Source organism: Astatotilapia calliptera, chromosome 22 (genome assembly GCF_964374335.1).
Source record: "Astatotilapia calliptera chromosome 22, fAstCal68.1, whole genome shotgun sequence".
Classification (NCBI taxonomy): Eukaryota; Metazoa; Chordata; class Actinopteri; order Cichliformes; family Cichlidae; genus Astatotilapia; species Astatotilapia calliptera.
The window spans coordinates 32,415,720-32,487,808 of NC_137442.1; the positions used below are offsets into that span (position 1 = coordinate 32,415,720).

The 72,089-nt window shown below is 41.1% G+C and overlaps 3 protein-coding genes and 1 long non-coding RNA gene across 4 annotated transcripts; 1 reads left to right on the plus strand and 3 right to left on the minus strand.

The window, feature by feature from the left end:
• Positions 1–22,183: 22,183 nt before the first annotated feature.
• Positions 22,184–41,448, minus strand: lpcat1 (lysophosphatidylcholine acyltransferase 1). Its single transcript, XM_026156907.2, has 14 exons — positions 41,183–41,448; positions 35,314–35,453; positions 33,515–33,729; positions 33,139–33,251; positions 32,946–33,006; positions 28,845–28,903; positions 27,715–27,749; positions 27,272–27,326; positions 27,073–27,155; positions 26,875–27,000; positions 26,357–26,510; positions 23,951–24,049; positions 23,261–23,399; positions 22,184–22,738 (listed from the first exon to the last, which is right to left on the minus strand). Exons 1-14 carry the CDS (start codon positions 41,267–41,269, stop codon positions 22,605–22,607), a joined length of 1,500 nt encoding a protein of 499 aa, XP_026012692.1. The 5' UTR covers positions 41,270–41,448; the 3' UTR covers positions 22,184–22,604.
• Positions 41,449–45,741: 4,293 nt separating this feature from the next.
• LOC145423480 (uncharacterized) lies at positions 45,742–47,622 on the minus strand. The gene is made up of 2 exons (XR_013904538.1): positions 47,287–47,622; positions 45,742–46,222 (listed from the first exon to the last, which is right to left on the minus strand). It is a non-coding gene; the product is annotated as an uncharacterized LOC145423480 (long non-coding RNA).
• ndufs6 (NADH:ubiquinone oxidoreductase subunit S6) lies at positions 47,446–50,629 on the plus strand. The gene is made up of 4 exons (XM_026157027.2): positions 47,446–47,839; positions 48,146–48,199; positions 48,881–49,003; positions 50,495–50,629. Exons 1-4 carry the CDS (start codon positions 47,696–47,698, stop codon positions 50,561–50,563), a joined length of 390 nt encoding a protein of 129 aa, XP_026012812.1. The 5' UTR covers positions 47,446–47,695; the 3' UTR covers positions 50,564–50,629.
• A 6,518-nt stretch (positions 50,630–57,147) lies between these two features.
• On the minus strand, positions 57,148–61,221 carry irx4b (iroquois homeobox 4b). The gene is made up of 6 exons (XM_026156351.2): positions 60,773–61,221; positions 60,265–60,450; positions 59,952–60,064; positions 59,483–59,639; positions 59,147–59,300; positions 57,148–59,032 (listed from the first exon to the last, which is right to left on the minus strand). The coding sequence occupies exons 1-6, from the start codon at positions 60,815–60,817 to the stop codon at positions 58,446–58,448; spliced, it is 1,242 nt and encodes a 413-aa protein (XP_026012136.2). The 5' UTR covers positions 60,818–61,221; the 3' UTR covers positions 57,148–58,445.
• Between the last annotated feature and the right edge of the window lie 10,868 nt (positions 61,222–72,089).

The following is a 72,089-nucleotide window of genomic DNA, read 5'->3' on the forward strand; positions in this document are numbered from 1 at the left end:
ATTTTGAGTCACTTATGTCGTCAATGCTTTGCTTAGACATGAAGAACTCAAAATCAAGCTGAACTAGAAGAGGATCGCATCTTTAGTTAAATGCACATTGCAAAAAGTGTTTATATAATCTTATTATAAGATGCTGCATTGAGGTAGCTGTGAGTATGTGCAGGAGTGTGTTTGTGATAGTGAGAGAGAGAGTTGTGTTTATGCCCGTATGAGTACATCGTGTTACTTTGGTGAGATGAATCACAGCTGTGAGTGTGACTCATCTCGTCTCCCAAGTCACACAGCAACATGAAAGACACCTAATGTTCTCTGACCGAGACAGTACACACACAGTGCACATTCATTGTTGGTCACAAGTTGTTCTCATCATCGTGTTTTTTTTTATCACATTTGGCTTTTAGTTTAGTTATTGTCTGATGTATGATTTATTTTTTATTATTTTTTTGCATTTTATTGTCGGACTGACACACTCATCATCCGACAATCTGCTCTTGATAAAATATAATATAATATTTTGTTTTGTTTTTTTGTTTTGTTTTGTTTTGGTGGCTCTGTTATAATGGTTACACTGACCACTGCACTACATGCACTACAATACCTCTTGTATTATAAGTTATAACCATAAATGAACTTTTTTTCTTTAAAAAAAATAATAAAAGCAACTACAGGAATGCATATTGTGTGTTATGTTTGAAGAATATCTCCCTTTCTTCCTTTCTTCCTGTGGCAAAATCATTAACACATCATGCCTGCATGTAACATCCGTGCCATCACAGGGACTATTTTCTCCCCCAGTTGTCAACATGCTCCTTACACCTTGAGCTCATGTTTGAGTGGCTGATTTGAGCATGCTAGGTTTATTAGCAAGTGCATGTATGTGCATAATGGGATAGAAAAGTGTGAGCTGCGCCAGCATTTCCTGTGAAGATGGTAGGCTGATACGCTCCACTGGCGGCAGAGCTCGGAGTGTGAGTCACACTGTTGTTACAGAGAGAACCATACAACCGAGGACTGGGTTGCAGGCCCATCCATCCCAGCGCTGTATCTCTACTTGTGAGTCTACAGATTTGATATGATAGTGTAGCATCTCATCTGCTATGGAGTACAAAGCTGGAATTTCTTTTGAATAGGGTGTTGGCAGAGCTTGGATCAAAGCAGCTTGCTTGGCATGAGAAGTAAATTTAATCAATTCTAATTTTATATTTCATCATAATTCTCCACAAGTAATAGTAAAAAGAAATTCAGCATAAAAACAAGTAAAGTAACCATTATACAGAATAGTTCTTTTCAAAATCATAAATATTGTATTACCAGATCACAATTATCGGTTCATTAATGTGTCTCATCACTTAGATGATGCAGATGGAGATCGTTTTTGTTACATGCTGCTCGGCAGCACATCTGTAATAACACTGCATATTTTACTAATAGATTTATATTTTAAACCCAGAAAATCAGAAAGCTGTTTCTTTTACACAAATCATTTTAGATATATTTTTAAATGGGTCTAAAACATGTTCAGTGTCGTACACAGAAATAAACACCAGGCTAGTTGCTCTGCAGGCCACTTACAAGCACAGAATAATGCTATTACTCTACATGTGGCATAATAGCACGTGGATGCTATTATGATAGCATCCACGTGCTACAGTAATATAATATTACCATGCTGATATTTTCAGGTATGGACATTTTAGCACCTTGAATTAGTGTGTTAGAATTCGCCCAGCTTTGCTAATTGTTCCGTTGATTATAGAATAAAACACGCTGAATTTTAAATGTGCTAAACAAAAACTTAAGAAATCCCTAAAGTTGTAACAGTTTGTCCTGGGGCGATGATGAGTGTGTGCATCATGTTGGGTCGGTGTCCTTTTAGAAATTAGTGAGGCACAAAAGTAAACATGGAGCTAGATTTGAAAGGTTTTCTTTAAAGGTCCAGTCAATCATATTTTGAGGATGTTTAAGAGAAAAAAGACTTAATTAGACACAGAATAGTGTGTAATTATTTCTTACAATAAACTGATGGATTCTCATGAAATTCCTATTAATGTATTAAAAATCTACACGAGCAGGCACCGGGTAGTGGAATATGTGGCTAGAGACCAGCCACATGTATAGCACACTAAAGGCAGAGGAGAAGAGAAGTGGTAGGCATTCATGTGTCATCGACAGACATTTAAATTCGTGCTTGCACCTCCAGACTCAAGACGTGAAGCATGATACCTGTTTAATCATTAGAGAAGGGGTTCCCTGCACCAAAGAAATGAAAACGCAAAGGAAAGAGACAGCGCCACCAGCATCTTAATAAAATGTAATCCTCTACCTCCTTACCTCAAAAGCCTGATCTGCTAAACTGAAGTCAGGGTTTTAATACAAAAAACATGCATAAACATGCTCATTATTCCTGATATTGTCACAACTGGACATCAGACTTCATCAGGAAGCCAGTGGGGATTTGGCAAATGGCACTAGAGGCCAACTTCAATCCTATAGCACAAATCACCATCAAGTGTGGGATCTACCAAGGAGATGCTGTGTCCCAACTGCTGTTCTGGATCAGTCTGAACCCACTCAGTGAGATCATTGACAAGACTGTCTATGGAATGGAGCAGGTGAGCGGCTCCAGCAGATCCCAGAACAAATAACTCTGAGAACTCTGTCCAGAAGAGCACAGTCCAAGTCGTAGAGGACACGGGGTTGAAAGACTGCCCTCGGGGGTGAGAGACCATCAGTGCAGTGAATATAGAAAAGCATGGCCTTGCCTCACTATTACCTATACAGCACTGACCTTACAGACAGACTCCAGAAAGATGTGACCAATGTGAAAAACATAGAGCTGAGGGTGGGGAATGGCATTCATGTGAATTTCAGCGGAGGGGGAAAAGACAGCAATGCAGCAGCAGATAGAGTCTCACTTCCACTTTCATTTGTCATTACATGCCCTCAGGCTGAAATTAACATTTGCTTCTAAAAGTACCAAACATGCACAGGGCTCCATTACAAATGAAGCAACAGCAGGCAATCACATTGCCAATGAACCCATCAAAATTTTCGAAATGGTTACGGTTGACCACGCTCGTGTCTCACCCATCAGGACATAAAGAGATGTTATTTCCCTTCGCAACCACAACTCAATCTAAGCATTTGCAGTGGCCACATTCTTATCTGAGCAGCGCAATATACAGCCCATCATCACCATGAAATATTCAGCTGCAGCCCACTGTGTGCTGTATTCCTGCAGGAAGCTGACAGATTGCCCAGTATTATGAAGAAAGTCATGTCAGTCAAATTTTTCTCTTCACTTCATTTCTCTATTTTAGTGAAAGGAAAGTTTTGCTTTCTGGCAATATAGTACAGTGTGTACCAGTTTAGACAGAACTAGCCCTCACATGCACTCTCTGTACTTTTGAGATGTCCTCTTCCACCCCCAATCACTCAACCTCAGCTCAGAGGCTCTGAAGATGCAACGAGGTCTGCCGGGCAGTCCAACACCCCGTTTCATCAGCCAAAAGTCTTCATTACCAGAGGCCGACCTGCGAAAGAAAATCCACAGAGAATATGAGGCAAAGGAAAGAAAACAAAGATGAGTAGAGGTATAGTCTCCAATTAGACACTTAATTTACAAGATTCTGAGTGGAAATTGCAACAATTAAATCACAGAATACTGAATCAGCTCAGAGCAAATGAACCAAAAAGCCAATGCTTAATAAGAAACCTGATAAATTCAATGAAAACAACCAAATTTAGAGAACATTAATGATCATTTGTCACATTGGGAGGTCTTAGGCTAACCCACTGTGGTTATTTCTGAAAGTGACGTTGCTATGGTGCTGAGGTAATTAAGTTTCCTTATTAGAAACGCTTCAGGTAGTATTGAAAAGAAAAGAGAATGAGACCTTCTTATATTTATAAAGTTAACTGATGAATCTGAATAATTGAAGCTCAGTCAATCATTTTCTGAAACACTTCAGTGTTTTCTCTTCAGAAAAACTAAAGAATGTTTTTCTGAACAATTTCAGCTGATCACATGTGCTATTAAAAAAAAGAAGTATTTTTAGGGTAGGCACAATTTGTATGGTTAAAGACCTAATTGTTCATTATTGCAATAATGCCAAAAACACATGAGCTTCTTATATTTTAATTACTCTCATGTTTGGCTAATGTTGCTTTATTATTAAAGATTGCTTGCAGTCTTACATCACAGCCCTCTGAACACTCTGAAACAACTTTGAGTGCTGGCAGGAGGTCAACAGGAGCTTCTGCTGGAAGAGAACTAAACTTTGAACTACAAAGTTATATCAAGACTAGTTTTCAGTTGAAGCAGCGGGGATGTGAAATTCCAAACCAGTCAACCAGGAATTCTTTGCTGCTGAGTTTAGACACTTTGAAAGAGTTTGAAAACATGGCTTGAGGCTACTATTGTAACTGTTGTGCAAGTAGGCGCTAACTCAAACTTCAGTTCACACTTAGGTTTATAGTTCACACTTTAATTCTGAACAAAGTTTGCAGTCCTCAGAATGACTACACTAGAACATCCTGACCACCTGCACACAGAGCCTTTAAGCCCTGTATGGTGGAAGGTGGGGCCTCCATGGATCCATCTTTTTTGTTCAGCACATCCTACAGTTGCTCGATTGGGTTAAAAGATAGAGGGAAAAAATGAAAATAGCAAACAAATCAGTGCATTTCATTTTTTGGATCAGGATTAGTTGCCCCCTGCTGAAAGAATGTAGGCTTAATGGTCTTTAATTTGACATGAAGTCATGTTCCACTTCGATCAATACTCTGCTGGTCGAAGCCTGCCCTCAGCTCCGGCCTTGAGCAGTACTAGTATTCTATTCAGATCAGTTCAGTTTTATTTATACAGCAGCAAATCACAGCAACGGGTCCTTTAAGGTGCTTTATATTGTATTAATAAATACACAGAAAACCCAACAATCATATGACCCCCTATGAGCAAGCACTTTGGCAACAGTGGGAAGAAAAAACTTCCTTTTAAGAGGAAGAAACCTCCAACAGAACCAGGCTGGAGGACTCTAGTACACAAGTAGTACAGAAAACGACTCTGAGGACCATGTAAGGGTTAAGAGTTTGCTGTGTTTGTTCACAGATTTTCTGTAGAGCTTAAGGTTTCACGCCTGGTAATAAGAATCCCCGAAACAGACAATTTATGCAAAAGTAACAGTTTACACAGACACGAGGTGTTTACTACTTTCATTTTAACAGAACTCATAAGACCGCAGAGGCACCGGAACAGAAACAAATACGTACAAATCCAAAGCTTGTGGTCTTAAAAACACCCAAACGTCACATGAAATCTTATATTTATAATGTTGTAATATTAATACACCTGCACGCCCACTTTGATTGGAGCAACTACTCACTGCTTCCCTGGTGGCTGCTGCAAGTCCTTCATGCAAAAGCAGGAAACAACTGAGTGAAGAACGAGGACTGCAGAGCAGACAAGCTGAGGGGAGCAAAAAAAAAAAAAATTAAAGCACTTCATCACAGGATAACTTCAGGAATACATTAAACATTAGATATTGGTGATATATAACTCTGTTAGGTGATTTTGGGCTGGATCTTAATTTCAGTTTTACTAACTTGCGAGAAAGAAAGAAAAAAAAGTCTATCTTTCTTGCCCAACAATTTCATTTACCGTGTTGATCCACCTTGGTTAAGTATTTATGAGGGGAGGGTGACAATAAGGTGGCTAAATTCAAAGCTGCAGGTGTGCAAAGGCGGATCTTAATAAAGAGGTAAGTAGCATGTTGAATTATTATACTAGCTTAAGAATAATGTGCTGTGAAATAAGTGGGAATGTGTGGCGCACGCTGTCATAACAGCGCATCTCAATGAGAATTAAATCTGAGTTTAAATGTAAATGTGTATGTTTAAAGGAGGGGGCAGCATATGAGATTACCCGACTTAGTGAGGCAACTGTCATAGCTGATAAGAGTGATGAATGGCAAATAAGGATTTTTGTGTTTAGAAGGTATCGTGGTTGGACAGTGTTTTCTTAAAGATTATCTCTTTTTTCCCTTCCCTACAATGTCAATTTAAAGGCAATTGACAGGAGAGTCCAAACACGTCGCTCGAGCTAATCAAAAGTTTGCATTGTGAAAAAATGACCCCCCCCCCCCCCACACACACACACACACACACACACAGAGCCGCCTTTGTCTGAAACCCATCAGGAGATTTGGCACAGTCAAACACCTCTGCGTATTTGCAGTCACCACTGGTTTGTTGAGCATTAAAAATGTTAATTGGAATTTTGAAAAAAAAAAAGGAAAGAAAGAAATAAATATATCGCATTGCCATCCCACCTCCTCCAGTCACAGGCTGTCAAAATGCAATATTCCAAATTAGATTGTATTTGGATAATCTTTTGAACTGTAATAGGTTTCCAGCCTGCAGGCATATTACTATTGGCACATCATTATTAAACAAAAGTGACACCGAACCATCACTTTGCAGGCGGCGCCAGATAAACGCTCGACACCATGCAAATAATATTAGTTCTGCTTCCAGAGTCACTGGCTTATCTCTGGGATGCTATATTGGGTTCATATCCCTGTCGGCTGGCGAGGGCCTTCTGACGGAAGTGTCTAAATTTATGAGTAGCCCGTATGTGTGAGGTGCATGTATGAATAGGCTGCTGTGTGCGTGCGTGCCCGTTTGTGTAACGTGTGTATCCCACACTAAGGCTTTTATATGTAAATACTCTGTGTGTGTGTGTGTGTGTGTGTGTGTGTGTGTGTGTGTGTGTGTGTGTGTGTGTGTGTGTGTGTGTGTGTGCAGCTCCATTCATATGTAAATAGGCAGTGTATGCATGCCTGTATGTGCAGCGGCGACCCATATCATGGCGTAATGAGATCCGCCACTGTTGGTTACCCTCAGACAGTGGTAATTATGGCTGCAGTGAAAAGGAGTGATGCTGAAGGCAGGATGGACGCTTACACACTAACAGATTGAACCACACACAGGGCCTCTGTTCACACACTGACAGCCCGGCTCCAGGCAAAATGACGACCCGTCCCGTTTGGCACCGGGATGGCAATATGACTCGGTTAACCACGTATGATAAATTAGACGTGCGTCCGCTTTCTAATCAGCTTTCCAAAACCTCCATACCTGGTCGAATATTCAATTCCAGTGAGACAGAGGACATTCGCAGACATGTCGTGTCAGTAAAGCGTGGATAAGAGGAGACAGCGTGACGCAAAGAGCTGCCAATAAAAGACAAACAAGCAATACAAAAAAGAGAAAAGGCATTTGTCTTTCATCTGAACTCGTTCAGTTTGAAAGTGCGTCCAGGAACGCCAAATTGAACATTACACCTTTCTAACGGCGAGTGAAGTGCTCTATAGGTTTGGTGAAATGGGCCAAAAAAAGCGCATTCTTTGTTGTAATGGGTGAAAACCTGGTTTGTAAAACAATGAACGGAGCATTCCACAAAAAACATCATCGTTTCCATGGAGCTATTATACTCTACAATAAAATGTTAAAAATAATAACAGCAAGAGAGCGCAAACCTGCTCCGAGCAGCTCTCTGGGCAGCATTTACTTTTAAGGGAACAGCATTATATTTTGAATATATTCATGTTGGTTTCTTTCACATCATGACGGACGTTTACTTTGATTACACAAACATTATGTAGAAGTACGTCGTGGACAATATGTGTAGATTTCTAAACAAATGGCCGTGAATAACTTGAGCTTATTATTTAATATCATACTGGAGGAAATTTCTGACTGACTGAGCAGCTCATTCTCTTTCCCTTGACAGTACTTTGTTAAAAGATGAAACACGTTTTGGGGTCAACTTGAAAGAAAGGCGGATTTGAAAAGTGAGGTCAGAGGTCAAATGTGACACGATATTTGCAAACTATAATGCAGCATTTAGAATCCCCATATACCAGAATCATTTCCTAAATGCTGCAGATATAAACAAAGGCAACATAAATGTAAGCATAATTTTAAAGTAAAAGACATTTTATGAAATTTGACCTTATTTGACCTTAATAATGCGATATTTAGAATCCCCTTATATCTATATGTTGTCAATACAAACAAGACAATACAAATTGATATCATTGCGTTGGTGTTGTTCTTGGATCACCAAGAATGTTGGTTCAGGTTCAACACTGCAAGTGACCAACCACAATATAGTGATGTCATAGTTTCGTGACATGGAAGCACCATCACACCCTGGTCGACTGCAATGGTGATCATGGAAAAATATTACTATGTTGATCCAAAAACAACAACAAAACAAGGATATCAGGTAGACCATCACCACATATAGTTTCATGCTTTCCATTTTAGAATTTGACTGGTTTGGGAACACTTTAGAATTAGATAGTTCAGATGGGAATTAACTTGGGTGGTGACTATCGTTTTTAAAGGCAATTTACAGGCTATATATTTCCCCTATGCTATATACTACTGCCAACAATCATCAACACACTGTTCAGATTTATGATTTGTCCAGCTTCTAAAAAAAAGAACTCCAGTAAAAACCTAATTCTTAACTAAAGGTTTATTTAATTCAGGATAGCATTAATGCAGGCAAGCTAGAAAGCCAAGCTCAGCAGCAATTCTTGCAGATCAGCTGATCTTTATACCAGATCACATCAGCTCATGCACATGGCTCAGCTGATGTCCTTTCACACATTCAATTGGTAAATGTCATATAGGGTATGCCATTTAAGCTGCTTTAGCATGCTTGCAGTTGCTGCACATCTGCAAACTGCTGACTTAAAGTCTGTTTGCTCTGCTCTGTCTTGGGTGTTTTCATGGTGGGCTCCCTGCTTCTTTCCTGCATGCACATGGAAGGAGCAGGCAGTCCCACATGGAATCATGCTGCTAGATATAAACTACATCTTCTTTTGACCACAGTGGGCCTGACTGAAAGAGCTTTTTTTCCAGTTCTCACAACAGCATTATGCTGTAAAAACTTTCAGCAAAAACTCCATAACTCACTTTGTAACATAAAACTATCAATCACTGGTCTTTTCACAAAGAAAGATTTCCATCTTGCTGTTCTACAAATATAGATGCACATCCATCCAGTGTCATAAAAACCACAGGAAAGGTTTCTGTGTTGTGCTGTAACACTGCAAAGGAAATCCAAAACAAAAGATATATATATATATATATATATATATATATATATATATATATATATATATATATATATATATATTAAAAAGTTGTTAAAACTTAACTAACAAACAGCACAAAAAGGAGTTAAAAGAGCATGAACAGCTCTAACAGACATTACATACTGCAACCTCCTTTAGGTAAAGGAGTACACATGTAGTATATGGGTATATTTTACACAGCCAGCATTCTTCTCCTAACCGCACAGACGTGATAGAGCAGATGTTGAATATTGCTGATGCTCAGATCTGTTAATGACTGCAGCTGTGGCCATTCAAAATGCATATGCCCCTGGTCTTTGTGTGGGAGAGGCAGAGATGGGGGGGGGTCTTTCCCTGACGCCATGGTTAAAAGTAAATTTGCCTTTCTATTATAACTGTTTATGCTGTGCAGATAAAATCCCAGTTAAAGCAAAATGATTATTTACTGGATACATTTTTAATAATGAAATCAACAATTGGAGATTAAATGTGATGGGTCATCAAAGCTTATAGGAAATAAACCTGAAAACACTTTTCAGTGCAGTCAGCAGTAATGGAAAGAACTCATGATTGATGGTAACACTATAGAGAAAAAGGCGTGCTTCTCAAACAGCCTCACTCAAAGCTCCACAATGTCCCATCTTCCATTTGTAACATTTGTCATCACTGTAAATGTCCTTGTCCTACTCTTTCTCCTCCATAGAGCCCCGGCTCCGTGCTCCGATGCTGCTGACAGGCTGTTCTACCTGATAGGTGCTACATCCTGTTTACACATTGACAATCACGCTAGGCGAGCCCTGATTTATTCTCTTGGTACTTGCCTTGAACCTTTCAGCCACAGTCTCGCTCTCGTTGCATCTCTCCATCTCGTAATGCTTGTGTTTTGTCCCCGCTTGTCTAAATGCCTAATGGACTCCATACAGACATGCGGTGTCTTTTATGGCGAGGGTCCCTCGATCAAGTGCACGTTTCCATGGCTTATATATGCAACAAAGAGGGGGAAACATAAAGGATGTGGCAATATTCTATGGATGCAACCCATCGGCCATCAATATGTAGCACTCAGAGTAGCACAGGCACATTATCCATTTTCTACAGCTTTTTACTTCCACACTTCTTTAAATGGCAGATATATAAAAGGCTTTTTTCCCTCCAAATTGCAAAAGCTTGTCAATACAGCTAGCTTAGCGGTCTGGAATCGAAAATAGATCTAATCACTGTAATGTAATGTAAACCGAAAATGAAAAAGCAACGCAAAGTTCTTTAAAAAGCAGCACTGCCTGTGGTGCTCGCTTCTTGGCATGATGTGAATGTAACAGAATCACTGTGACTCAAACAGCAGGGTGCCTGTTCCTTTTTCTAAGAAATACATTTTATTCTTTTTTTAGCAGTTTGCTTCTGACATTTGACGTGTTAAAAACACACACACACACTCTCACACACCTTTGGATATAACATAGAGGATGGATGTTCAAAAGTGAGAAATTTGGACCATGAAAACATGAAAAGTGACTCAGAAGAATTTGCTGCATGCATCACTACTTCAACACCTACATCACTTTGTTTTTTTGGGAGCAGCCACTGCATGAAGCCCTCACGAGGCAGAAGAGGAGAGTACGAACTGTGGATGCCAAACAGGCCAAACGAGGAGAGGAGTGTTAAACCTCCACAGGCAGCCCACAGATATCGCGCCGCTCCTTACACCCAACCGGCGTGAGTGGATCGAACTGGCAGCCAATCAAATAAAGCTGCAATGCTGCCTACTTTTATTAAATCCACAGTGCACCATTGACAAAACAATAGATAAAGAGAAATATGACACAAGGAGCGGAGGCATCCCAGCTCTGCAGCAGGCATAAGGTGTTTACACTGGAGATGCTGATTCACTATTTTCAATCAGCAGTAACTATCGAGTGATAGTTTTATTACATTCATAGTCCCCAGAAGACACTGTGCGCTCTATATTGTACAAGTAATTGTTTGATATCTTCTATGTATTTCAACAGCTGCTGTCTGTCTCAGAAGACACTCCCAATTAGCTTGCAGTGTATGCTTTACTTAAGGGAAACCTATGCAAAGAGGTTTCTCCATATTATTAAGCACACCCACTTCTTGTGCAAGAGAGAGAGAAAGATCTTCAGAAGATGAAAAGCGTGGAAAAGATCAGTGTCTCACAAGAGGCATGAAAGCTGAAGAGAAGATAACGGGGCCGTGAAAACATTTGCGAGATAAATTTGGTGAGATAAAGGCTAATTAAGGAAAATCAACAGATGATAGTCCTGTGCACAGATGTGAGTTCATTTATCATCCCGGGTGCCAAGATAAAGCAGGAATAATGCAGCTTCACGAGGTTCACTCATTACACAAATGTTGCACCATGAGACTGGTTCGCTCACAGATTTGTAACCATGTATGACTTTTAATAAATGAAAGCCACCTTGGATTTCTGTTGAACGCCTCTGTCTCTGACCTACTAAAGAAAGTTTCCATCAAGCAAATTAATCGACAGCTTTAAGAAAAGAAGAGAAAAGAAAAGCAGCAACTTGTTGTTTGAGACTGCTGGTCTCAATCTCAACAACCTCTTCATGCACAATCCTCTAAAGCCTGGTAGCCACTGCTAACCAAAGCTTACAAAGATGTTTTCAGTATTGTGATGCTGTGCTTGGTGTTCCAGGTGAATGGACTTTGACTTGGTAAGTGAGCATAGACTGTATATGTATGCAGCCAACCTGCATACATATACATACATATGCTATTTTGACTCCTAATTTTAAAGCCTTAATGCTAATCTCACAATGTTGGCTTTTTAAAGCTGTAATTGGAAGAAGAGGGTGACGTGCTATCAGCTAATAATGCTAACAAGTTTGGTCATGCACTAGCATTCATTTACAGGCATAAACTTGCTCATTTGTGCTAATTAGCAGGTGTGATCACCAAAACTTGAGCACAGACTTCACAAACATGGGCTGTAAGTCACAATATTTGTCAGGTACATTCACAGAGATGCTCTAAAAGATACCAACGACTTATTCCTAGTGTTGAGAATCTTGAGCAGTGGGAAAGCTGAGCAGATGGTGAGGCTACTGTCACCTGTGTCATTAAACAAATAAACTTTAGTTTTTGGAACAAAGACAGAATAAAACATGGATGCAACCTCAGGGATGGAAACATGAAGCCAATCCAGAAGTACCTGGAATCTGCATTCTATGTGAAGGTCACCAGATGGCGATAGCTACAGTTAACTTCTATTAGTCCAGTAGAAGGAAGATGGCTTCCGTTTTGACCTCTTTAAACACCTTCCAGGTGAGGTTTTGTGCTCATTTTACGTCATAGTGATTAAAAAACTTGAGTCTGTTTTGTAAATCTTGGTTATGCCATATTTCAGAATAGAAGATTATCTGTGGTATGAAACCACAAGGTCTTGAATAATCAGGCCTCATCATATCTTAATGACCTTAAAGTACCATATCGCCCCAATACAGCATTCAGCTCTCAGACTGCAGGCTGACGTATGGCTCCAAAGGAATTTAAAAGCAGAACAAGAAGCAGAGTCTTCAGGTTTCAGGTCCCTCTTTTAGAACCAGCTTCCAGCTTCCAGAGACAGACACTACCTCTACTTTTAAGATTAGGCTCAAAACTTTTCTTTGTGATCAGGTGAGCCTGAATCTTCCCTTAGTTACGCTGCAGTAGGTGAGGGATCCTGGGAGATTCCAATGATGGATTGAGTATTTCCTCTTCTTCACGCTCTTTTTCACTCTCTGCATTTAATTAATTAATAATTATTATTAATCTCTGGCTCTCTTCCACAGGATGTTTTTGTCCTGTCTTCCTCCCCACTCCTCCCAACTGGTCGTGGCAGATGGACTGAGCCTGGTTCTGCTGGAGGTTTCTTCCTGTTTAAAGGGATTTTTTCCTTCCGACTGTCGCCAAATCGTTTGGTCATAGGGGCTTGCATTATTGTTATTGGGGTTTTCTCAGTTTGCTTTTTATTATTGTAGCATCTTTACTTTACAACATAAAGCACATTGAGGCAACTACTGTCACAGTAATTGCCTCAATATGTTGCCTTTTTTTTCTGCAGTTAAGGCTTCAAAATACTCTACCAGTCAAAAGTCTGGACACACCTTTTCATTTAATGGCTTTTCTTTATTTTCATGACTATTTACATTGTAGACGCTCACTGAAGGCATCAAAACTATGAATGAACACATATGGAATTATTTTGTAAACAAAGTGTGAAATAACTCAAAACATGTTTAATATTTTAGATTCCTCAAAATAGCCCCTTCGCTTTGATTACTGCTTTGCACACTCTTGACGTTCTCTCCATGAGCTTCATGAGGGAGTCATCTGAAATGGTTTTCTTGAAGGATTTCCCAGAGATGCTGAGCACTTGTTGGCCCCTTTGCCATCACTCTGCGCTCCATCTCATTCCAAACCATCTCAACTGGGTTTAGGTCAGGTGACTGTGGAGGCCATCTGGTGCAGCACTCCATCACTCTCCTTCTTGGTTAAATAGACCTTACTCAGCCTGGAGGTGTGTTTGGGGTCATTGTCCTGTTGAAAGATAAGTGGTGGTCCAACTCAGCGCAAACTGGATGGGATGGCATGGATGCTGTGGTAGCCATGCTGCTTCAGTGAGCCTTCAATTTTGAATAAATCCCACAACACTGTCAGCAGCAAAGCACCCCCACACCATCACACCTCCTCCTCCATGCTTCATGGTGGGAACCTTTCATGTAGAGACCATCCATTCACCTTTTCTGCATCGCACAAAGACACTGCAGTTGGAACCAAAGATCTCAAAGTTGGACTCATCAGACCAAAACACAGATTTCCACTGGTCTAATGTGTTTCTTGACTCAAACAAACTCTTCTGCTTCTTTTCCTTAGTCGTGGTTTCTTAGCAGCTATTTGACCATAAAGGCCTGATTCGCACAGTCTCCTCTGAACAGTTGACATACAGACTACATCTTGAAGGCCAAGGGTTTGCAACACATATTTATATTTATTTATGAAGTTAGTTATTCATACAATAGACGTCAAGCACTCATATAAAATGAAGTGTAGGAATAGAGAGATGTTAATAGATAAATAAAGATAAATATATAGCTAATATAAAGATATAGGTATAAATATAAACATAAATATAAAAGGAGACAACTATATGTCATGGCATATAAAAGTAACAGAGTGCAGCGAGGTGTGTTTAATCCTGTTCTGCATGTGTGGATCTGACCCAAGTGGATTAATTCCATCAGACAGTGAGGTTGAAGAAATCTGTTGCTGAATCTGCTCTTCAGATTGTCGAGTGTGTTACGGAAGGGGTGGGAATCGTGAGTCATTGCCCATGAACATTTGATAGTTGATGTCTTCAGTAAAAATAGTAGTAAAAATAAAGAAAAACCATTAAATGAGAAGGTGCATCCAAAAATTTGTGTTGTAGGTCTTCAGAAACCAGTGGGCGAGGCCCATCTTTTATACTGCCCCAAATGGTCATCAGATGAACTGCAGTTATTGACTCTTCTGCACTGGCTTCAATTTTCAGCCCTTGAGGTTTCCACTTAGTGTACCTTGCTCTACCAAGGTCAGGTGGAGAGGCAGAGTGGGGATGTGTGCAGAAATAATGGGGACCAAGATGGTCAGTCCCTTTAGGATCCTCAAGGGTCTCAAAATGACCTCTACGAGGTATGTGGAGTTCTTAACTGACCATTTCCTGAGAAATGAGCCATGTGGAAGGAAATCATTTCCATTCCGGGCAAAGCACCATCCCATGTTACACAGAAAGCCACTGACTCATAGGTTGCTATGGGAATAAAAAGAAAAAAAAATGTCATGGTGTGGCTGCCACTATACTCTGACCTTAAACCTATGAGAACCCGTGGAGACTCCCTAAAACAGAAACTATGAGGGTGGGCAGCAGTAGACCTCAAAACAGCAGGTCTGGGAGGCAGTACTGACAACTGTACATGAACCAAAACTTCCCGGGATGTTAGGAGGTGAGACAGACATTCAGAAACAATTAAGAGGAACTAGTCTTGCTAAAAAAAAATATAATCCTTTCATCTCAGTTTTTAACAACTTAGATATATTTAAAAATGAGTCAACACTATAATGCTTTTTTCCCTGACAGGCCATTGTGTTTCTTTCTGTCGCTGCCAGCTAAGGCTACGGACTGAACTCTGTGCGAACAATTGAAAATGGGCATACAATTGTGTAATTACTTGTGACATACTCTATGTTTACTTTGTATACTTACGACTTCTTTCTTGAGCAGAGGAGCCAAACTGTAAGCTGGTGACGCCTCGGCAGAAAGAAAATTTCACTGGTGATGATTTCATTTATTATTTTTGTCAGTGAACTCCGTGGGCAGATAAGCATGATGAAACCAGCACACGAAGCTGAGTGGCAGAAGCAGCTGACATGTTTGCTCAGATGTGTCACTGCCCCAAAAAACACATTTCACTTTAGCAGTGAATAGTTAAGCAGAATGAGGTCACAACTAAACCCAGCTGAAATGCAGGGTATTTAAATAATGCCAACTGAAGAGGAGCTCAACAGTGAAATCAAAGCCAACACGTAGCTACAAATGCAGCTTCGATTATGAGAGTGGGAAAGACTGACTGACAGCAACAGAGATTATGCTACTTCTACTTGGACCTTAAGACAGAGATAACTATTTTTCAATGGCCTTCAGATGTGGCACATCAGTGGTTCCAAACAATTCTGTTTGATGCACCCCCACAGCTCATCAAGTATTTATCGAGTACATTTAGCATGTACTCAATCCTTTTAGCTGCCATTTCGAGTAAGAGACTTCAGTTCAACTGGATTTGTCCAATTGTTTTTGCGCAATGAAAAAGTATTCAAGTGCCTCCTGATTCTTTTTTTCCCTCCAAACTACATTTTCAAGGGTCTACTGTCCAAAAATCCAGAGAAAGACAGAAAATCTATGAAGTACTTTGAACCTCAGCCAACCTTTCCCTTCATTTCGATTAATTCAGTTTCATTTATATAGCTTGAAATCACAACGACCGTTGCCTCGAGGTGCTTTATATTGTAAGTAGTGCTGTCAGCGTTAATCTCGTTAAAATGACGTTAACACCACAACCGCATTAACGTGGCAAATCTCCGTTAGCGAGTTGGCACGGATCGCCCTGTGCGTGGGGCTGCACGGCGCTAGCACATTAACCAGCTAAACGTGCTAACGCGTTGACAATATCAGAGAAATCACTTGGCGACAGTGGGAAGGACAAACTCCTTTTTAACAGGAAAAAAAAACAAACTCCTGCAGAACCAGGCTGATCGCACAGCACGGCTGTCCTTTATATCTGTGTAATGTTAGCAAAGCTGGTGATGCTGAAAAACTCATTACTCCATGAAAGCCTGCTCTTGAGAGCACTAACAGGGAGTTTCTCCCATATTAGCTTCTCTTCACCGTCTTCTTTTGAAATCCAGAATTACATTTAAAATCTTTATATACCTTCCTCTCGTGTACAAATGCTGAGTGATTAGACTCCATCTCATCTAACAGCCACTTTAACCTGGACCAAAAAAGAACCCCTATGTTAAGAGGGCCAACTCAGTACAAAGCAGGTTTTTAGCTTGATACCAAAAAAATATACGTTTCCGCCTTCATAGGCAATGTATAGTGATTTTTTCCCTCCCCCTAATTAACTCACTCATTTGAATGTTGTTAAAGCTTAGAAATTGGGTCATGATCGCATTCAATGCCAGGTGTGCCATTTCCTAAGCTTGACATCTGCTAAACCTGTGTTTGAAATGTTGATGGCTTTTAGTATCTAAGAAATATGATGTATATTATGTGTTATTGGCTGAAAGTGCAGTAATTCATTACTCTTATTTAGCAGGTGTCCATGTCTGCACATTGGCCCTGTAAAAGCCCTAACCAAGCTTGCTAGCATTAGACCATAGCTTAGAACATAGGTGTCAAACTCTGGCCCGCGGGCCAAATTTGGCCCGCAGCCTAATTACATTTGGCCTGCGAAGCCATACCAAATTATCATTAGAGCTGGCCTACCGGTATTATACAGCTAATATATATATTGTTTAGTATTAAGCTTTGCTTGTTCCATGTTCAGTTTTTCAGCAAAACTTGTTTGAGTCCATAAGAAGAGATTCATTCTTAAATCTGGAGGAAGATCTTTTTTTCAATAAATATTAACGTTAGCCCGCGACCTTGTTCCAGTTTTAAATTTTGGCCCACTGTGTATTTGAGTTTGACACCCCTGGCTTAGAACTACTGACAATCATCACTTCTGCCTTTAAAAAAAAGAAAAACAAACAAACAAAACAAAAAATGCTAACACTGATGTTTAAAAATTAACATGCAATTTTACATCTGTACAGGCTATGTCCTGAAGCATTTCCCAGCTTTCACATTGGCCTGGGACCTCTGATCGTGCAATGAGCAACTGTCTTTCCCCTCTTTCCCTAACCATGTATTTATACACTATTGGACGTCATTAACTTTGTGTTTCCTCTCTATAATTTGCCTTTTGCTCCATTTGTTATCTCTGTATACTTTTTTTCCTTCTTCTCTTTTCCCATTCTCCCATCCAGTGGTGGCACTGGGCTGCCCTCGTTGCACTTGGTTTGCCAAAGGGGAGATTTTCCTCCCCACCCACACAGTTTATTCTCACAGATGATTGTTGGAACAGTGGGTTTCTGTCTCTATTTTGAGATAACCATTTCTATGACTCGTATAAAATAACTGGATTTAAGAATGAATGCAGGAAGTCACAAAAATCTAACCTCTTTTCAAATATTTGCAGTCACAACTCCACTGTGTGAAAGACACTGGAGGCTAACAAACCATTAAGGGCAAAAGTTACAGTTTTACTATTTTTATGTCCTCTGAGAGGCACAGAACACACATGTAAGGTAAAAAAAAAATCTGTTAAATGTAAAGAAAAAATCCAAATCACATATATCAGGCATCGGGGTCCTGTTATATTCCACAAAAAGCAGCAGCACAATGTTGTGGGGATGCTTTCCCGCTCCAGGGTTCAGGCAATAATTGAAGGAATCCCACTCTCTAACAGAGAGGTCTGGAGAGGAAAGCATCAGTATGTCAATTGAAGCTCAAGTGCCACTGCAGCATGACAATCATTCTCAAGCATATGAGTGAGTCCACCTGTGAATGGAATGAAAAATAAAAATGGAAACTGGCAGAGAATGAAAAAAAAATATTCAAAGTCTGGACCAGAACCCTGTTAAGATGCTGGGGAAGTGCCTGAGAAGAGGAGTTCACCCTCTGATGAGGCTGCAGTAAAGAACTTCTGAAAGAAGAATTGGATAAAATTTCATCACAGCGACGTCTGAACCACATCAAGATATTGGACGTGGCACTGTTTGCAGATGTTTTCAGAGGTGTGGGTAGCACAGCCAGGTTTGATTGATGATTCTCGTATTGGATAACCGCGTAGCTTCTTTAAATGCAAATACGATTTAAAATTTGTATTTTGTATTCGCTCAGGTTGCCTTTGTTTCAGATAAAATGTAAAGAGAAACTTAATTTATCTCACATTTATCCATCACTTTACGCAAGTGGATAAATCGTGGCCTGTGATTGGTTTGGTTTGAATAGAGGAGCAGATAAATGCTTGTTTATTCAGATACAGATCCCAGAATCAAAAGATATCTGGGATATAGGAGTAAACTGGGCATTTTGCATCACAAAATCAAGCAATTAAAAAAAATTAAATTAAATAAAAAAGTCAAGTTCAAGAAAATGTCAGAAATGAATCTGAATCTAAATATCTTCCTTTATCCAGGAGCCCAGTTCATCCACGGTTTGTGTGGAGGAATTTTTAACCTCTGCTCCATTAGCTGTACGTATCGCCAGAACAAGGTACAGCATCCTTCCAAAACTGCATTCATTTTTCACTTCAAAGTTCTAAACACAATATCCCACAATGACAAAGTGGAAAAACTTTTCTTGAAATTCATCAACTTTATTAAAAATAAAACAAAAACATGTACAAAAGTATTCACAGCCTTTTCCATGACACTAAAATTTAACTCGGGTATATCTTGTTTCCAGTGATCATCCGTCATCTGCTTCTACAACTTGAGTGGAGCCCATCTGTGGTAAATCAGTCTATTGGGCATGATTTGGAAAGGCCACCTGCCTACATCAGCTGTAGTTGACAGTGTATGTCAGAGCACCAAACCGTGAAGTCCAAAGAACTCTGGTCTGTAGACCTCCGAGACAGGATTGTATCGAAGCACATCATCCGTAAATGGAAGAAGTTTGGAATGTCTACCTTCTTATTGAAGCAAGTGACCAACCACCCAGTTTTCAGTCTGACAGAACTACAGTGTTGCTCTGGGGAGAGAGGAGAACCTTCCAGAAGGAAAAGCACTTCTGCAGCTCTCCAACAATCAGGGTTGCATGGTAGTGGCCAGACTGAAGCCACTCCTCAGTAAAAGGCACATGACAGCCCAGCTGGAGTTTGTCAAAAGGCACCTGAGGGACTCTCAGACCATGAGGAAAAAAAAAATCACCAATCTGATTAAACAATGATTGAGCTCCTTGGCCTGAATGCAAAGTGTCACGTCTGGAGGAAACCAGGTACCGCTCATCACCTGGCCAATACTGTCCCTACAGTGAAGCATGGTGGTGGCAGCATCGTGCTGGGGGATGTTTTTGGCAGTGGGACACTAGCTGGGATCAAGGGAAAGATGAATGCAGGAATGTACAGAGACATCCTGCTCCAGAGCACTCAGACTGTACCTACAAACATGATATATTTTTGTTTTTAATTTTTAAATACATTTGCAACAATTTCAAGCAAATGTTTTTCAAATTGTCAATACTTTCAAGATGAACTGTGGACTTTTATTTTATTTATAAACCTTTGACTCTAAACATTATAGCTGGCAGTAGCGCCATCCACAACCTGAGTCAGAGGACCACGAGGATCATCCACTTTGTCTCTACGACAAAAATAAGTAAATGTTATGTGAGCTGCTTCTTTGGCCCTGCAAAGCAGAGGTACTACAAAGGATCTCCAGTGGATGCGCGGTGATGTTTCCTTAGTCACCTGGATTAAATCCAGGGTTGTGTTTACTGTAGGGGGGATTTTTGCTTGGCCAGGATGAGGGCTGGTGATGGATCCCCAAATACGGTGAACAGATTCCAGCCCTGCTATGTGGTCGGCTGCTGCTGCTGTTGTCTTTCATGGCATATTCCTTTGAGGCAGGAGTATCTGAAGGAGTCTGCAGTGAGGCGCTGCTCAATGAGCAATTTATATGTCCTCAACAAAGCTTCTTCTTTAGACCCCGAAGGCAGGTCTTAATTGTTAGACGTGATATCTCCACTCTCCCTCTCTGCTTTCTTTGACTGTTTTTTCTTCTCTCTCCTCCCACCCACCCTCCCTCCCTGCAGCTATTAGGAATTGGATTTGGAGCAGAACGATCCATTTAGTTTCTCTCCTCCGTTTCTATCCCTCTCTCCCTGCTTCCACACCTCCTCTGTAGGTTTCTCTCATCAAAGCCCAGGCTTAATCTGTCTATTTTTACCTCAAGGAATGAAAGCAAGGGATGAGGTAATGCTTTTGCTGTCCATCAGGTGGGCAGTGGTGCATGAGCTCTCTGGTGTACATAGCATACGGAGCTAGTGCCACCACGTGGACCGAGATGAGAAGAGGTCTTACGAAAGCAATAGGATGAGCATGAACAGAACTGCCTTTTCATTAACTCGCTAATAATGATCAAAAGAAAAACACAGAGAACGTGACAACAGATAAAGATGGACAAAAATCCACTGATGATAGCTTTAAGGTAAGTGTGACCCACTGCATTGATTCATACAAACACTGTCAGGCAGTTTTAGAGAACTCAAAGCATCTTAAGATACAACTATAAAAGCAGAGCTCCCCCTAGTGGGTACACACAGTAAGTGACTATGACAAAACAGAAGGTTGTATTTGTAAAATAAAAAGCAGAAAACTTTGATTTCTGCTTTGAATTTTAAAACATAATGGAAACTAGGCATAAGGCATGAAATGTGACCATCACAGATCAACTTTCAAACTGCAGAAAAACAAACCAAAAAAAAAAAGAAAAAAAAAAAAGAGAGAGATCGATGCGTGAAAGCGAAGACATGTTATTTATCAAGTTTTTAAAGATATGTTCATCCAAATACCGAGCAGTCGTCCTTTGCAGTGTTTTATGAACTGTTTAACGCAGAGGTGGAGAAATTGTTTTGCTCATCATATAACTGTAGGTTCATGCACAAACGAAAGTATGACGGTAGTTGCAGGCAGCAGTCTAACATCTGGGCCCACATTCATTAAGACTCTCGGAGCAGGAAATCAGACAGCTGTCACGCTGGCACCTCTTTAGTCGTGCTTTTGAAAATCAGGAGTGAAAGCACTGAGGGAGTGTTTTAACTTCAGTCTGGGTAAATGCAGACATTTCATCCAGATTTTCACTAATAACTAAAACTCCACATGAAAAATCATCTGAAATGTCATTTAAAGCTGAGAATTGTCAGTATTTTCAATCATGCTCTAATTTGTATATAGTTTTTCTCTTATGAGGAACCTTTTGGATTCTAATCTCTAAGAGCAGTTTTTGAACCCGAGAGTACTCTGAAAACTTTTTTATTGTGGAGGAAAAAAAGAAAAACAGATAATCCTGCTATTTACTAGTAGAACGCATCCAATCCTGCTGTCAGGAGAGCAGGCAAGAGCCGATGCATTGTGGAAGTTTCCATGTTATTTCTGCTGGGGAGAGAATCACTGAAGAGGCCCCTGCAATCTAAACACAGCACAAAAACCCCAGTGGTGAGGCCCAACGAGGAGGAGGAGGAGGAGAACGATGCTGGTGCTACAGCTCAGAAACCACAGCTGTTATCTCTGACTTTGCATAAAGCAGACACCTAAATGAACAAGCTTGTTGTTGAATGTGTGGTGAGATGCAGTAACACCCTCAAAGGTACTTGTACAGTAAGCAACACAGTCTGGACATTGTAATGCAAATGGTTATGCAAATGTACTGCAATATGCTGGTGACGTGTGAAACTTTAATGGCAGTAATCTGGGAATATAAACACATAAATATGGGCCGAGATGCAAAGTGTCAACACGACAGCAGGTATTGTGCTAGTGTCCATTAGCCTGAGATAACAACAATGCTAACCTTCCAATACATAAGGATACATAAAATCCTCCTTTTTCAATCTGTTCTTTATAAACATATATATAAATATTTGTGGAGCACACAAAATGTATCTTAATATTATAGTGGGCATTAAAAATAAAGGAAGGCAAAGAAAGAAATAAAAAAATAAAAACATTATCTGGATCAGGAATTCATACTCTTCCTAAAAGTTTTGCCCTTTCTCTACCTGCACTTGAAGGCACCGTTGTGACAGCATTGATGGGGTCTGATAGAGAAGGTAAAAAAGTGGCTTGAGTCTGTGAGTTAGTCGTCTTTGCTGCGGCTCTGGCCGTTGCAGCTCGGAGATCGGCCTGTGCAGAAATCCCGTGGATGGTCTTTAAAGTGGAGGCAGTCCAGAGCAAAGTGTGGAAACTGCTGGATGTAATGAAGAAGATCATCTGGCAGAGATGGAGTGTGAGATTAAAACAAATGTTAACTTTACATTCTTAATAATCAAAACACTAAACTTAAATATAACATGTAATATGTGGCATCTAAACAGCATATGTAATTAGCTCTTTTGTTTAGCAGCATTAGCATAATTACTCTGATCATTCTAGATCATTAGAGATCGGACTGAAAGTGGCTATTTTGTGCAGATGGGTTGTTTTATGGTAAAAATAAAAAGGTTCTTTTATTGGACAAGAAAAGAATGCTCACAGAGGCTTTGACAGTTTCTAGAAAAGGCAGATGGTGGATGTAAAATCTCGTCTAACAGATGGTATTTATTTTCTTCAGTAAAGCCGAGAAGAAATCAAATGTGACGGTGACAGCACAGACGAAGTGGGGGACACACTGACAGATGCTGTCAATCATCTCTAACGTGGGCTCATTAGTACAATGGTCCTATAAATAATTTGACATCTCTGTCAATGTGTTAAAATGCTTAAAACATGTTACAAACAGAAACAGGGTCTTACCATAAGTGATCTTTCCTGTGTCGGGTCCGAGCGTTAAGCACACACTTGAAAGTCGCACTTCCTTCACTCCTAACATGATTTCCAAGATGCCGGCTAGCTCCTCCTCCAGGATTTCCCCGCTCTCCTCGCTCTCGTACATCTGCGAACCCGGCACGAAGCGTTAGCACAATGCTAGGAAACCTACGCTGGTACACCTGTTAAACTGGTTAATGAGCACAGGTTAATCATAGCGCAACAACTCCATGCATTTAAGCCTGTAGACACAGTCAAGGGGACCGGCTGGAATCAAACCAGCATGAGAATGAGGAAGAAGGGTGGCTGCTGGCTGCTGGTCCAGTCAGGCTGATCTGAGAATTTCAGATTAGCTTCCAGTCAAACCATCTCAAACTGGTTTCTTGAACTTGACAATGAGTTCTCTGTACTCAAATGGCCTCCACAGTCATCAGATCTCAATCCAATAGAAAACATGTTGTAATGTGGTGGAACAGGAGAGTCACACTGTGGATGTTCAGCTCACAAATCTGCATCATCATGTCACTATGGCCCAAAGTGTCTGTGGAATGGTTCCAGCACCCTGTTAAATCTATGCTATAAGGCATCTCTCAGGGTGAAAGCTGATACTAGCAAGGTGTACTTGCTCAGCTGTTGGTCAGTGTATGTTAAACCGGAGTAAGCAGTATAAAAACTTACCTTAAAGGCCAGTTTGAGGGTTTCCATGGACTTTGTGGGTCGACGAACGGTCGACAGAGCGATAACGTAGCGCCTGACGTCTATCTGTCCATCTCCATGCTGGGAACAAAAACACCTCGGTGAACAAAAGGAGCAGGATAAGCCCCACACTTACAGCACAAGTATCCATTGATCTGACCATGTTATCGATTGAAATGGAGGACTGTGGTGTACATATGAAGTCTCTAGTATATTCACCTACTAAGCACTAACCCTGATTTTAACTTTGTGGCAGTGTCATAGCTCCTATATAGACAAGGTTTCAAACTAAACATAGACCACTTTTAGCCCAAGCACTTTAATTATTTAATTTATTTAAATATAACATGTTTGTTGTGAGGCCATGGTCCTCAACCGGAAAAGGGTGAAGTGCCCACTCCGGGTCGGGGATGAGTTCCTGCCCCAAGTGGAGGAGTTTAAGTATCTCGGGGTCTTGTTCACGAGTGACGGGAGACGGGAGCAGGAGATCGACAGACGTATTGGTGCGGTGGCCGCAGTGATGCGGACGCTGTTGTGGTGATGAGAGAGCTGAGTATAAAAGCGAAGCTCTCAATTTACCAGTCGATCTGCGTCCCTACCCTCACCTATGGTCACGAGCTGCGGGTAGTGACCGAAAGAACGAGATCGCGAATACAAGCGGCGGAAATGGGCTTCCTCCGAAGGTTGGCTGGCCTCTCCCTTTGAGATAGGGTGAGAAGTTCAGCCATTCAGCCGCTGCTCCTCCACATCGACAGGAGTCAGTTGAGGTGGTTCAGACATCTGACAAGGATGCCTCCTGGGCGCCTCCTGGGTGAGGTGTTCTGGGCACGTCCCACCACGAGGAGGCCCCGGGGCAGACCCAGGACACGCTGGAGAGATTATATCTCGCAACTGGCCTGGAAACGCTTTGATATTCCCCCGGACAAGCTGGAGGAGGTGGCTGGGGAGAGAGGGGTCTGGGCTTCTTTGTTTGGGCTGCTGCCCCTGTGACCCGGCCCCGGATAAGCAGAAGAAAATGGGTGGATGGATGGATGGACGTTTGTTGAGAGGTCAGCATAGACAGAATCTACCCAGCTAACTATCAAGCCCAACCAATTAAAGTATTTTATCAATATCAAATTATTTTTATTATTTTAAAGAGGCTATGATGGTATTTGACTGCATTTAGGACTAGATAGCCACACAAAGTTCAGTCTACATACAGAGACGCCCAATTTTTAAATTTAAAGTGGACTCATTACAATTTTCCAGCTGCATATTTTTATTCCTGAAGAATTTTACTAGAGAAGCTTTGGATGACTCATAGCTCATAATAATCCTTATTTAGCTTATACTGAGCCTGTGACATAACACTGTTTCGGTTGCCTTTCCCCTTCCTTTAAATTAGCTTCTTTATGGTTGGCTGCTTCTTACAAACAGATGAAGCTGCTGAGCTCACAACTAGCAAGAAAAACATCTATTTGTTGATGCCTGTGGACCATCACAATGCCTAATGTTCATGCCTCCATATTAACGTCAGACTGTAACTGTGTGATTGTTCACACAGTACAGAGAAAACCATCTAGTCTTAATTTAAGGATTCAGCTCATGAAATTGGTTTTTTTTTTTGTTTGTTTTTTTTTTAAGGAGTTTCTGAAAAATTGTCGCTCCTTTGAGCACCTTGTAAAACCCTCTGTTTATTATTAGATTTATGTATCAGGATGCCACAAAGAAAAGCACTGTTCCAACTGTGGCTCACTATTAGAAATGTATCTTTTACCTTTTTAGGATACATACAGGCAGAGTTAAACCACACAAAGCTTGTGTTGTGTTACCGATAAAGTGGAATATTAAAGGCAGCAGATCTGGTTTTAAACTATGCTCATTTTAAATGGTCACAACACTAAAAACAGATTCAATGACAAAAATCTAAAACTCTACAACTAGTTTCTATCAAAAATGCAGGAGAAGAAAACTTTGCAATTTCTTCCAAAAGCCTCCAAACTTCCAAACATTCTCCTCATATCCTAAACATTCCTCTGTGGCCCATCAGTCCTGCCCAAAATGCCTCACCGCTTCCCTTCACCCTGCAAACACATTAACTCTGAAGTAAAATTCATTGACTTTACCTTTTTTTATTCTCTGCTATGAGAACTTTATTTTATTTTATTGTGATTTTCGTGAATTTGAAACAAATTTTAAGAATTTTATCGTTTTTATATTTTGCAGAAAGAAACAAAAGAACAGATTTTTATGTATTTTTCTGTAAAGCTCATTTTATAACTTTGTGTGATTATTTGAGCATTGCTGGATCTTTTTAAAAAAACATTTTTTTATCAACTTTTCTTAACATTAAATACACGTTTATACATTTCCCTTTGCTATATCTTGTGCTTCCTTCATGTTTACCTCATCAAAGAAGCTGTGAACTTCTTTAAGTGTGTCTGTAACAGGGAGGTTGAGGAACTGGGCAAAGTCCTCCAAACCCAGTTTGTCTCCCTGGAGCTTCCTGGCTCTCCTGGCCTGCTCTTCAAGCACCCTGTCTGTTGTTGCTGCTCTCAGTCTGTTAGGACGAAGCAAAAAAAGGAAAAACCTCAAAGAAGCCAGATTAAATAAGAGTAAGTCATACTGGAAACAACACTAAAAAAAAGACAGTACAAAGTGTGGAGTTTCCTCAGCCTTTTTTAAAACAAATCCAGGGGGAAGAAAAAAAAAAAAAAAAAAAAAAAAAAAGGAGGTCCAACATGGTTATAATTATACTCGTAAATTGAAGTTCATTGGGGTTTTTTATTTTGGCTTTTGGTTTTGGTGTGTGTTTCCGCTCAGCCACCAATAGGTGGCAGTGTTTACACACTTTTCCCAAAGTGTTGACTCAGCACCCATCAACCAAGCAGTTTAACTAGTCGTTCCAGTCTCCCACCACTTACCCTAAACGACATGTTAGCTGGTTGAACTCTAGGAGGCTGCGATAATCATATATGCCCAGAGGGCCGCGCGATAGGCTGATCTCAATGTCATCAAAGGACAGGTCTTTGAGCGGCAGGTCCAACGCCCTACGAGGACAGAGAAAAAGTTTTGAGTCAAGAACATCCAAAGCAAGCGTGCGTTGATCATCGGACACTTACTTGGCCATGAGCTTTCTGACGTTGCTGGCGAACAGTGCGGGGTTTTCTTTCTCCTCGTTCGATGGACTGTAAACAGGCAAGTACTAAAGAGAGAGTTCAACTCAGTCTTGTTGTTGTGACACTGATCATACTGCTCGGCAACATAATAATGAATTGCAATAAGTCAGTTTGCTGACTTCTGTCATACGAAACCGCTCACCTCAATCTCAATGGAGTTATGAGGCTGACACAGAGTGAGCCACAAAATGTGAAACCTGGAAGACAGAACAAACAGCTTCATCTACACCCTGATGGAAACAAACAGCTTGTAACTTTAATAACACAGAGTGGGAGACTGTGTGTGTTGTTGTTTTGTGTATATTCTATGTAACCCTGGGAATGCGCTGGAGTCGATCACACCAGACGACGATGTTTGCTTTTAACCAGCCCGTTACACATGCACCTCTCTGCTCTGGTCGGCTAAAAAAAACAACAAAAAAAAACAGCACCTGGTCCCTTTTTTGGTGTGTTTTTTTTGCATGCTGTGCTTTTTTTAACGCTCCCTGATGGAACAAAAGTGTCCTGGACACACAGCCTCGTAGACATATTCCCAGCGTATTCCCACAGTAACTGTAAAGGTGTGTGAGAGAAAGAAACACTCACGCTCCGGGACCTTTCCACGTCCATGTAATGGTATCCTGTGGAGAGAGAACCAAACACCCCATGAAGCAGTTTTATACAAATCCACAAACTCTTTATGTATCCATAATCACTGTGAGGCACACTTATTACAGTGAAACATAGCAGAGATCCTAGCCTGTATAGAAAAACCACCTGTTGGTTTGCAGAATATTGTTTTTGAAGCCTCAACTTTGCTTTGTGAAAGCAAAACACCTCACTTTCTATTTTATAAGATGGAAATAGTCTAATATATTGTTCAAGGCAAGGGTCATGGCCATCACATTTAAAAGTCAGACACAATGTAGGCTGCGATTCAAAATTGCATTAACCAATAGCGACGCTCCCCTGAAGGAAGGACGACTGAAATAAAGCTGTGGACCCTCCCCTCACCCCCAACCGAGAGAAGAATAAAAAATAAAAAAAAACACAAAACATAAAACCCCCTTAATTCCACAACACTTCCTGCGTGCTGCTATTCCACACTCAGTCTCATAACGTGAGAGCTGCCAAACATGACCTGACTTGACCTCGCATCAAAGAAGGCGGCCATCACTAAATTAACAAATGCAAAGAGACTGAATGGAAGCACATCTTGTGGTGCGCAGAGAAAAAACAAACTAAGAAGCAGTCACCCTGTCCTTTATTTTCACCTTCTCTGCCTCACTTAACCGTCTTGCGGTGCCACGGTGTCAAAGACGTCAGCGCAGTGAGTACACCGAGCACCACGGGAAACGGTGACAAAGGCTTTCGAGGGAATGAAAAGAAAAACGAGGTAACAGGAGCTGCATGTTTAATGAAAGAGCGGGGAGAGGTGCTGAGAGAGAGACATGACACCTCTGTGTGCATGTGTACATGCGCACGTATGTACGATGCGTGTGTGCGTGAGAGACAAACAAAGGATGAAATATCATCCCACTACAACATGAGCTCATTCAACACAAGAGGAACACACTAATGTGAAGGAAAGAACTCACTGCATCACAGGCGTGTCAGTGTGGGTGTGTACAGTGTACGTGGAGTCACTATAGACGTGACCTACGTCTAAAGCTGCAGGTATGGGAGGAGCCACAGAATAGGATCAAAAGGAAGAGGACAAGATTTATGGTGTATACCAGTTTGTTTGGGTAGCGTAGTATCACTGGCTGCACTGGGAGTCCTGGGATGAAAGCACCTGAGGAAGACAAGAGGAGGAGGAAGGTGATGAGAACAATCTGGTATTTTTGCTAAACGTGATCGATTGTCCCCAAACCCAGCTCAAAGCTTTTATTTGAATCCTACTTCTTTATCTTGTGTCAGGCATGTCACACGTCAAATTTATTTGTTTTTATAGAGTCAAAGTAACTGAGAAATTAGCAGTATTTGATGGAAAATGATGGGGAGGGGGTTTCCAAATAGATTTTATGAGTACAGAAAAAGAATAGAGTTGGACTGCATCAACTGGTTTAGTGAGTGATAAGATCATAACCTCAAAATAACATCGGGAACAGGGACAGAGCGTTTCCATTGAATTCTATTATATCTTGCTGATGATGGGCAGGCTGATAAAAGCTACATACAATATTTATCACTGGACAAAGACCTACTCAAGCTATTCAGTAACTTATGAATGGATTGCAAAGGGTTACAAATATTACACATGAGCATCAGGCTCAGTTTACCAACTTTGTGTGTCTGCTGTTTAATGCTGGCCACAGACCATACAATAGGTTTTTAGAGTTTTGATGGATAAAACATCTGCCTGATGCTGCTGTGAATGAAGCTGCTTATATCACAGCAAAACAGTGAACATGTAGCTCAAGCTGAAAGTCACCAAATCATCAAAACTGTCCTATAATCAGCTGGTGTAGATTTAAAACCGGGTTTTCTTTTTCCAAGATTCAAGAAAATGTTGCTAGAAAAAAAGAAATAGAAATGAGATATCTAATATATAACAAGTTCCTTGTACCCTGTAAATGAAACACATAAAGCTAACTACACAACAACCTGAAAAAATTACAGTAAGTAAGTGAAAGAAAACCAGACGCATGCATCATGAATCACCTAGCTCAGTGTGTATTTGAATAACAAGCCCTGGAGGCAGGGCGAGGAGGATTTTAATAGTTGTTTAATATCAGTGATGGAAAGGCTGATGGAGAGCTGGCATATTAACTAGAGTGTAAATCAACAAAGAGTCTCCGCCAACAAACACTGATGAGTGGCTGAGACCTGCATTTAAAATGAATAAAGTTATAATTAATCGGTTTTCTCGTGAGACTGTGAGAACGTGAAGAGGAGTGAAAGAGATCTGCAGCATCTGAATGATAATGACGAGACTATAGTAAGAGGACAGGCAGACAGATGAGGAAAGAAACGCTCTATTAAAAGACTGAAACGAGAAAAGGACATAACTGCAGTGTGCATTCACACACACAGGTGGCTTAAGCACATTAACACACACACACAGTTTATCTGTTGAGCTGGGAGCCAGTGATGAGATGTAACAAGAGGAGACACATCCAGAGAGGACCGGTAACACATCGCACAATGATCTAACCAGACACTCACACAGTGAGTGAAAGCAGGACAGAGTGTGACCCACAAGGCTCACTGCGAATGGCCGAATTATGGACTGGAAGCAAGGGGATTAGACAGAGCAGGCAGGGAACAATGGCTGACAACGTCACACACACACACACACACACACACACACACACACACACACACACACACACACGGGATGTGAGCAGAAATATAAAGAGATGAGTGCAACAGTTCTGTGTCCTGAAGCAAGTCACCGAACCTCCAGACTCACTGTGTCAAAAGAGAAATTCATTTAACCAGACATCTACACCTCCAGTTGGCAGCTATGGAGTCAGCCTCATTCATACATAATCGTTTACAAGTCCACGCACACTACGTGAAATGTATACTGAACAAAGCAAACAGACCAAGTGTCTCCATTAACAGACACACCCACTACTAAGAACTATAACCAAACAGTCGTCAGGCAACAAAGGCAACAATGAACCTAATTGTCACAAATGTTTTAATGGGATACATGAAGTTATTCATGTATTTGTTTGATCCTTTTAGAAAAGTAAAACATAAGGTGCGGGGGCCAGAATCCAATCTAGTCCACTAGACAGCTTTAGAAAATGTGAAGGAGCACATAGGTTTTGAACTTAGCTGTATTATCACCTCCACCCCCCAGTGCCATCCGTACTACAACATGAGCAATGAACTAATAGATAAACAATTACATGTTAAAAAAAAACAAAAAAAACAACAACCAAACATTGGATTTTAGCAACTATTTGGGGTGTTTTGTTTTTGTTTTTTTTATCTACTAAAGTCCATCCATCCATCCATTCGCTTCCGCTTATCCTTTTCAGGGTCGCGGGGGGCGCTGGAGCCTATCCCAGCTGTCATAGGGCGAGAGGCGGGGTACACCCTGGACAGGTCGCCAGTCTGTCGCAGGGCCAACACACAGGGACAGACAACCATTCGCACTCACATTCACTCGCACATTCACACCTAGTGGCAATTTAGAGTTTCCAATTAACCTATCCCCACAAACTGCATGTCTTTGGACAGTGGGAGGAAGCCGGAGTACCCGGAGGTAACCCACGCAAACACGGGGAGAACATGCAAACTCCACACAGAAAGACCCCGGCCTGATGTTGGAATTGAACTCAGGACCTTCTTGCTGTGCGGCAACAGTGCTAACCGCCGTGCCACCGTGCTGCATTTTAATGTTTACTTTAAAAAAAAAGAAAGAAAGAAAGAAAAGATATTTTTCTGTGAATTAACGACAACTTTCTATTTTGTGATTACACGATAGTCTGCGCAGTGAACTACCTGAACCTTTTCTGAAATTTTACACATTAAATCATGTAGTCTCACCGGTCGGTCCCACTTACGCTCAAAGTCGGCTGTAGGTAAAATGAGTTTACTCGACTACGCTGCTTGCAACTAGTCGGTTCGTCTGTTGTTTGGAAGTTGTGCAAAAGGGGAAGATGGTGTATGTGGCGGGGTATGGTCTGTGGTGCCATGCCCGCCATGATTCATTTAAAGTAGTGCCGAAACCCAGCAGGCGGCATGGCGGAACTGCAGCCGGCGGTGTCACGCTGCCAGCAGGAAGAACTCCCGGACCGGATCGAACGTGGGAGGCAGAGGATTGAAAATCTGGCAGCTCTGATCGGGTTCTGGCCAGCACCGCTGCCACCCCCACCGGCATTCCCCGATAGCGAGGGAGTGGAGGAGGTCCAGACTGTTCTGGCGCCCATCCTGACCACCAGGGTGAGGCCAGGCAGGATGCAGCCAGCCACCGCGCCCATACCCACTCCATGGGTGGGAGTGGCTGCTGCCAGGCAGGGGCCTACACCCGTTCCTGCTCCCCAAAGGAGGGCCTCTGAGCAACCGCCGGGCCCACCACTGACTCACGCACCTGCCCAGCCATAGGTGGAGGACGAGGTGTGTGAGAGATCGGCGCAGCCAGAGATGGAGGTTGAGGCGCCTGCCAAGCTGGAGATGGAGATTGAGGCGCGCGAGGCTCCTGCCAAACCAGAGGTCCACATGCTGTCCGGACCGGCCTCACTTCCACCAGAGGCTGGCGCATTGTGTGATCCTGTGCAGCAGCCGCCCGCCAAGCTGCTGGTCCCCAGACCCACCTCGTCACCAGCCCCACTGGATACGTGGGTGGTCACCTGAATGGACACCTCCCGGTAGCTGGACCAGGGGTGCCGACGGTCAGGGCTGATTCGACCAGATGGCTCCCCGGCCTCAGTTGGGCGATGCGGGTATGTAGCGGGGCGTGGTCTGCAGTGCTGCTACAGGGAAGGCGGACACACCTGAGCGGCATCCGCAATCACGCCTCACTGGCTTAAAAGTCTGGTTGTTGTTACTGGTGTGTGTTAAGCTGGTGGCTGGAAAGCCGCAGGCTAACACTGCAGTGTTACAGCACCAACAACTGTGGAAATAAACGTAGATGCTAAAATGCAAGCAAACATGAACGGGTCTGCCGTGGTTCATTTACAGTGCAATAGTGAGCCTTTTACCATCGAGTGAAAATTTCTGACTTGATGGTGGGTCTAGATGGAAATGAATGAGATTTTATCAAGGTAGTTTGCATGCATGACGAGTTCAGAGCAGTTTTATTGAGAACCAGTAAGAATAAACACACAAAAGACTATCTTTACAGTCAGGCCAAAGCAGGAAGTGGACTGAATACATACCAGCCTTGAATAAGATTAGACCCGACCTGTTGGTGCAGGTCCCCTCCGGGAATATCATGATCTGCAACAGACACAAATCGCTCTTCATTTCTTGTTTGAATTTGCTCTCGCTTTTAATTTATCACCTTTAAATTCCCGGGTGTCAGCTGAGATCAGATCTCTGTGCCCTTATGCGTATATGCATGTAGTTTACCTGAGGCCACTTCCCTCCAGAGCACGCTCTCCGCCTGATTTCCTCGACAGTTTTTCGTCTCGAGTCTTGGTCTGACCGAAACACGAACACTGGCCTGATGTAGCTGATCAAAGCTGGGAGAGGATGATGAAGAAGTGGATTTTGGAAGTAAGCCACAACAAGTGAATTAATGTTCAAAACACTGAATAAAAGAAAACTGATGGAGAGTTGACTTAACAGAATGCACAGTCTTTGTCACACAGAAAGAAAGAAAGAAAGAAAATCTGGAGGCATCTATAGCTCAGCTAAATCTATTTAGTTACCTGTCTGAATGCATTCTGTTACATTGTGCAAATGCTGTACATTATTATAGGAATTTCAGTAAATGTGCACTTACTGCCCCAGACTGGGATGCTCCTGCTTTCCAGTTTGGTGACTATGGAGCACATGGTCATAGTGACTGGGATGGCATCAAAGTAAGAAGAATGTGGTGCCACAGTGAGGATGGGCGCTTCAGAGGGTTCTACCCGTTGTCCCTTCACTTTGATCCAGTGGAAACCTCCGCAAAACCACATGGCTCGCATGATCGCTCTTAGACACAGGTCTATAAACCTGACGAAGGACACACAGACAGCTGCAGAGGGACGTTGCTAGCTGGCAGAGTTTTCAAGCGATGTTGAAATTTACACTTCCCGACACTTCACCCAATGCATGAAACTATACATTTTTAGACATAAGTTGTAACGGCCGCCGTTTTCTTTGTGAGCATTTATTACACGACGTGCTGCGGGGAAAAGCCTGTTCTAACGTTTGACTCTAAGGTTTATGTTTTAGCACCTGGCAGCTCTTTTTTTTTACTTCTCATCCGTAAATAATCTGCTCTTTCACGTGATTCACATGATCTTGAGTTTTATTGTGAAAGGTCTATGTGGAACATAAACAAGCGGACACGCGATGCTGTTACCGTCGTTGATGCTAACCACAACGCATAAAAACAGTCGCTTGTCCGTCCATAGTGTGGTTATATTAAAAAATATAAGAGAAAGAGAGAACTTTAAGAAATGAATATAGCCACTACAGTGACCATCAAAACGATGAAAAAAAAAATATTGCCGTAAACAGTTTATTTTGCGACACCACGAAACAAACGATAGCGTAAAACGAAACGATAGATGTTTTTATATCCTCATCCGATATATATCGTTATATCGAACAGCCCTACACCACGGAAATACATGGATACATTCGAAGACTTTCAGGTGTTTGGACCAATGTTTTCTTTTCTGATCAAACCAGAAATCCACAGCTGTGCGTGTTCACAGAGCTTTCATTCTCACCTGCTGGACGTCACTACCTGACAAGTTTTACTGTCTTAAGAACACTGCAGAGGCCTTATTGACAGTATTTGGCTCCACACGAGTGTCCTCAGGTAGCCTCTGAATGCTGGACACTCGGAGACCTGTGTCTCTGAGTGGGAGACCAGAGATCACATTAACATGTGTGTCTCTGTATTAACAAACATGCCGTGTTGGCCCAGTTTATTTTTCTTATCAGTGCTGTGAGGAGACCATAAATAGCATTGCGTTTTCTGTTGTATAGTTCCTTTGCTGTTGGTGTTCTTGTTATTGATAAAAAGTGTTTGTTTGGGGTTTTTTTTTTCAAAATAGCTGATTTGCCAACACCTGCGAACAAATATAATTCTATAAAGTTGTTCTGTATAGTGTGTAACTGTTGATATAGAGCGTTATTAAATTTATTGCTAATGCAATGGTTGATATGACACTCATCATCAGACCCCTGCTATAGACATATTTATCTTCAGAATGTGAGTGAGTGGCTAAATCTGTTCATGTTTTTAGCAACAATTTTTATTAATCCGCAGTCTTTTTCACTAATGTTGTGTTTTCTGTGTTTTAAATACAACAATGGGCTCAATATTTTATTTTTTAGAGGTTGTCAGTAACGAAGAACCTGTAAAAATGACAGAGTGCTGCACTCTAATTATTCACACAACTAACATTTGTATAAAAGCATACCAGCATGCTGATGTTATACTGAGCAGACAGTGGGCAACAGTCAGCATCTCAATTTATAATTATATATTGCAATACAATTTACAGGATGCTGAGATTTTCACACATTTCTGTCTAATCCCATAAGTCTTAGTAGCACATGGGTGCTTTCACACAAACCCACCTCCTCCACCACGACTGAGGCTCGATCGCAAACTCCGAACGTCCCAGAGAAGCCGTGAAGGCGAAGGGCCACGCCAGCAGCATGAGGAAAGAGACCAGCAGCAGCCGCACCGGAAAAACTGTAACTGACATGAGTCCTATCTGCAGGGACAAAACACACAGAGACACAAACAGTCACACTTCTGCTGCACTTCAACAACCTGCTGTTTACTGTAACATCCCTGCTGTGTTTTAGCCAACTGTCAAAAAAACAATAATTAGCATAGCATACATTCCTATACAGCTGAGAAACATGCTATTACATTTTACAGTGTCAACACTCCATCTGTGCCTTTAGCAGAACACAAAACCACATAATTAACACTAACTGTGCTTGTCTAATCGCGCTTTAAAGGCCCAACACACATCAGCGGTTTGCACTATCAACGCCGATTACCGAAAGCAAGAATAAAGGGAGGATATAGGCTTAATTGTGTTTGCATCTAAACAACGTTTATTTCAATATATTAACAGCAAATCATCCTAAAATATACTCTTATTCACACACAGCCCTTTCTACTGCTGGTGTCGTTTGAAATCAGACTCTATGTAAAAGATCCCATTATTTGTGTGTTTTTGGGTGTGGCAAGCCCGTGACTCGCAATTTGCTACTGAATGAGTATACACGGCATCCTCAGGTTCTCAGTCAGATCCAGCGTTTGCTTATTACATCTTTGTTCCTACAAAAAACCTCAACTCCAACATCGCTAATATCAAAGCTTTAAAGAACACCAGTCCCCAAATCAACCGATTGAACCATGCTGACTAAAGCCATCTTCTACTTGCAGTGAAGACTGAAGAATCATTCGGTATACAGGAGACTTCATGGTCGACTCAATGATGACAATGTGTCTAGATCGTGTGCTTTAAATCACCCCTCTCAGCTGGTGTGAGGTATTAGGTGTGCTGATATGCTGTGTTTGATCTAAACCAGTTGGTCTCATCTGTACAAGGACAAGGTTCCAGAAGTCTTGTGGTTTGTCCAGTTGCATCTTTACAAACCTGAGATGTGCTGACATGTTTGTTTTTTTAACATGCTAACTGAGGCCTGTAGCCTGAGCACTCAACAGTCTGGTCTTTGAATGCGGTGGGATGTCCACTCCTGGAAAGGTTGTGCCGCACATCCTTTTTCTGACAAAACCCGTGAAAATTCTGTTTGTTCACCAGAGTTCATGACTACACATCAAATCTCTGGGATTACTCATGAATTACCTTAAATAAGCCTCAGATCTGACAGTTGCTACTTCTATTGCCTAATGTTATGACCATAAAGGATTCTGTTAGTGTTTCTGTTTAGTAAAGGTCACTCGTGGTGAATGGATGACTCTCATTGGGTTTAGCCAACAAAAGTTCACATGTGTTGGGTTTAGTTCGCAATAATTTTACATAAATACGAAGGTAAAAAGGATAAAACTACAGGATGATAAGGATATAAATTGAGTTGACTGACCTGTCATGACTTCTCTTACTGTGTAATGACAAAGATTTGGCAAAGTCACGGCCTCAAGGGCAAATTCAAACTGTGTAACATTTAAAAGCTCCTTCGTTTTGCTCGTATGACCTCTATTTGATCCCTTCATTCTACACATTTATTGCGCTCCCCCTCTCATTGAGCTCCAAGCCTGCCTTACAGTGATCTACAATCATGCTTCTCGCGTATCCATCCATCAGTCTCTCACTCTCTATTCCAAGTCGCTCAGCTGTACCTTCATTTATCTTGCTGTTCTTCCTTTTATAGTTTTCCTCCTACTTTGCACTGGTGTGTTTTTTGTCACCCCTCAAGGGAGTCATATGTAACCTCCCCCTCCCCTCCTGCTCCATCTTTCTCTTCTTCCCTGTGTAGTTGTCTATCTGCAGGAACCCAGGTGCACTCTTCAGGGCTGCATTAATAAATAAACAGCAATGGGGGTGATTTATAATGCTCGAACGCCTCTCTCCACCCATCCGAGCTTGTGCGTCACCATCAGAGCTTAACAAGTCCATCTGGGAGGATCTGCTGACATTTTCTCAAGAGGTGGCATAAGAAAATGCAGGGGCGGGGCAGAGGGGTGCAATTTCCAGTGTTTTAGGAGAACGCCGGCTGATCCTTGACTAAAGATTTGAAATTTGCAGTAGAAATGCACTTCAAGAGCACTGAGCTCACTTACAGCACACAGAATAAAAGTGACTACAGATCAACAGATGTAGATTTTTTTTCTTATTGTACATTGACGCACAATTTGTTCAATATTGAACGTTTTAATCCTTCACCCACTAAAAAATGTATAAACAACTCAGATTAAAGCAGTCACTGAATTTCTTTGTCATGTCATAGTAACTGATGAGGTTGCTCTGTTGTACCTAATGCTAAAGAGATTCTAGGAATCTACAGTCTTGACACGCATACGTGTACATTCAATTCAATTCAATTTTATTTATATAGCGCCAAATCACAACAAAAGTCGCCTCAAGGCGCTATGTATAGTTGCGTTAACACTTTCAGGAGACATTTAAGGAATGTAGTGACTCAGTCTCTTACTTCTCACTACTTTCACTTTCTACACATATAAAGACAAAGCAAAACATCTGGCACGTACCTTAAATGTGACAAAAAAAACAAAAAACACACAGGGGTCTGGCCAGGCAGCAGAACGTTAGCTCGATGTGATGGAACAGTATTCTCCCATAGGTGTTCACTTAGGTTAAGATCTGGTGAATGTGAAGGCTATAGCATATGATTCATGTCATTTCCATATTCATTGAACCAGTCAGTGACCTCTTATGCCCTGCAGTGACCTCTTATGCCCTGCAGTGACCTCTTATGCCCTATAGATCGGGGAAATGTCATCCCGGTAGAGACCACTGCCATCAAGATTGAACTGTTTTATTATTTCTGACCTAAAGTCCCTCGACCTCTGGCTCTATAGATGCACAGCTACAATATTTATTTCTGCTTGACATGTGGCAAAACGTGTCATTTGTAGGTGAAAACACAGAATTTGTAGTTATTGGCTCCCCTTTGTACAAAGAAATATTAAAAATTATTTTGAGACCATGTTCTACAGGTTGTGCTGCACGAATTGACATGCAGAGCTGCAGATGTGCACATTTTGTCTGCACCTCACAGCGTCACACTTTTAAAAGTTTCACTACTAGTGGTTGTTAGCAAGTATCTGCAGACTAGTGGCATCTGCAGCAATCTGATAGTCCCTAAATCAATCACAAGCAAGTTTTTGGTTTAGCACCCTCTTTGTGACCAACTTCACACAATAGCCAGAAACCCCAAGACACCACTTGAGGGGAATATGCAGTCTCAGGGCTCGGCCTCTGGGCCTGTGTGATTGAGGCCATAAGAGTGACTGATACTGGGATATCATGATGGGTGTTTCAATTTTTAGAGGTTCAACAAACCACCTATTTCAGAAAAAATAATCCTCATATAAATGGTAAACTTGATGACGATTACAACGGATCTAAATCCACTAAAATATTTTAACACTTCCGCTGACAAACCATTTTCCCAAGATACATTGCTCCCCTGTGTATTGTGGCTCGCTACAGTTTTAACCCGTTAGGAAGGTAATTGCTCTTGGCTAATTGTTTTCATTGAGGCAGTGAATGCGTACCCAGGAAGCACTTAACCTGTCCTACCATTTGTCATATTTCGGCTGCCTGTGCAGCAGGAACTGAAGCCAGGCAGTAGCAGATCAAAGCCAAAAGAAACACAACTTTATACACACACGCACTGTTAAAGCCGTGTCTGGTATTAATCCCCATCCATTCGCCGGACATCGCAGCTCTGTTTAATGTCACAGGCATTTTGTTTGTGAGCTTGAGAGCTGGCAGCTGTTGGCCATTCAGTAATGCGTGACTCAGCTGGAATGAGCTTCATTTGCTGACCTGGTTGGTTTACGGTGCTGTGATCATGTTTGCTGGGAAGTTAGAAAAGACATTCCAGGAAGAGCAGCACCAATCTACTGCCTATAGCAAACAGATTCATAAGCATTAAGCAACCATGCAGCCATATCTCTAGAAACAAAAGCACTGAGGAAGTTGCGTTTTGTCGCTTTCCTCGTTTTCCTTCAGGCAAAACGTGTATTTGTTTACACGAGCGTATAAACCCTTCACAGGTTCTGCAAGTGGAAAAGCGTCCCTCTGGAAGCAGAGCAGCAGGAGGTGTGAACCAGACACAGACACACACATGGTCAAGTTTACCTTCGATGACCTGCTGCGGTCATATGGCACAGACACGCTTCCAACTTAAAGCACACGCCGACTGAAAAACTGACACACTCAGGCACTAATAAGAGGGGCCGGTGGAGTTAAAAGCTTTCAGCAAGCCAATGTCAAGTGGTTGATAATAAACACACACGGGCCTTTTTTTTTTCAGTCATCTTATCTCGGTGGATTTGTTAATGGTTAGGCAGCAGTGAACCAATTTTCAGACCGTTGTATGTTTCGTTGAGCATGAAAGCAGACACCTCTGGGCCCTGGAGCTATGGGAGAGGTAACCTGAGGGGGTCGATCAGGGCTCTCTTCATGTTTTCACATAAACCTTTAACTAGATAAGATGATTTTCAGTTGATCAGTAACTTGTGTTTAGGACAATGGCATGCTGTCAGCAGACCCTAAATCACTTAAGTCAGAAAATCTGCTGAACCGCTTGATTAATGAGGAATCATTTCAGCCATACTGCTCTCCTCCAGCAGCGAGCCAACTGATGCAGGAATGAAGCCACAGCTGTCCTGTCTTTTCTACATTTCCATGCTTTAGAGCACATGCCTTATTTAAACTGTACTTTTCCCATCTTTGCTTTTCTTACTGCTGTGCAGGCTTTCACCACTCCGGCAGCCTAATGAGGACTATCTGAGTACACATTAAACTTGTTTAGCTGTCAGCTTGTTTAGCCGTCGGCTAAAACTCAAGCGTAAACACAGCCCAACTGTGTGTGCACTCAGTGAAAGGAAGCAGCTGGAAATGCAGAACTGTGGCCTAACAGAAGTGAAGTGTATGTTGGGTTGATTAGCATGTGTCACTGTGCCAGCTAATCAGGTCAATATGATAGTGCACAGGGTTTCGGTCTTGCAAGGTCTTCCCATCCACAATAGGCCTGTCATTAAACAAAACATTAAATAAACAAACAATGCAAATGTCTGATATGCAAAAGACGGTCAATTAAGATTCAAGACTGGCTTTACACACCCATCCAGGAAAATGTGAGGAAAGTGGCTGACTCCACAATGAACCCACAAAGCTTCAGATAACACCAACAATGCAGGAAATGGGTCTGCATGGCAGGTGCTGCTGTGTGGGTAAGACTGAACAGGTGCTGCTGTTTATCTCTGAGAAAATAGAGTTCATTCAAACGTTTTTTTTTTAAAAAGACAAAAAAGGAGCTCTTACTCTTGCATGATTTTCCTCAACACTGAATGAATTCACAGCATGTTTTTAAATCCGGTATGACACAACTTTTGCTTTTTAAAAAGGGGCACAGAAACTAGATTTGTCACCGCACGGTTTTTGTCCTTTTAACCTGTTTGTCGTCATTTCAGCTGAGTGTCGGACCTGAACCAGGAAACAACTTTTTTTCCTAGACAGCCACACAGCATTATCACACTGCTGTCGGTTATTGAAACCCTATCCGTGTTCTGTGTTTTCCTCGTCCGTTTTTATTCCAGTCAACATTAACGAATAAGAGTCATGAAAAAACAGCGTCATTAAAGCGTCGGTAAAGTTTAGGAAAGTAGGAAAGTCACTAAACAAGCAGCACATTGTGGACGGAGGAATATGTCTATCTAACATCATCTTAGACAAACACAGTTTATAACTTGTTATTATCTTTACTGTCTTACCTTTATTTTTTCTGTCATGGTCAATTTGAGCTCGTGCACGAAGGGGTTTTTACCCCCTCCTGAAGGGCGACTGTTTGAAGGCTTCATGGTGAACGACCTAACCCGCAAATAATAAAAGAAAAATGGTGCCTCAGTGTGTCCTGTTACTCTTTCGCTGATTTTATTCTGCTGGAGAAGTCTTCCCCCTCAGTCTGTCACTCTGTCACGGACACCGATGATGCTGACTGGGTGGAGAGGTGTGCCGCTCACCTCATGCTTCAGATCAAGCCAGCTAGATGAAACCGGAAGAAGCGACTGTGTTTGTGTTCCCGTTGTGGGTTTCAAAATAAAACGAACGCAATTCCTCCTCATTGTAATGACGCTAAAGTGAACAAAAAAAATTCATAAAACCGAACTGAGGTGAACACCATGCTATTTACCGCACATGAAAAAAAATCATTGCTTTTTTTTTTAGTCTTTTAAGCTGGAAGCTCACATCGAGCTTGTTATTTAAACCATCGTGTTGAAGCTTTTACTTTGAAAGCAACGACAGTGCAGGGCAATCAAATTTGACACATCTGCCTTCTTATAATCGGTCATCTATAACAGAAGACTCTGAGTTGGGCCAAAAAACCTCCGGTGATTGCAAAAATAATATATAAATATTTAAACTGTTGTAAATAGGCCTATAATCTGCCAAGCATATCTCACGTGAATGAAAACAGTATTTTTCTTTAAACCAGTCTCACATTTAAAAAAAAAACGTGAGATCTCGTTAAGAGGACAGCATAAATTGCAACAAATATGGCGAAATAGTTCTATAAAGATATTTAACTTAAAGGACTGAATTGATTATATCGTAGAAACAAACACAAAGAGTCATAAATATACTTGCAAAAACATGTAATTTCTTTATTTCATATATAACACTTTCATAAGGCTCCTTACCAATATAACGAGAGATATTGCACGTTACCTCTACTAAAACTAATACACCAACATGATTTTGATTAGAGGAGTATTAAGAATCAAAGCCGCTGCTTCTTTGAGGCCCACCAACATGTTCGCCAGATTACAGCAATCGAGCGGCTGTTACTTCAATAAAGAACTAAGAAATGAGTAGTATGATCTAGATGAAGTGATGTGCAAGTGATTGTAGCAGATTAATTTATTTGGTCAGTTATCAAAATCAAATTGATAATCATAATCACAGTAGCGAAAGAAATCCAAGATCATCCTTTTCTAAGAACCTGAACCTGCTGTGGGGACGTTTGAAACCGTCACTTGCTGATGCTCGCACACCGCACGGTCTCACTAGCTGTGGAAGGCGCCTCTGAGATGCTTCGGGTGATTTGCCTTCAATGAAGTCCAGTAGGCGTTTGAAGTCCTGTTTCCTCTGTCTCTATTTGATCCACCCATCCATTTCTGCTGTCATTTATTTTCTACATGCCAGTAAATGCCCGTGTAAACAGACTCTGTTGATCTTCAAAGCCACAGATGGCTGATTTACATTGTATCCTGTGGCTGACGCTTTGCATTAAGACTCGTTTATTGACCCACAGAAATCACTAGCTGAGTCTGCCAGGTGAACTCAGACTTACCTATTTGACAACCTTCCACAGCTCACACAGAAACAAAGGAAACATTTAATCTGTGTTTCTTTGACCAAATGCTTCAGTGGAAAGCAATTGGACGGTCCCAAACACTGGATCAAATCTTCCTGCCGTGCTTTTGCGAAATTAGAAGTGTTCAAATAATATATGTGCATGTACACACGTTTTCCGAATCCCTGATCCTCCATCAGCAAATATTAACCTTTAGTTTATTCGAGCAAAGCCAGCGTACACTCAGTGTTTGTTGCCAAACATCTTTCAACCAGTTTGGTTTCTTCGGCACTTGGGACTGAGTATTGCAGTCAGTCAGAGCGTTTCATGGCCCTTTTTCTGACCTTTAGTAAACATACAGTGGCTGAGAATTTGCCCAAAGTTTTGAATGTGACTGGTTTTAAAAGTGACAGGGAGTTTGAAAAGCGACCGTCCATGATGCACACTTTGGCTCCCTCTTGTGGAAGAATGATGGAACTCAGCCTGATGTTGTTAGAAACTTCAGTTCCACCAAAGGTGCTCTGTTGGTTGAGATCTGGTGACTGTCGAAGCTGTTTGAGTACATTGAACTCACTGTTCTAGAAACCAGTTTGACATGATTTGAGCTTTGTAACATGGTGTGTTATGCTGCTGGAAGCAACCATAAAGGTCATAAGAGGAGCGACATTGCAGTAGATTGGTCATAATCTACCAGGATTGATCAAAATGCTTGAAAAAAAGGCATGAACATTTGCATAATGACAGATTTAAAAAAAAAAAACTTTTCCATTTAAAAACAAGACAAACAGTTTTGATTGAAAATCAAAGTCTCCATCTTCTTCCTGTTATTGGCCGCCATAAAAAAAAAAAGTGCCTTAAATATTGCATATTTGTCCAAACAAATACATGAAATATCTACATCTTGCTCACACACAGCGCTCCGACCTCTGGACAGCCCTCGCAGCTGAATAACCAGCATTGTTTGGCAGAGATTTTGAACACTTGCAGTTTGTCGGATGCACTGTTTTATATTTTATGTGTAAAGGCTGGGATGTGTGTAACGGATTTTAGTCCTTTGAAACATTTGTATTTGTCTTTTGGGGGGTGCTAAATGTCAGTAAGTGTAACCATAAATGGGTTTTCAATGCCCCTGTAGGTGTTAACTGGTTAATTCTATTGCATTTAAAAAATAAATGATGATTTTAAATTGTATTCATAAAAATAAACCATGTTATCAGTAAGTGTATGCTGTGCAGTGTTCATTTTGTGTTTTTGTTTTAGATATTTTTTAAAAGAAGACGGTGGTGGAAGTTTTGGTCAGTTCATTTGGGTCCTGATTTTAAAGAGCATAGAAAAACCTAGTACACAGATCTTCCCGTTTTTTTTTTCTTTTTGTTTGTATTTTTAATGATTTTTACATAATGCACTGCACTAGGTGGGTTGTGGTATTTATACTTAAGAGTCCAAGAAAACATCTCTTTACACCGTCACTGCCAGCCAGAACCAGGGTGGAGCCATAGTTTTATTTTGTTTATGTTGAATTCTGACCCCACTATCCAAATGTTGCAGAAGAAATGGAGACTAACCAGACTTGGCAACATTTCAACACAATCTTCTGTTGTCTCATTTTCATGATTCTATGTGAACTGTAGTCTCAGTTTTCTGTTCTTAGATGAGGAATGGCACTTGATGTGGGCTTCTGCTGCTGTAGCCCATCTAGCTCAAGGTCAGACTTTACTGTGTATTTAAAAATGCTCTCCTGTACGGGTGTGTTATCCTACTATTAGAGGTCTGACCCTCTCTGTTGACCTCTGGCATCAGCAAAGCATTTTCACCCTGCTGCTCACTGGATATTTTGTCTTTTTTCATTCTCTGTGAACCCTAGTAAGGGAAATTGCTAGTGGACCGCAGTTTCTGAAATACCCGCCTGGGACCAACAACCAGGTCATCTTGACAATCTCTACATCACTACTTGCCGCTATCTGATTTTCTGACCATACAGCTGAATCACTCTACCTAATAAAGTGGCCATTGAGTATGTATGTATCTATCCATAGTACTGCGCAAATGTCTTGAGCAAACCCTCATTGATTTATATTTTCTTTGGAAAAAAATGGGAAATAGGTTCAAAAATAAATGTAAATACAGTATATAAGGCAATATCATTGTTCAATTCTCACAAGCTTTAAAATCAATACTTGGCATGACCACGTTTATTCTTCAACACAGCCTGAACTCTTTTAGGTCAGCTTTCTTGTCATGCCTTTATTTAGTCATTAGGAATATTTCTCCAGGGTTCTTGAAGGACATTTAAAGCTCTGGATGTTGGCTACGTTTCGTTCTGTTCATCCATCAGGATGATCCCACGCTGCTTCAGACCTTGTTGATGCAAAAATACTTTTCTGCTCCTGTAAAACTTTGTTATCGTTGGCATTTTTTAATAGACTCAAGATGAGTTGAGTCAAGTTGAGACATAATTACTTCTCATTTCTTTAGTTGAGTCACTTACCCTAAAGAAGTGAGAAGTAATTATGTCTTTTGAGACAGGCTGCTAGTAACAAAGTGCCTAAAGACACAGTTTACAGTTTATTTGCTAAGTTGTCTGCTATAGAAGCAACACTTGTGCATTTTTAATGGTTGAATGATTGATAGGTCGGTGTTAAGTGTTTAAACAAATAAAATAATAATTCACCTGAAAATGGTCAGGTACAAGAACTGGACTGAAAATAAGTGAAAAACAAGGCCACTGTCTAAAGAAAAACTTTTGAAAGACCTTCAGAAAGTCTGATAACGATCGCTCAAGATCACATTTTCTTTGTAAATGACAAAAAAAACCCCAAACAAAAAAAAAACAACCCCCCCAAAAAACCCACCTGGCTTTAGAATCAAAACATGCAGAAACACAGGGCGGCTCACGAGTTTTGCTCAGTATGCGTAAAAAATTTGTCTTTTTTGTTGTTAGGAGAGGAACTGTAGAGAGGTGAGAAGACTTCAACGTATTTTTCACCCAAACAATTTATTACTTCAGCACAGTTTTCGTAAATATCCACGCCTTGGGTGCAGTCACCCCCACGCTCGTACAACACTTCAGCCCTGCCTCTGCTTGTGTCTTGGATTTGTCTTGCAGAACACAAACAAACGTCCCCTCCTTATAACAAAGAAGCAGTCCTTGCAGCGCCTCTTCAGGGCAGTTTTGGTTTTCATTCCTGCAGAGGGCTGAACGCAGGGAACATGCCAACACTGTCCCAACAGAGAGGTTTCACGACGAGCCGGGAAGCCAGAAGAAGGGCGCTGGATGGAGCTGATGCTGGCCGATGATGGGAGAAATGCACGAGAACCGCCGGTGAGCATAAAGAGAGATCTGTGAACAAAGGCTGCCGGTGAGGACAAGGTCAGACGCCAGTGGCTCATCTGGGCCACTTGCCTAGCTAAGGAGGTAGCCAGATGCTTTAGCAGAAGGGGGGCCATGGCGGAAAAGCTGCAAAGAGAATTCCAAAAAAGGATATTTTTTAGTTCCTCACGTTGTGATGCAGAGCTGAAAAGATTACTTAATTTTTTCACTAGGCAAGTATTAGCCATTCCTCAAGCAAAAACTATTGAAAATGTGACAGTTACTGAAACTCCACGTTCTTAATTGGGTGGATTCACCATCTGTTTAAAATAAGTGCAACAAAATCTTTTGGTCAGGTGAAACAGGGCATCCAGAGAGGTCATCTTAGTCTGGGAAGGTGACATTTCATTGGGAATCAAACGGTCACACAAAATCACAAAACATTCATTCATTCATACGGACCTATCCTGGGGTCCTTAGTTTCTCATCTGTCTAAAACATCCTGTTTTGGCTCCCTCGCCCCTCCCTTTGAGCCCGCACTCATCTAATTGGCTGCCCCTCACAAACCTAAAGTTTAAACATGAGGTGGAGCTGCGTGCCTGACATGACCACATTTGGAATACCTGTCCTAACTGACATCATACAATGTTTAGAGTAGAAAAAAAAAGTATCAAATTTGAGTTTTTTGGTCAGAGTAAATTCTTGCACATATGCCGACTTCTTTACTTGAAACCTCGGCCTTTATAACACAAGCATCACCCATTGCAACATGACACAAATGAGAGGAAATAACAAAAAGCACAATACACCGCCTTAAATAACGTTCTAATACTATTTGAGATGAACAAACTAGCCTGGGCTAACAAAGGTAATCATATTAACATGTTTTTTAAAATACAGTCAGCAACATATTGCAGAATAAGCACTACTCATGAGGCCTAGTACGTAACACATTAACCAGCTACACACCAATTTAATAAAATCTTCCATGGGCCTTTAAAAAATGATATATTTATAGGCTACTACCTTCCTTGTACAAAAAAACTCTGTACATGTAAAAATTACCACCCGGTGTCCACACAGCAGAACTATGTAACGGCCAAGGAGACGAGCATGTCAGAGCTGACCTGCTAGCACTAGACCGAATAAGCATTCACACTGTGTGAATGCTTGCGCAGAAAACATTACAAAGTCAAACAACACAAACAAACCTTTCAGAAATCACTAGAAAGTTGAATTCATGAATTCATTTATGCCCCTGTAAGTACGTGTTAATCGCCACAACAAGAACCACACTGCTTTCTTGCTTCAAGTACATACAACAGCTTCCGGTGTACAGGAGAATAGTAAGGCCCTTATTTTTGCCTTTCAGGCAGTTTCCTCTCGCTAGTTTTGTGGGAGAACACTTCCCTTTCTCCATACTAACAGTCTCGGATTCCGTCTTTTTTAAATTTGAACTATTTTACATTTTATAATATATGTCAAAATAAAGAAAGGCACCTTGCTGAGGCTTGCCGCCGGTAAAGTTTGTTTGAGCCTGAAAAGCCAGACTCGGGGCGAAATTAACCTCGGTATTAGCGTCCTTTGCGAGGCAGTCTGGGAAAGCAGATTGTTGTAAACATGGCGGCCACAGTGGGCAGAGTTCTGTCCTTCAGTAAAAATGTTAAGCTGCTCGTTTCGCCTTTGAAGCTTTCTGCAGTACCTGCTCACCGTTATAGTGTAGATGTTTCCACTACCGGCGAGCCCATCACTCACACCGGACAGGTGAGCTGAAAACTACCTCTCTGTTACTGTTATTTTACCCCATGGAGCAACGTTAGCTAACCTTAGCATAGTGTTACTGACGCCTGCAGCTCCAAATTACTCTGCTTATAAGATGTTTGATGTTTGAATGCTGGTCACTGATTATATTGCATACACAATATGCAATATAATGCAATAAATCTAAAAGTTTCATTTAGTTCCGCTCTTAAAACAGTTCTCATATTAGGACCACAATGTTAAATCACAGATAAACAAAATAACAGGATGCCTGTAAACTGCTGCGTGTAACTTGTGTTTTTCTCCTAGGTGTATGATGAGCATGATTACAGGAAAGCCAGATTTGTTGGCAAACAGAAAGAGGTAAGAAATAAGCACTTAACAATTTATTCATTTGGCTAAGCTTAGTGTAACCCCTGCTAACTGGGTTTAGGGCCTAGGTCTTTCAGATCCAAGGCCAAAACTGTGTGAATAACAAATCAAGAATTGAGAATTGTAGTCTCAAAGAAGACAAGCACTGGAATCCTGAATAGACTGTGAGGTTGCAGACCAAGAAAAACTTCAGTTTTTCAGAAGATACAACTTTAAACCAGACTGAAGTATGCTAAAGACAACCTGGAGAAAGATTAATGCTTACTGGAAGCACGTCCTTAGGTCAGATGTGGGTCATCGCTTTGTCTTCAAACATGACAACGAGTCAGAACATATGTTGCTCCTGGTGAAGAACTGCCCCCAAAATACCAAAGTGAACGTTATTGACTGGCCTGCACAAAGCCCTGATTTGAATCCCACTGAAGACAGAGGTCAATGCCAGTTTTTGTTTTTTGCGAAATAATTGTTTCTGTGTGCAAAGTAAATTAATGTAAGCATCCAAACTAAAACTACGATGTTTGGAAAAGCTGTTTTAAGTAGCACTTGGAAAATACTTTAAAAAAAAACAACGAAAACATGCACATCAGTGCAGAGTCCCCATACCACACCTAGCGACTTCCTCGCCGAGTTTTGGAAAGTACTTACACAATTGCTTTGTATTGTTGTTTAAAGGTGAATAAGAACTTTGCCATCAACCTGGTGGCAGAGGAGCCAGTGTCTGACATCGAAGTCAGAGTGGTATCTTGCGATGGGGGCGGAGGAGCGCTGGGACACCCCAAAGTCTACATCAACTTGGTAAGACCCTGCAGACACCATTAAGATAAAACAATTTCAAGTGCTTGGTATTCATATTGCTGGGATAGGCATGAATCTCCTAAACCTAGCAGCTTTGTGCAGTGAGGGATCTCAGAAAACACAAAGGTGCTGTTGCACTGATGAAGCTGGCAGCATGATGGTTAGCACCATCGCCTCACAGCAAGAAGCTCCTAGCTCTGAATCCTCCTTTCTGTGTAGAGTTTGCCTGATGCCTCTGTGCCGCCTCTCACCCTCGGACAGCTAAGACAGCCTCCAGGCCAACCAAAACCATGAACTAGATAAGAAAAAGAAAATAGACAGATGGAACGATGAAGTTTATTTAGCACTGAGGTTGAGTGATGACTCCAAAAGACTGTCAAACCCCGTTTCCCAAAATGTTGGGACGCTGTATAAAATGTAAATGAAATTCAGTTTAATATTTGGTTTAATATTTGATTCATGATGGTATACAAACCTGGGAAAAATATGATTTTATCTGAAAATAAAATTGATCAATTTCATTTTTCATGTTCTTTCTTTCTTTCTTTCTTTCTTTCTTTCTTTCTTTCTTTCTTTCTGTCTTTCTGTCTTTCTTTCTTTCTTTCTTTCTTTCTTTCTTTTTGGAACAAAGTTGAAACAGGCCAAACAAAAGACTTGAAAGTTGCGTAAGAACCAGAAACCATTATCTCACAATGGCTTTTACCTGATTGGCCATTTCTGTAGGCACAGGACGAGGCCATAAACTAATAGTAAAGATGGCTCCGTCTCTGGAAACAAAAATAAGCTACTGATGCTATCCAGACTTGTAAGCAGGACAAAGTGTACATGTATTCTAGCAGCATGGCTTTCTGAGTCTTTCTTCCACTTACCCATTTCCTGGTTGGGGGGGCTGAATCCTATCCCAGCTGCTACAAGTAGAGCGGCGGGTACGCCCTGAACAGGTTACCAGTCTGTTGCAGGGGTCACACAAAGAGGCTGACAACCATTAGTGCTCACACACACACCTATGGCCAATTTAAAATCACCAGTTAACCTAACCCCACTAACATGCCACATGGATTGAACGAAAAAAAAAAACAAAGTAGGGCTCTTTAGCTGAAATCTTGTTTCAAGCAAGGATTTCAAAACTAGAACAGCTGCTCTCTTCACTTCCCGAATGTGTACAGTAGTGTGTTAAATATTAAATAGGGTTTGAAAAATATGAAGATCCTTTTTTTTTTTTTTTTTTTTTTTTTTTTGCTTTGCAGAATATACAAATGATTTATAATGTCCCCACCTTTTACCAACAGTGTGGCATCATTGTTAAAATGGATAAACTCAGCGAATTCTATGATTTCATTAGGCAAACAGTAGGTTGGAGTAGAACAGTAGGAGAGATTATAGCCTGACTCTGCACATATAATCTGTAAAATTTTATTTAGTGTTGTTTTAATCTAAGATTATTTGATGTAATGTTCCCAAACTGTAAACGCTCTTGTTTTTTGTCTTCAGGATAAAGACACAAAAGTGGGAACGTGCGGCTACTGTGGACTGCAGTTCAAGCAGAAGCATCATCACTGAAACATTTCCTCTTTGCTTCTCTGTGTAAATCGCCATATTGCTCAATAAATTATATCTTGTCTGAGAGTTCATTCTTTGTAATTAAGCATCCTGGAATAAAGACAAAGACTGCACTACACAAAGTTTTGTAGACAGTCAAATGTGTACAGGCAGTTTCTAATTATTGCTCTTGTAGATTTGAAGGCGAAGCTCTGAATAAGTTGCTGCTCTTACTGTAGATTCCCCGATGCTGCTGTACGTTTGGTTAATAGGGTGCAGTTCCACCCTGTGACAGCCAGAGGTCAGCAGAGTCCTGCATATGTGTTTATTCTGAGGCTGGAGACAGGCTGAAGGGCTTTCTTTCAGGAAATAAGACAAGTTTTACATTTTCTTCTTTGGACACAGCAAAGTTCATTTTTTTCTAATATAATGCATTGAAAGGTGATGCAAACTTGTAATTAAAATCAATGAAAATACAAGTAGTGCACCAAAGTGTTATCTGCTTTAAAGTTATGATTATTTCTTTAGTACATGAAAGAGATGATAGATAGAGGACTTTTGTCAGTTGTTTACAATGAAGAGCGCTGAAAGGACCTTAACATTCCTCCGTCGGCTCCCGACGATCCAAGCTGGAAGGTCTTGCTCTGCCAGGATACTGTTGGGTGGGGGTGGAGGGGCAGTCTGATAGGACACAGCAGCGTGGAACAATACATGTTTGAAGAAGATCATATATATATTTCATCAGGCTTATTCTCCATAGACCTCTGCATGCCAAATTGGCCTGCGCTTGGCTCGGGCTCCAGACAGCACTACCCTGTTCTGTCCCCAGTGATGCAGGCAGTGGAACTGCATTTTCCACACCACGGAGCTCAGGTTGGGAAGAGTTGTCAGGCTGATATAATTGGCCCTGGTGACTCCTGGAAGTGAGGCTTACGCTGTAGTTAACCTCATCTATAGTCAAGACCACAGTGGATGATTGAAGGGGAGAGAGGTGCACTGTTAAAATGAGGCAGGCGAGCCGGGTCAGTGTCAGAGAGCTGACTCGTTGGTCTTGCGGTTGGTAAGTCTGAGTGGTTCAGAGGCGGTGCTTGGATGGGTTGGAGGCATTGCCGGGGGCAAAATCTTCAGATGAAACTGAGCGTGTGAATCGCACAGTGTTTTAGTCCTGGGTTTGACTGCACTGCTTCATTATTCAGCGCCTTTAAATGTGCTGCTCCAGCATAATGTAATATTCTTCAGCATCATACATATATATATATATATATATCAAGGAACTCCAGATTGCAAAGGTGGATTTAACCAATTTGCAGACTGGCTCATTCATGGGTGCCGTTTCCAACTGTCAAATCAGCGCGGGATTGAACGCTACATCCACTTACCTATTTTCCTTCTCCATAATATTAGATCGTAATTGGAAATAAAACCCTTAAGCATATTATGACCTACAGTGTCGGGTCAGACCATGCAGACAAAGATAAGCTCAAATGAGACTGTAATCACAGTGAAAATGTCCCCACCACCGAGCCTCACAGTAGATAATGGAGTTAAATGCCACAAAATTCCTTAGCACGGCGTCCTTCCACAACAATCACTCACTCCACACAAAACATCCTCCTCATCGCTGTAATTGCCCTATTAAAATATTTCTCCTTGAAGATGTGTCACATTACAGACCCCGCGGCTCATTAAGGAGCTCCCTGCAGCCAATTATCTGAGCCTCCATGTCTGGAAGCCAGTGTGACCAAAAGGGGCTCAGAGGCAGATCTGGGAGCAGCCTGTCCTCCTCAAATCTACACCTACTGTATGAGAGTCAAAACAGAAAACTGACCTTTGGTCATTGTCTCGGGGCGACTCCACTCAGCTCCACTTTAGAGTCAGGTGACAGAGCGTCTGACCTTTACCATGGAAATAATGACTTGTTCTTGTGCCAGGAGCTCAGAGGGTTACCGCAGGGAGCGAGACACCTCTGGCGACATGTGACAGTTTTTGGAGGAGAGAGTTTGCACTCAGCACTTTGATAGCCCCGGAAAACCAAAGTGTGTGTGACAAGACACAAGCGACTTAGAAGTGTGTGTATATCTATGCCTGCGTGTGTGTGTTTGAGTGCGCACCAGAGACATAGTGTTGAAAGGAAATAGGTGTCAGACAAGAGGTGCAGAGAGGAGTAATTTAAAGTTGTCAATACTTCCTGTGCAGACATTCCACCTGAAATTTTAAAAATAAAAGTGATTGTGAAAAAAGGGTCTGATTGTGAAGGGAAGAAGAAAAGAAACAGAATCCGAACAAACAATACATGTTGATGAAATTCAGGCAAAACATTTGCAGCTTACTTTCCAAGGTCACAAAAAAAGCCCTTCGCACATGTCTCTGTGTCAACTATCCCTCGAGACACAAAGAGCCCAAAAAACTCCCGGTGCTGTGAGACAGACAGGTAAACAGAGAGTCTAACATTCCCCGACCTGTGCAGCAACACACTGAGTCTTAATCACATTATATGGCCCAGGGAGCAGGCCTGCGTGTCAGACTGGCTGTTGAGTCGTTCGACTGTGTCGACAGCAGACATAGGAGAGGTGAGACAAGTGGAGGGACAGAGGGAGGGAGAAGACGGAGGAGGGAATATGGACAATGGTGGAATAAGTTGGGGAAGGAGGTAAGAGGAGACACGACATAGCTGGAGTAGTTAAAAGAGAAACGTGAAAAAAACAGGCTGTTAAAAAAGGGATACAAGAGAAATGTCACGAGGAAAAGATTCATGCTCAAAACTTTAGCTGCATTTCTAGTTTTAACATTTTTGACTGGGATTTCACTCAGTGTTAAGTTTACACACGATATCCTCCCCAAAAGCATTTATTTGAAAAAACTTTTGGTCTGATTTGATACTTTAACCATTAAAAGAAGTCTTCATCTTCAGTCATTCTTCTGACTGAAATGTCATTTCATTTTTGTAATAATTTAGGTGTTTAAATTCTTTTCATTACCATAAAATTAAAGAAGATTAAATCTAAAGCTGATTTATGTGGTTTTGCTGGTGAGAGTTGTGCCACGTGGGTTACAAAACAGGGAGCTGGTTGTACCGTTTTGCAAAAAAGTGATCCCGTTATCCCCTTCTGACTGGATCACTTACAAACTAGTCCCACTTTTCTACACAACTTCATTGGATCTCATTTCTCCAGAATATCTTCATTTAATTTTTAATCGCTGTTGCAAGTTTCAACATCTTTAAATCATAGTTTTTGGCCTTGTACCTTAGTTTTTAGTTAGTTATAAAATTGCTTTTATCAGAAAAAAAGGTTGTTGATGAAAACTGTGGCTTAAAAATATTGGTCAACAAAATGAGCACTGGTTAACAGCAAACTTATTGAAGTTCATGCTGACCTAGCTGAGATTTTTAAAATGTCAACTTCGCATTCATTGATAACCTTTAGTTAGCTTTAGCTAACAACAATACAAATGTTTTGCCCAAATTTCATTGACATGTATTGTTTGTTCATATTCTATAAGTGAAGTTTTTTTCCTCTTTTTTATTTAAATGAAGCTAACATGGAAGTGTAAATAACTGCAGTTCCTTGGAAAGCCACTTGAGGCTGGCTTAAAAAATTAAATTAGTCCAATAGACAGCATAAAAGATTGATGTAGCTACCTTGCTTTCCTTTTGGAACCTCAAAAAGTGCGTTTTTTTCTTTTTTCTCTTTTTCTGACTGAAGCCCCCTCATTGACAAGTTGTTAGCCAAAGAAGTTTCAGTTTCATATCACAAATAATCCTCCATTTTTTTTAAACATAGTATGAGTAAGATGTTGTCTGATTGTTACTCGGGTGACTCGGGAGTGACATCATTCCTGAGTTAGTGTGTCAGAGCAGGCACAAAAACCTTTTTTACTTCTTAGCAAGGTAGACCAATTCAAGCATCACTAGCAAAGACAATAATATGTTTTTGAGGGTGGGGGTTAAAAAGACTGCTGCAGCACATCCATGGATAGAGCCAAATCAATGCTCTGCCTGTGGCACAAGTCACAGATCCACAACAGATTAAAGGTTCAACAGTTTTACTACTGTTTGCATCCGCTGCCTCCGTTTAGGAATGTAAACTTTAGGTTGGTGGGGCTGCTCCACCTTTCCAAACTGGAAATCCCATATCATTGAATGTTCCAGATGAAAATTTTTACTTGGCACGTGGAACTCAATCTGGAACACATCAACAGAGCTGTTTGTCTGCTAATCAGAAGGTCGTTGGCTGAATCCCCGAATCCTCTAGTTTGGATCCTGATGCATTTTTCGGGAGTAAATGTTAGAAAGTGCTTTGGAATATATAAAAGAACAGTATGAGTATGTTTGTCACTGTGTGAATGAGAGTTGCCCTAGAAAGCCTGACTGTTCTACTGAGTAGAAAGGTGCTATAAGTGGTGAGTGCTATATGGTGGTAAGTACCATTCCATTTACCATTTGCAGAATGTTAATTTTTAATTTTTACTATTATTAAATCTGACCAAAAAAGAGTGAGCCCATAAGCTCAGCAGGAAAGTGTTTACCGAGGTCAAGGCTGAAAGCTTTTTCCCCCATAGATTCTGTAGGACCATTGCTATAAGAGAGAATGCAGTTTAAGGTACTTCTGCATTGGCTTCGTTTTCCTAACTTGGAAGATACATCAGTGTTTTATGGTGTCTGTAGTCAGTCCTCATAGACTCCTTTTTTAAAATGTTCAGATATACCACATTAAAACTTTTCTTACATGTACAAAAAACAGTTTGTTCTCTATAGCTAATTCTTTTTCTAATAGCTAATTTGTTCTTTCTGGCCATTGTATGGGGGATGAATTTACACAGTTCAGTCCTCTAACCCACAGGTGTCGAACTCCAGGCCTTGAGGTCCACTGTACTGCCCTTGTAGCTTCTTATTGGCAAAGCACACCTGATCTACATATTCAGCAGCTGGTAGGGCAGGGATATCTCAAAAACAAGCAGGATGTTGGCCCTTGAGAACTGGAGTATGACACCCCTGCTCTAACCTGTTTTATGCTTAAAGTTATATCTTATCAGTTGTAACTGCATCTGAGTGACAGTTGTTTTTTCTTCAGCATTTAGTCATCGTAAGACACACTATGTTTGTTGTTCAGTCTCTCCAGTTCCTCATTCAGTTTGAAAGCTGTTTTCTGCTAGCCAAAATCAGACTGCCATCCAATATGCTAGCACTGAATTACCGTAGTACCTTGCTAACCAAGCTAATGTTAGCTAATAGCTCTCCAGAGCTACTCTATCATCCAAATGTGGGTTAAAATGTATTTAAATTAAAAGACCCCCCCCCCCCCCCCCCCCCAAACAATTAGAAAAAGAAATAATCTGGATTGTAACACCAAAATTACCAAAGGCTTAAAAAAGGCAGTCCAGAAACCAAAGTATGATGGCTTCAAGTCTTTTTTTTTTTGTACTAAGGCTATGCTAATGTAATCAATAGATTGTTCACTTTCCAAGAGCTGGACTATTTGAAATGTTTTCCAGCTCTTTGATTTTGGTTTTTAAGATTATAGCTCTAACCTACTATTTTGGTTCTACTTTGAGTAACAAAGAAAAAAAATGAGCCAATTTTAGTGAGGCAGACTTGCAACCAGCTAGCGAGTACAGTGGAGTGTTTATCAGCAAAATATGAATCATTTTCTTAGCAGTTATTTTAGACCACAATAGGAAATGAGTAATGCGCTCAGTTTCTGGTGGCCGTAAATTTCCACTGAGTGCTAATGTTGCACAGTGATTGAATGTGTAAGTAAGCAACCTTTAGCCATGTCAGTTTTAAGTGTACATGTCAGTACTGTGGTCACAGCTTCATGCTGCTGACCCTTAGTTGACAATAAATGTGTTGTTGCTTGTCTGAATTTTACAATAAGTTTGCATATTATTCATGAAATTATATAATGAAAACACAGGCACAAACACTGTATTGAAAACAATTGCCAATTAACATATAAAGGGAAGCTGGACCTTTTCCTAACCAAAGCTAAGTCACATTGACACAACTTGATAAAATGCATATTCCTCTCCCCGTACTCCCTGTTCTCTCTACCAGAGGAAAAACGTTTTTTCTCAAACGGCTAAGGGTGAGAGCAAGTATACCCTTATATCTCTTTCCCCACTTAGCACAAAGCCAACCTCTTATCTGGCTGTCATTCAGCGTCCTTCACAACACTAGTACTTCTTCTTTTGAAGTCAAATCTGCCTCAAGATTGTTTTTAAACCAGAAACAAAATTGTACCTGTTCTGGTTCATTAAATTTGGACTGAAAAATGTAAAAATTTGAGCGAAAATATGAAAGATATATCTGCAGCCTACCAAAATAAGATCCCAGTCGCCAGCAAGCAGGAGAAAGAAAACTTTCCAGAAATAAAACGTCAGATGTCATTATTTATCATCTTAGATCTTACTTATTTATGAAGCAGAAACAGAATGAAATTCTCGGTTGAATTCATCCTGAATTATTTAATTTGAAATGGTTAATTCCATACAAAGCCCAGGCAGATCCCTCCTCTGTTCTGATAAATACTTTATCACTGCTACTAAATCGAAAACAGGATGAGCAGAAATATTGTTGGGGGGGTGAAGGAAAAAGACAACAGCTCTTCACTGTTTCTTGTTGTGCTTTATTTGTGAAATTTGTGGAGGTTCCTTTAATAATTAAAGTTGATGAAAACGCATTTTTTCTTAAAAAAAAAGTTATTTAGGCTAATGATAACTGCCTGATTTCTGTTTATTATAGCAATCTTTTCTATTTATTGCCTGCATGAAAAAGAAATCACCAGAGGGGATAAAGACGTGACACTTAGTTAAAATTACTTAAGAGCTTTTATGAAGCATTTTGCTTGTGGTGGATTTTCTTGCAGTCCCAGGTTGACAAAGTCAAAAGCCGTCTAATGAAAAGGGACGCATCGCTGATTGCAGCTATATCTGGAGCCGAGGTGGAAGTGGCATCGATTTAACAATTTAGCAGCACCCTCCTCTGTGTGTTTCCATTAGTCACGGCTGAATACCACTCACATTCCCCCTTTCTTTCCTTCAAAACACACACAAATACCCTGTCTGTGGCACACTCACACACACGCATCCAAAACTGCCGAGGTATATTCCCTTTCCCCTGAACTGGATTTATATCAGCTAACGTGATTCTACTATTGGTTCCAGACAGTGGGCAGCTAATGTAAGGGCACAGTCGGAGAACTTTGCCATGCTAAGTAACACGCCTTTTATTTCTGTGACTCAGTGCATGTGCAGGCTATCGTGCAAGTGTACAACACTGTATTTTTTCATGTGTGTGCATCATACAGCCTTGGAGCAGAGAAGTGTGCCGTGACAGTTGATCATTGATGTAGTTTGCAACAGTCTGTAACTTGTAAGAGAGCATTGGGGATATCAAATTGCCACATTAGGATCATACACCAATAACTGACCGTTCACTAAATTCCTTCAATAAAATAAACTATTTTCCAACCATAGCTTAGCAACTGTGACTATGCAGAGCGGGTCTGCCGGGCTTTGGATTTCCTGAAGCAGTGTGCATGGGCCTTTAGTAAAAGGAATGTCTTTTTTAAACCATTCTCTGAACGAGGAAAAACAGTGCAACGGGGGATGACACTGCCTTCACTTAAGCTTGTTAGCATGGCTCAGTCTGGATTGTGAGCTGGTAAAGATACTAAGATTTTACTCTAAGCATGACATTTTTACCCACTGTCTTCAAGCCCGCAAAAACAGTTGTTGAACTAGAACTGGCGGTCCTGCCTTAAAACAAAATGGAAACTTCAACAGGCAAACAGGGAGTGGCTCTTAGTGAACGGTCAGCTGATCAAGTCACACAGTCAAAATATCGACTTTCACATTAAGTCGAGTTTAAGTCAGTCTCTCCCAACGATGGCTTGTTGATGAACTACAAAGCTGAAGCAGACCGCCCAATTTCAAAGGACTGTCCAGGTGTTCTGCTCTCTATCGTAGCTTCGTTTAGGCCTTTCCATACCTCAGCCGGTTTGGGCTGTTGGAAAGGAGGGCCGTGGAAAACGCCATCCACCCATTCTCTGAGTGTGGCGACTGGAGATTCCTGTTGCCTTTCTGTCTTGGTGAGTGCCATGTTGGTCGGATACCCGGGTGACGAGGAAGTACCGGTTGATGACAGCATACATGGCGGGTACTCAGACTGCAAGCTGGCATCCAAAGACACAGCAGTGTGAGCGATGGACCAGATTTTGGGTTTGGCATGTGTGCTTCGAAGGTCTGCATTAAGATAGAAGGAGCTGCTTTGGTGCTGGACCGGTGTGAGTTTGGGGCAGTCAGGGGACAGTCTCTCTTTTCTGTGCAGTGTATCTGGGTTGTGTGCGAGATGCACGTGGGGTAGCTCTGTGTTTGGGTTCACTTCATTGTCCTCAGGTAGAAACTGTGGCTTTGGATCACAATCAGAAGCATCAGACTCCAGCAGATCGAAGTCCTCAAGATCACTCTGCAGGTCTGCGCACTGTTGCTCTGAGAAAAAAACAAACGACACCGACAGTAAAGAGTCTGTGCATAACAGTCAAAGCTCGGAAAACCATGAAACAAAGCAAACTTTGCTGGCAGACTGATTTAGGACTTGCATACCAGGAAGCTCCTTGTCACTTTTAAGTGGCTTCTCAGCTTCATCACTGTCATCTTCACAGCCTCGGTCATCTGAGCTTTTACAAGCCCGCGGTGACCACGTCACCTTGTTCTCCTTTTTCAATCTCCTGCGTGCATTTGCAAACCACGTAGACACCTGAGGGAAGGAAGGAGAAATCAGAAGCGAATTTAAAGTTAGAAAAGGAGGAGAAGGAAAGTCGAAATGTGGGAAAATGTACTATTTGTATGGAATTAGGAAAAGGTGAAAATCAGACACATTATCATGCAACAGAACCCAAAAATTTCCCGATAAACATCAAATATTTTACAAGAACCCACTTGCGTAAGCGTCATTCTGGTGATGATGGCAAGCATTATTTTCTCCCCCTTAGTGGGGTAGGGGTTCTTCTGGTGCTCCTGCAGCCAAGCCTTAAGGGTGCTGGTGGTCTCTCGGGTGGCGTTTTTACGACGCGAAGCGCCGTCTGAGCAGGAATAACTGAGCCAGATGATGAGAATCAAATAAACAGTTAGCTCATACCAAAAGTAAGTGAAAAACAGAGGGAAAGAAAACTCGATATTCGTAAGAATGTGGTATTATAAATTACAATTAAATTTGAGTAAATTACAATAAAACACTATAAATATAATAAATCTTATTATAGTATAACACTGACTCCATAAACCTGCTACAGACAGGTTTTTCCCATCATTCTGAAGTAAATGATAATGCTGACACAGATATTTTACAGTTATCATGTTAAAAATATGTTTTAATTTAAGAGCAGTGAAAACATTCTTGTTCACTTACCCATATCTGTCATAAGGATATTGTCCAAATGTGTATTCATAAGGATAATAGGCAGGAGTCTGAGATGTCCCCACATGCACAGATGCAGCTCCTTCTTTGTGATCTAGTGGCCCCTGAAAATATTGAAGAAATTAATGCCTAATCAAGGTTAAACAAACTTTTATTTATTTATGTGTTTTCAGAAATGTTCCTGCACAAGAGACAATCTTTACACGTTTTTACTGTAAGGGCAAAACGAATAAGAAAAAAAATCCGGAAGTGAACACTTTGAAATCCGAGAATTAAAGAGTTAGAAGTGAAGTGTGACACTCACTCTGGAATAGAGAGCGGCGTCCGTAGCGCAGGTGTTGTAATAGCTCTGGCTCTTGGGATAAGGGCCGCTGTAGACTCCGATGCCTGCTCCTGGGGTGAGCTGGTGGCCCGGTGAGCGCAGCACCGGGTGGGACGGGGGGGTTCCCGGCTCCAAGCAACCGGCCAGGGAGCCTGAAGTCATCAGAAACTAAGGAAAAATGTATGAAACGAACTCACTGATATCCATAAAGGAAAGGGAATCTGGTGTGTATAGAAACTCTCTTACGTACACTGGCGCTTTAAATGTCTCCTAACTTTCACAAAGGAGCAAATGTTTAATCTCGGTTATTTTCTCAAAAGCAAAACAAAAGCTGGAATAAAACAGCACCGATGTGCTGATTTTGTCACATTTTCTCCATTGTGGACTTGTTGATGGACTATTTTTTGACCAGTTAAAATCTATTTATCCTCCTTATTTAGCTCAGGCCCTCATCAATAACATCAAAGACAAAACAATATACTACCCGTACCTGTGGCGTGGTGGAGTAGGAGTATCCCAGCTGAGAGTAAGCCATGGTTCAAATGTGACCAAAGAGGAAATAAGTGGAGTGCAGATGTGGAGCGACTTCCAGCAGCATCCGTACCAAACGCAGATTTTAAAAAATTATTTTAAATTATTTTGCCCTGACACTAGTTCAGAGATACTTTCCGGTCAACTTTGCAGCTTTTTTTGTTTTTAATTAGAATTTCATCTACCATCTCGTCCAAAAGTGGACACGCGGACATTTACGCAGCGCTTTCATTTTACGCACAAGCGCTGACGGACTTTCGAAGTAACTTCTCGGCTTCACCCGCAGTTTCCACCTCATCCACCAGACTGCTCCTGCTCTTTAAAGTGTCCCTGCTCTCTTACAATCCAACGCCAGTTTGTGTGTGTGATCAAACCACGCATCTCTCCGTGATGCGCTCTTTGGTTTTTAAGGCGCGTCTGTCTGACGTCAGCCTGGACTCCGCGCGAGTGTGTGTGTGTGTGTGTGTGTGTGTGTGTGTGTGTGTGTGTGTGTGTGTGTGTGTAACTCGGTGTTCATATCAAGATGAAGAAACTCACTCCTAATTAATTCCCTCCCAGTTTCCTTTCGCCTCTTATCCAAGAGAACAGCTCTGCGCAGCGATGCTCCCGAGAGTCCCCAGGCGTAAAGAGAGTTGTGATCAATTCTCCTCTCTCTCAATAAACACAGGCGCACAGCTGCACACGTCCACGCACGCATTTACACTGGCACACATGGCCAGAGGGGGTGGGATCGGGAACGTGATGCGTTGACACCACATTGACACGCGATGATTGATGACTACAACCTGATATTAGCATAATCGTTTTGCCCTGTTGTTTAGATAACTTGTCACCACGGAGAAATCTCGCTGTCACCCATATATTCATGAGTGGGGGAATTTCAGGTCTCCTCCAAGCAAATTAATCAAAGAATAAACATTCCATGCATTCCCTTGAGTAAGCACCTTTAGTGGCTGAATGGGTTGTCATGTTTTTAATAACAAACTCTTAAGCTGCCCCGACGAAGTGGAAACGTTTTTTCCCCTTCCTCTCTCTTTCTCTCAACCCACTTTAAGGTTTTCATCATAGAGGAGGAGGAAAAGGGCAGGTGTGAAAGGGCTGTGAGGATAACAGAGAGGCTTATTGTACCAAAATATTTGGGTACACATTTGTGGCACACCGGCAGAACAGAAGTTTTTGATGTACAAGAAAGAAAAGGAGGACAGATATTAGGGACTGTATGCAAATTATTAGGATAGGAGAAGGGGCAGAAAGAGTGGTGACTTTGTTTTCTGTTTTCTTCTTTTGTTTCTCTAAAAGAAAATGTTGCAAATGATCATGCAGTGATATGAGACAGGTTTACATTTGATGTTGAATCTACCTTTAATAAATGCAACCAGTATAACCATCTCTGCAACTTTAGGACTTTACAGACATCACACATATAATATCTTCTTATGTAATTGATAAATACATTTTTATTTTAAAAATTGCAGAACCTGACTAATTTATAGGCAAGCAGATATTATTGGACATTTGCCAATCGACTGGTATCTGCATTTGTGTCAGCCGATAAATTAAAATTAAAAACATAAAGAAGAGATGGAAGAAACACCCCTTAGCCGTGTTAGAAATGATGATGTTGAATATTCCAGCCACCAGATGACCTCTTCATCTTCCCTGTTAGCAACACGTATTTGGAACGCCTTAATCACAACAACCATCTGACCTGGTGAGTGAGTAAATGGATAACTGCACATAACAAATATTAGGGTTTATTAGGTTTATGTTTTGTGTGTCTGAAAGAAAAGAAAAATATAATGGTGCTTATATAGGATCATCAGCAACATCATCAACAAAATATAAATATATTTGCTGACATATCGGAACACTCAATTTTAAAATCACCAAATAATAGTATCAGTACCAGCCTGAAAAAATATCACTCTACCCTCCTCACATAGTCCTATATAAGAGGATAATCTTTACACAACCTTTCCAGGGATTTGTGTCCCCTCCCATTCTTGAACCAGTGATCTCTGGTGTGTTAGACCAGCGGTCCCCAACCCCCGGGCCTCGGACCAGTACCGGTCCGTGAGTCGTTTGGTACCGGGCCGCGCAAGTTGAGGCTCAGGTGTGAAATGTATGGTTTTCAGGGTTTTCAGTGTTATTTTGTTATCGTTTTTATCGTTAACTCAGTTTTCCTGGGTCTTTTCATGTGTGTTATGAATAAATCTTCTTTTTTTCGGTACCGGTACTAGTTTTATTTTGTTGTATTTATCCGCGACACCTTAAAGGCCGGTCCGTGAAAATATTGTCGGGCATAAACTGGTCCGTGGCGCAAAAAAGGTTGGAGACCGCTGTGTTAGACAACTGTGCTAATCCATTTATCATCACATGAACGCTCAAGATTTTCACTGTAATGTACAAATTAGCATTGAACGAGTCCACAAACTGGTCAGGAAAGTGTTTGTGAAGGCTACATAACAAGATAGCTAGGTGTCGCTTTCACATAGATGAATTTTGTGGTGACAGGTGTCGCCCCCTTCTGGCCATCAGAAAGAGTACAACGTAAAAGCAACTGCATTGGTTTTCAGACACAGAACTTATGTCCACTTTTTGAATACAGATTTTTACTTCTACCCACATTAATTGCTTTTAGCCAGACTGAAAATTTATAGCGACATTTTCAAGCTAGGAGATTGACATTCTCTAAAAAAAAAATGATTCAGAATATCACCTTGCTTAAACTGGGTCTAGAGTTCATAGCAACAATAACAGAAGTAGCTTTTCATACAAAGTTATGTCTCATTTTTACTTCCTTGTGGATGTACACATGCAGCTTTATGGTTTGCTTGGAGCTACTTTGAAGATTTGTTCTATGCATGCTGAAAATTATATCTTAGCAAATCAGGGTGAAAAATGTTGCATCATGAGGGTCACAGATTCAGATACAGATTGCAAGAAATGTCAGCCTAAATCTAAGAAGAAGAAGAAATTGGATTCCCTTTAAAACATATTTGTTGTGCATATTGGTTGTATATGAACATATTTTCTGAATGTCAAGATCTTCAGTGCCGATCTCAGGTTTTTCACCTTTTTTGTTTCTTTTCCCACAGTCTCTAACACTGGGAGAAAGGAGAGGTTTTAAAAAAACAAAAACTTTCCGTGCAAAAATCCAACTTGAAAAAATGGATGTGGAGAAGAGGAAAAGCCAGAGGAGGCAAACTTGGAGAGCTAAAGAAATCGTTAATAGTCAGGGGATCTGAAATGGAGCGAGGGGATGTGGAGGGGTAAAAGGACAAAATATTCCCAGTGCACCCAGAGTAAGGCTGGAACAACAGAGCTGCATCACCAGAAAGCATCTCAGTCCCCACAAGGGAGAAAGCATCTGTGTACCGGCTCTTGATTGACATTCCATTTGTCCCATGAAAGGTGCTCATATACTGAACACGGACTAACTGTCTCGCCCTCATCTATGCTCAAAGCTCGGAAATGAAGTTATCTCCCTGCTCTGGCGTTGCACGTCTTCACACAAAACATACGTCACTCAAGGAAAATGGCAATTTGTTTATCCGCTGACAATGAACACGGGTGTGTTTAATGTTTGTTTGGGATGGTACACGAGGAAATAACTTGTACGTTTATTTGAATGAAGAGACTCTGCAGAGCCTGAATTAAACTTTCAAAGCTCTGTACCAGAGTATTCCACAAATAATGATTATAAAGCATGAACTGCACATAGATAGATAGACACAACAGATTCTGTTATTTCAAACACCTACTTATATATTAATATATGGTCTGTTTATAAATTCATGGCATTCCTGTGGTATACATTTCTTAAGGCTCTGCGTTCGTTAGACCGTGATTATATCTTTCTGATCTCGTTCCCCTCACATCAATCATTCATTCAAGATGCTCCGCAGGAAAAAAAAAGAAAGGAAACATTCTTATTTCCTCCCTCCTGCATGCAGCTCTAGCTATTATGCAGTAGGTGGGGCGTGGGGGTTAATGATAGAAGCATGTTAATGTGAGAGGAGGAGGGCTAAGTACAGCACAAAGTGTTTGCAGTGGAGGGCCAAACAACTACAATCACAACTTCTTTCAATCACAGCGCGTCCCATTTGAACATTTTCCACCTTAAAGTATGAAATCTATGCAATTTTAATCGCTGTTTAACATGTAGATGCTTTTGAGCCTTCGACTTGGTTTTAGCTCTCAGTGGTTGGTGCTGAAGGTCCCAGAATGAAATCAGAATCCCTCTAATCCATTTTTTTTACGCCACAGTGAAAACTAAAATAATTAGTTTGCAGGGTCATGAAAATGCATGTAAATGCCACACCAATTTTCATCATTAATTTTCTGTGTTTATCTCAAAATATTCTTTTAATATATATATTTTTTCCTCTTTGTTTCTGTGAATTTCTGCATCACAAACAAATTACTGATCCCAACCGTTTTTGTGTTTCTTTTACTTCAATGAAATGACAATAACGAAGTTACATGGTGTAGACATTGCATGCAAAAATGTGCCAGTTGCCACCTGCAGCTATAATTTCATCATATCCTTTAAGTACATCCTGCAAGTACACACACACTTTTTATAATCAAGGATTTTTACCAAAAATCAAAGATGTGACAGAAATGCAGACTTTAATCATTTTAAGTATAAATCTATTGAGTTTCCATATTTTTAATACATGGATCCTTTGCAGCCAATGAATGCCTAAACGCTAGAACTCATGGTCGTCACAACAAACTGTGTTTCCTCCCATGAGATGCTCTGTCAGAGTATTTGTTGTTTGTGGAGCTCTCTGCCTTCCGTTTTGTATTTAATAACTGAAAAGCTGCTCTGTTTGGTATCAGGTGACTGACTTGCCTTCAGAAACACTCGGGTTGCTTTCGCGGTATCTGTTTGGACTGTGAAGCGCTGTTTAATCCGTTTTGCCATATTTGGCAGAATCTGAAGAGAGAATATTGCCCTGGTGTAATTACCTTTTTGTGTTATCAACAGTTAATGCACAATAATTTTAGCAACCAATCGAATTGTTTTAATCAGCTCCAAGTTACATGAAAATGCTGTATATGAGTCTTTATAGTGTACATCTACATGTCAGTCATGCTTGCATGGCCAAACAATGAGAGTAAGTGACCACATGAACAATTTGCTACGTAAACATGCTAAGTAGCTAGTTTGAAATGTACTTGTAGGTACATTTTTACCACTGGGCTGTGGACAGAGCAAGGTTAGCTGTTTCCCCATTTTATAGATTCTAGTGTTTTTGTTAGGCTAAGCTCACCAGCTTAATTGTTTTAGTTAATAGGCTAACATTTAAGGGAAAAAAACAACTCATTGAATGTTAGGCTGTTTATTTTAACGCCTTTTTCACAAGTTTGACAGAAAAATTGAATGTTTCTTTACATCAGTGACTTTTACAGAAAGGCAAGAAGAGATAATGACTTAAACATACCTTTTTAATGATTTTGAACTGCCTGTCTTTTTTTTTTTTCTTCACCTTGCTGCACTACTTGGCTTATTCACAATTAACTAACAATGGCAAGTGCTAAGGAAAAAAATCATTGAGTAAAAGTAACTACAAAACACAATGAAAGAATTCACACGGGCAGTGTTTTATTATACATCATGTGATTTTTTAATGAGCTCAGAAAAAGGTGTGTGTGCATGTGTGTGTGCAATTGTGTGTGCATGTGTGTGTGTGTGTGTTAGATTTTACTGGGCAAATGCTGCTGCCTTGCTTGCCCTGACAGAAGGCCACTGCTGCTTTACATACTGTTTGTATCATATGGAATGTTTTATCTGAACCACTTTTAAAAAAGGAAAACTTGAGATACTGTAAGGTTAAGTAAAACATAATAAAAATAAAATAAATTTTCCTGTTAGACTTCTTTGTCTCGCAGTGTTAAACCAGCAAGACCAATGAAAACCAGGGTGAAATGAGGTAACGTTTCCACCTCACATTCATGCTACTGCTCTTTGAGAAAAAAGCAGGAATGTTCAGGGAGGAAGAAGAGGACAGAAGAGGATAAGCAATAAATGGATCATGAGGAAAGAAAATAGCCCTTTCTTTTCCACCACAAGACACGGTCTACAGAGGCTGCCTCTTGTTAAGCACGATGGCACCAACCAAGTACAAGTGCAAGCCAGGCTCGATCTGATCCACAAACAAGGCTGCCAACACCAAGTAACCTGTCTGACCACTGAGTAGCAGCCATGCTATCTGTGCGTGCTGCTTCTCTGCTCCTGTCTAATAAGAGGCTCATGGAAGATCTGGAGCTGCTGAACTCTGAGTGGGATACTATAAATGCCCTGGCCTTCCTCATCAATGATGTAAGACAGAGGAACAGAGACAAGCTAACCCTCTTAGCCAATGTGCAGCATGTGCATGTGTGTGTGTGTGTGCGTGCGTGCGTGTGTGTGTGTGTGTGTGTGTGTGTGTGTGTGTGTGTGTGTGTGTGCGTGCGTGTGTGTGTGTGTGTGTTTGTGAGAGAGCGAGAGAGTCTAAGAGGTAGACACAGACAGACACAGGCAGAGAGCGAGACAGGTTTAGGCTACAGGAAGCTCTTAAGAGTGTGTACAGTTTGCGTTGAGTCCTGGGAGGCCAGCCGTATTCCTCCCTATCACTTCCACTTCATTACTTCGGGAGCGGACATACATTATTCAACTCCGCAAGCCTCAGTCCACAGGGACCGATAGAGCCTTTAACAAACACTTTAACCTGCCTTAACTCGCCCATTGATCCTGTATTTATTTGTCCATTATCTCTCGTGGACTGCTTTGGTTTGTCTTCATTTATATCTCCCTACTGGTCTCAAAACAATTACTCAACCTATATGTGACCGACAGTATCATCTGAAATAAGCTTTGTATTTTCTAAAGACGGGCTTTACTCTCTCATTATTATTATTTGGTATTACCACAGATCTCACAGTCTTTATCAAAACTGTGCAAAAATCAAATATTTCAGTTTAAATATTTCGGTTCTCTTTCTTTCTTTTGAAGGAAAGCCATTTCATGTGATTTTTTATCCAGCTGTGTGTTAGGTTGGTTCAAACCAAAGTGGGATAACCTTGAATAATTAAAATATTAGAAGCATTTTTGAGCTGCTACACAGAACCTGGGATATTGGTTATTATTTCAATGGTAAACAAGATAACCGAGGCTAAATTTCAGAATGAATCAGAACATCACAGAGTAATCAGTCTGCACTGATGTGTCCACCTTAGAATCATGGATGAGGGGGAATACCATGATAATAGATTCACTATTTCACATTTTCCCTGGTGTTTCGGCTTCTGCAGTTCCACAGCTTAGACCTCAGCTGCCATCCTCTGGCAGTCTAGAGAATTACACCCTTATGACAATGCTGGTGGTGCCTGTGTGTGTGTATTTGCTTGTGTGTGGTGGTGTAAGCCTGAGGGTGCAGCAGGCTCGGTTTGCAGTTGTTATTGACCAGGGTGAGGAGGTCAGCCACAACTGTGTGAGTGACTAAAGATGACACAGTAGATCTACTTGTCTGCATGCTGTTCACTTGGGTGTGGTTGCAGATTTCATGTTACATCCATGGATGGACCTCCCAAGAAATTTGACCACCAGCAGCGTCTACCCCAGCTGAGCTCACACCATTTTTTTTATTATTATTATTTTTGTCCAATTAGCATATCATGCTATTAAAGTGCAGGAGGCCAAACAATAAATACAGTAAGGATAATATTAAAAAAATAGTCTTCTTCAGTAATGACACTATCTTGAGTTTTTATCCATATATCAAACAGAAATGTGGATTAAGGTAGACAAAAGATATTAACTAAGGCATCAATCTTCATTTCCACTGATCATCTATTTCCCAGCAAATGCTGCTAACTGTCTGATCTCTGCATTCCACATCTAGAGAGCTCAGCAGCTCCCGTGAGAGCCTTACTGTGTGCCATGACTGATCACGTGTCATCAAACGCATTTCACTAGTATAAATCCACACCAAATGCCTCAAAAAGCTATGCAATGCAGCCAACAGAGAAGTCGCATGTGATAGCAGTCGATTAAGTGCTTCTTTCTGGAGCGCTGACACTCCCCGGAGAGGAGCTGGGCAATAATTTCCTCAGATTGCCCCTATGGGAACAAGGCTGCTGGTTTTCTATGTCCACTCCAATCACATCTCTAATGGAGAGGCGGGTAAGCATCTGTGACAGTGGGAAACCAGATCTGTACTCCCCCAGTGTGTGTGTGTGTGTCTCTTGCAGATAAACAGTTGGCAGGTTTCCCCTTTCCCTGTGCATGTGCGTGAACACACACACACACACATCTGAGGAGGGGAAATGCAAGCTGGACAGGGTTAATACACTCCATTAAGCTCTATTACCCTAAACGACTTGGGCAAATGAATGAGGACTCACATTACTCTGCAACTGTTTGTGTGCGTTTTTGTGTGTGTGTGGTAGAATGATACAGTGTATGTACATGCACGTGCATGCATCTCAAGTGTAATTAATCTGCGAAGATATGTGACCCATGAGCCATCTATCATTATTCACAAAGTAAAGACAGCGGGGGGGAGGGGGGCTTCACCGTCTTAGTGTATCTTACCATATACCATGATATCATTCTATTATGAATTTAAACATATTTTTAAGCTATTTTTAAAAATATGTTGTTTAAAAATCTTTCGATACCTCCAAGATACCTCCTTTAGAGGTAATGGAAAGCTTTTCTATGTGTTTCCTTGGCAGTGCCGCAGTTTGAGGTAAAACATGCTAACATGTTCACAGTGATAATGCTAACAATGCTAACAATGCTAACGTCAATATCTTCAGTCATTTTATTTTACTTTATAACAGGTAACTTGTCTAAAAGCAGTGTGAACAAATATGACTGATATATGTGGCATTCAGTGCACCAACTACACTTGCTATGTTTCTTGTGTTATGTTTGAGGGTTAATTAGGGTTGTGGCAAGGGAGCAACCAGAATGTAGCTTTTCTTGGCTACAGCATTTGACTTGAAAGTCAAATGCTGCTAGCATTAGTCAGCTAACCTTAATTAGCCATAAAATGTGTTGATAAGCCGAGGCTGCTGTGTAGTGCTGTAGTCATTGAAATGGATGTAAGTCACAGTAGATTATATTAAATCACTGGTTTTTCATGTTTAATTCCCATGGTAATAACACCTCTAATGCTAATGTTTGCCAGGTAAATATTTTACAGATTAGCGTGTTAGTAGCTTTCATGAGTTTTTGTTTCTCTTTGATGCCAAGAGCTCCATTGGGGAAAATGAATAAGAATAATTGTATAAAAATGCTGGCCACATTAGCATTGTCTTCTACAAATGTGCCACAGTAGTATGGCAAAAGCTGCCCAAGGTTGGTTGACATGGAAAGCAAAAAATCAATGTTCACCATACTCCAGGTTTCAATTATTTCACACACAGGTGAGTGCGCCACTGCTCTTATCAGTTACATTTATCAAAATCCAGCTAAAGAGGAAATTATGGTTCAGCTGTCCTAGCAGCTCATCTGTTCATTGGTAGCTACAGAGTGCCCATTTACCTGCAGAGAGTATATTGTCAGCTAGAGGCAGGGTTAAAATATGTGGTACAACTGGTCTGTGGGGTACTCACTGCTCAACTCAACTCAAAAAATAAAAAAAAAATCCCAAAACTTCACAAAACATAACAAAAGTGATTTCAGAGACAGAAAGCATGTCTCAGTACAAACCTTTGATTCTTTTGGCCTCTGTCACTTCAGTTGTTCCATCACGTTGATGAATTTCCAAAAACACTTCTGTTTTATTCAACTTCTGTTGTGTTTTGTGTATTTTTCCAGCATTTTTCTCTTTTTGCTCATGTGCATTTGATCTGCTTGGGCCACCGAACTAATAGGTCCCTTTTAACCAAATATCTGGGTAATCAAAACTCATAAAGATGCCTTTTTTCTGTAGTTTAGTATTAGACCCATTTAAATTGATGCTGTGTCTAGAATATGATAGACATAAGTTGTTTGTATTGGAATTTTTACTTTCTTACTGACTCTTAGTAAGTACACAAGGCTTTCATGGCTTAATAAACAAAAACTGATTAGTATAGTTTTCTAACTGTTTGCATGCTACAAAAAGTAATTTTTCACATAAAAAATGTCAAATCATGGGTTAATGGTGTTCGCGATATCCAGTCAGTGAGTCCATAGACCCTCAACAAGCATTCGCGGAGTGCATTCCCCGCAACATTTTCCCAGATATTCTGAAAACGGCGCAAATTACAGAAATCCCCAAGATCTGATATTTCGGGCAGCTTCTCCGCCCTCTCTAACACACCAGCGTGCCTCAATGGATGCTGAACAAAGACGCAGTGAGTCCTCAGCCCGCCTTTAGGACTCTCCCAGCAGTAAACTAAGCTAAGTTTCGACGCTATAACAAACCCGTGGATAAACATTGTTTCAAAATGGCTGAAAAGAGCCATCGATGCGAACACCGTACCGCAAACCTCCCCTTCGCTCCTAATCGGCTTCCTCTCTCAGATTATTGCCGTGAATGGGCAGACAACAAGAGAAAAGACTTATCACTCCCACTCTTTCATAGCATTTGTTGTGTGTATTTTCCCCCTGTATATTAAATTTGTCTGCTTTTTAAAGGCAGTGGTGACGTTTGCTGTTTGTCTGTACCGTACTCGCAGCTGCAACGCGACAATAAAGCAGGCTAAGCAGCAGCACTCTGTAAACTCAGTATTGTGGAGCTTGTTGAATTACCCATGAGTTTTGATACTTTGCTTTTGTGCCTAATTCCACTAATCCCTGCGGAGGAACAGTGAATGGTCTAAATTCCCTATGATATCTTGTCTAGGCTAAACATTTGCTCACTTACGTATACACTGGGTACAGAAAATTATTCTTTTGACAACATTACAACAGATTTAACCCAGTGCCCCGCTTATCCTGCGATGACATGCATTAGCTTCATTGCATTGGGAGGTACATTTCCATTTCAAATTACAGCTCAGCAGTTAGCATCCAGACACACACACCGTTTTGTTTTGTGTTGTTTTTTTCTGTAGCTTGGTCTTGAGCTGCAGTGTTAAAGAGTTTTACGTGCAGAAAGTCCATTAAAAATTCCACAAATATTAACTACCATGTTAATTATTACTTCTCCAGGGACTTTAACCGCGTGTCAGTCCTTTTCTTCTCCAAGCCCCTTGAGGTCAAGCTCTGTAAAGCCTATTTGGCAATCAAACACTGACCCTCCCTAACTCTCATTTCTCCCCCACACACCTCTCTTGCCCTCTTTTTCTTC

Coding starts and splice junctions, on each gene's coding strand:
- ndufs6 (XM_026157027.2), top strand. CDS start 47,696: ATGGCGGCCACAGTGGGCAGAGTTCTGTCCTTCAGTAAAAATGTTAAG. Junction 47,840..48,145: donor CCATCACTCACACCGGACAG/GTGAGCTGAAAA, acceptor TTTTTCTCCTAG/GTGTATGATGAGCATGATTA. Junction 48,200..48,880: donor TTGTTGGCAAACAGAAAGAG/GTAAGAAATAAG, acceptor TGTTGTTTAAAG/GTGAATAAGAACTTTGCCAT.
- lpcat1 (XM_026156907.2), bottom strand. CDS start 41,269: ATGAAGCCTTCAAACAGTCGCCCTTCAGGAGGGGGTAAAAACCCCTTC. Junction 27,327..27,714: donor ACGTGGAAAGGTCCCGGAGC/GTGAGTGTTTCT, acceptor TCTGTCTTCCAG/GTTTCACATTTTGTGGCTCA. Junction 24,050..26,356: donor TTCACAGCTTCTTTGATGAG/GTAAACATGAAG, acceptor TTTTGTTCCCAG/CATGGAGATGGACAGATAGA.
- irx4b (XM_026156351.2), bottom strand. CDS start 60,817: ATGGCTTACTCTCAGCTGGGATACTCCTACTCCACCACGCCACAG. Junction 60,065..60,264: donor ACGCCGCTCTCTATTCCAGA/GTGAGTGTCACA, acceptor CAATATTTTCAG/GGGCCACTAGATCACAAAGA. Junction 59,301..59,482: donor CCAGAATGACGCTTACGCAA/GTGGGTTCTTGT, acceptor TCCTTCCCTCAG/GTGTCTACGTGGTTTGCAAA.